This window comes from Physcomitrium patens, chromosome 2, assembly GCF_059467195.1.
Source record: "Physcomitrium patens ecotype Gransden chromosome 2, ASM5946719v1, whole genome shotgun sequence".
Classification (NCBI taxonomy): domain Eukaryota; kingdom Viridiplantae; phylum Streptophyta; class Bryopsida; order Funariales; family Funariaceae; genus Physcomitrium; species Physcomitrium patens.
Window position 1 is genome coordinate 10059268 of NC_143411.1, and position 70862 is coordinate 10130129.

The following is a 70862-nucleotide window of genomic DNA, read 5'->3' on the forward strand; positions in this document are numbered from 1 at the left end:
ATAGGGACCATGTGGCTAGAACTTTCTACAACACCTATTCAAGGTCTTATTTTCTCCTCAAAACCTTCTCTTTATTTTACAATAAACATTATTTTAGGACCTACACATTACAAAGCCTCTGCTTTCTTAGATTCAAGAGCCTTAGCTTATTTTTTAGATGAAAAATTTACTAAAGGACATATCATATTTTTAGTAAAAAAAATTAAACATGTTCACATAGAAGTCATAGATGGTTGTCTATTGTCTTTAAGAGATGTAAATTATGAAATCCTTCCTATAGAAATAACAACTAATGATCTTTATAGCTTTGTAATATTTAATATTATTAAATCTCTTTCAAATCCAATCATTTTAGATTTATCATAGTTAAAAAAATATAACTCTAAAATAGATTAGATTTCTCAAAGTCTTGACTTTTTTAAAAGTATAATTTAGACTATAGTTAATCAAATAAAAATTTATAAGCCTAATATGAATAAACCTATATTTTTAGATGTAAGAACTTTCTTGCATGCTACAAAAAAAAGATTACCTTGTGTCATTTATGTGACATTTATTTCTAATGGTGGAAAGACTTCAAATGGCATTCTAAGCCAATATCAAGATTTTTAAGATATATTTGAGAAGAAGAATACAAATAATTTTTCAAAATGTTGTTCCTATGATTATTCAATTGACCTTCAAGAAGCAGCTCAACCACCATTTAGATCAATCTACAATTTATCTCAAAATAATTTGGTTGAACTCAAAGAGTATATTGAAAAAATTCTAGCCAAGAACTTCATATGCCATTCCAAATCTCCAATAGAAGCTTCAATTTTATTTGTGAAAAAAAAAGATAGATCATTGCTGATATCTCTTAATTATTAAGAATTCAATAAAATTATTATTAAAAATTAATACCTATTACCTTTGATATTTAGACTTTTTCATCAATTGAATCAAACTAAGATCTATACAAAAAATAGATCTACAAGGAACATATAATTTGATACATATTAAAAAAAAAGATAAATAAAAGACTATATTTTGAACTAGGTATGGACATTTTAAATACAATGTCATATCTTTTGTACTTACAAATGCTTCAGTAGCTTTCTAATATCTAATAAATGATGTTTTTTTGAAATTTTTTAGATAACTTTATTATTTGTTATTTATTTGACATCTTAATCTATTGTAAAAATACAAAAGAACATGAACTTTATATTTTTCATATGTTACAAAAACTAAGAAATGTAGAATTCTATGCTAAGATAGAAAAGTATGCATTTTACACTACTCAAGTTGACTTCTTAAAATATATCATTTCAAATGATGGACTTATAATGAATCTTAAAAAAGATCAAACTATTATGGATTGGAAGATCTCAAAAATGATAAAAGATATTCAATGCTTTTTAGAATTTTTCAATTATTATCGGATCTTGATCAAAGACTTGTCTCAAGTTGGAGCTCTACTTACATATTTGACTTATAAAGACAAACTTTAATGGAATTAAGAAGTAGAAGCAATATTTGAAGCTTTAAAGATAGCCTTTATTTCTACACCAATTTTATATTGCATCAATTTTTTTAAGCTATTTTTTATGGAAACAGATGCATCAAACTTTGCTTTGAATGTAGTATTATCACAAATCAGAACAGATGATAAAGTTCACCTTATAGCTTTTCATTAAAGAAAATTTTTAATAATCAAGATCAACTACAAGATTCATAATAAAGAACTTCTTCCAATTATGGATTTATTTTAAGTGTAGTGCCATTATCTAAAAGGCACTACTAATCTAATCATTTTTTATATAAACCACAAGCATCTTAAATATTTTATATCAATACATATTTTGAATTTTTGTTAAGCTTGTTGAAGTATTTCTTTGTCAAGATTTGATTTTAAGATTACTTATTGATTCAAAAAATAATAATATTTTTTAAATACGATTTTTAGATATTTTTATCTTACATCAAAAGAAACAAATATATATTTTGATTAATAAAGAAGGATTCTCTTGAAATCAAAGAATTTTTATCTTTGAACAATAAACACAACATTGACTATTGATTCAATCCTTGTCAAATAAATTCAATCAAATATATCCTCTAATCTGCTTGTTCATGATATCAAGAATCCTTCTTCTAAGTTTCATGATACTTCCAAGTTTGAGTTCAAGAACAATCTACTCTATTTTGAAAGATGCCTATATATTCTAAAATGAGAAGTTCATTTATGTATTCTTTAAGCACATCATAGCTTTCCAATGGTCGAGCATTTTGGATACAACAAGTCTTTTAAACTTATATCTAGAGACTTTTAGTGGCTGCAAATATGGAAGGTAGTAAAAGACTTTGTCTAATCATGTGTCATTTTTTCAAAGTCAAAAATTCCTTCTCATCGAGCCTATGGACTATCCCAACCATTGTCCATACTCGAATAACCATGATCTTTTATTTCTTTAGATTTTATTACGGATCTTTTAGTCTCATATTTGTATGATTATATATTCATAGTAGTAGATTATTTTACTAAAATGACACATTTTATACCATGTACAAAATATATCATAGGTAAAAAAAAAAAAAAAAAAAAAAAAAAACTAATTTTTTTTTTTGAAAATATCTATTGCTATTATTGATTATCCAAGGATATTATATCAAATAGGGAGATTCAATTTGCATTAAGATTTTAAAGAATCATTTTTAAGTTTTTAAAAGTAGATATAAAGTTAACTTTGATCTTTGATCCTCAAACTGATGGATAGACAAAGCATATTAATCAAATTTTCAAGCAGTATTTGAAATGTATCATCAATTATCAATAAGATAATTGAATGATTCTTTTACCATTGGTAAAATTTTTCTATAATAAAACAATATACTCTTCTACTCACCAAACAACTTTCTTTGCTAATTATGATTATCATCCATAACTTGATGCTTTTGACTTTTCAAGAGTTGATAATCCTATTACATAAGATTTGGAAAATTCTTTATTAAAGCTATATATAACAATGAAGGTGTAATTAAAAGATGCTCAAGAACGAAAAGAGATAAACATAAATACTGATTGCAAGAAATAACTACAATTCAATGTGGATGATAGAATATGGTTATTTCATTGTAATATTAAGACTACTCGCTTTTGTGACAAGTTAGAGTATTGTAAGCTTATACTTTTTTCTATTTATAAATAGATCAATCCAATTGCTTATCAATTATACCTATTGGAGTCAATGAAGATTCATCTTATATTCCACATGTCTCTTTTTGAACCATAGAAGACAATGAATATATTAAGAAAAAAACAAGTATCACCACCTCCTATAAAAACAGATAATAATGAAGAATTTGAAATAGAAGAAGTCTTAGATTTAAAGCAATACCAAAATAGGTTAGAATATCTTGTTCATTGGCATAGATATGATATTAATAAACATACATGGCAGTCAACAAATAATCTTGCAAATACAACAAAGAAAGTAGAGACTTTTCATCAATAACATCTATTAAAATCTAAATAGAGAATAATAAATCTTTGCTATAAAAAAAAATTAAGAGAAGATAATATTCTATTTTTTATCCTTGTTTGTTATTTTTGTGTATAATGTAGTGCTAAGAAAATAGAAAACTAATAACTAGCGGATTCAACTAATGAGCTATTATTTGTTGAATTGGTGAATAAGATATTGCAATTGTTTCAACCTTCAAAACAATATAATCGAGATGAAGATCTTTAAAAACAACATGCTTTTCTTTGAATAGATGACGAGATACAACGAGTTTGGTATTACAACATTAGAAGAGACTCTTAATATTTGGTGATTTTATTAGAGGTAGGAACAACTTTTGATAATGTTTCAAATGTTTATTTGAAGGAAGTTATAAAGGCCTCAATAATGATCAAATAACAAGATGGTCTTTCTGCCTTGATATATGACATTATCAATGGCTAAGAGGACCTATCAACCATCTTTATAGAATATAAAGATCAGAGTATGTGATAGACATAAATTGTTGCATCTTAGATTTCCTAAACATATAATAACTGCACCTCGTAGAACTTGTTATTACAAAGAAAAATATTGTCACAAACATATTTTCATAGATATGTATACTTATGCTAATAATTATCTACATGATTAGATATAAGTAGATAAAAATAGATAAAAATAGATTAATTTTGTAATAACTTTTAAAATAACTTTTTAAAAGCTTCATAGATATAATTTTGACTTAATATTTTTATAGTTGACTTTTAGGTTAGAAACTTTATTAATAAGTTAGCCATGTATCACATGTGTAGATAGTTTATGAAATAAGTAAATTATATAGTACACACATAGAAAATTTATCTTGTAAGTTAAGACATGTGGCTTGCAAAATCAACATATATTGGAGGTCTTATAAAACGTCACTACATAGATCCTAAGTGGATAATATATATAGAGACAAGAGTGAAGCCTTCTTCACTCTTTTCAATTCTTTTCTTGCTATAGTCTAGATTTAAGAGTCTTTAGTTTTTTTGTCTTTTGGCAACAACCATTCAAATTTCCTCTTAATATACATGTTTCTTTAATTCTATTTTGTCATACTTCTTTGAAAAAAGTCTCACTTGGTTATTTGTTTTCATCAGATTTTTATCCATGACAATTATCTCACAAAGCAAATTGCAACAAACATCTTCAAAAAACTTCTTCTTAGAGCTAAGTTTCTAACTTTTAGGAATATATTAAGTCTTGTTTCAATAGAAAATTAAGTCCCACTTTTGGAGGAGGAGTGTTGAATGTCCCATACTCTATGTACCAAAAGTTGTGACTTATCCAACTTCCTAACTGAAAGTGCTCTTGCCATGGCTTTTGACACATCTTCGTTCATAACAGAATGTTATTCATCCAATTTTCATAGCATATTTAAGGTGATGTTATAAGTACATAGTGCATGGTGTGATATCTTTTGGTATCCGTTTGCATGCTATCCACCTGATCGGCCAGAGAAGAGTTTGCTTTTGCCAGTAGGTAAATCTACCGGGTGTGATGATGAAGGTTCTCGGACACGCTGTGCATGTTCTTCTTGTGCTGCTTGTGTATTGTCGCTATCACCTCCCTTAACTTATCAAACTGCTGAGTGTTTTCATCACCTCCAGCGTCTCTTTGCTTCGTCAACTTCCGCGTTTCTCTCGTTGAGGGCTTGTACCTCCATTGCATAACGTGAGACTCGTCATCTTCCTCCTCTGAGCTTTGAAATTGCGATTGTACACACTTGCTCAATACTCTAGCCTAATGTTTGAGTGCTTGCGAGACTGCCAACACGTATCAAGTTGTAGTGAACCATGTTGTTGTCTAAAAAACATGGCGATCAGATCAACATTTGCAATATGTATAGTATCGCAAGGTTCAGGTCATATAGTTGTGAGCCCAGCTTCGCTGAGTCTGCGCGTTTGAGGCCTTGCTGCCATCTCGAACGGATTAGAGTAGCTGATCCGTTTCAATCAATCGCAAGCTTCCTTAGGTAATCTGTCGAATTCATTAGCATACGCTCTTCCAGTAGGCTCAACCACATCTTTGTCAAGAGTTGGAGGCACTTCTTTCTGCCGCACCTTCCCTTTGGACCCACTTGCAGCAGAGGTCTAAGCAGATGAAAGCTTCAGTTTCATCATAATTCGTGTAATATCCCCAACTTTATAGTCCACACTTCGATGCTGGATGTGAAGTTCTTCATAGGTAAAAGCTGTGACTATGGGAGACACGTTCCATCAATAGAAAGATAAAGAGAAAAACCCAGAATAGACCACTCTTTCTCTTGCAAATGCTCGATATATAGCTGCACAAATCATTCCAACCTCATCACAAAATAATGTAGTGATAACAAAACACTGAAACACTTATGTGTGTCGAGACTTATCCTGGTGATGAGTTTTATGTCAAAAAAATGTAAGTAGAGACTGAGAGGTAGTTCCATCAGATGGTGCCTTGATCTGTTATTCAACATATTTATGTTAAATAACCCTATAACCTACATCCCTCGAAATCAAAAATCAAAGTAATGAAGCGTACCACTAGTGAGAAACAGATGTGGCACATGAAGCTCTTCTGCGTACAGTACAGAGCATAACAGAGTACAGTTGCAGGTTTTAAAATTTATGGTTTCATTGTGTTTCGAAATATAGCTCGTCTCCTCCCATTGCTATAGAGCAATCTGCCTCCAACCCACCACTGAATCGTCACCAGGCGACAAACCATGCAGCGCAACTGCTATTCACATGCCCCTCACCCGCCTTAAGAAAACCCGATCGGAGCAAATGCACCAAAATATCAGTGTTGCGAGTGAAGAAGCCGTTGGGATCTTTATAACTGGGTTATTGGAATTACACATTGCCCTAACCATTTTGCATTACCCAAGTCCTCAAAGTTCTCTCTCTGTACAGCCAATTAGATTGCATTTTTGTCTCTTTATCTTATACACAAGCTATTTTATATAATAGTATAAAAGCAGTATTTTATTGGATTTTATTCTCAATCATTGAGGAAAAAAAATAGTTTAGAGTTGGATTTTGCTAAGTTCAAAAGGAAAATTAAGAGGAGTTCCTTCATAATTTTGAGTAGCACATGTATTGCATAGTTCTCAATTAGCACATATCATTTGGGTTGAAATAGTTTTGTTGATTTTAATGTTTGGTTTTAGTTTTTTTGTTGTTTCAAAGAGTATCTTATTCAAATTGAATGTATCAAACAACTTTAGATACATCATGGTACATAAGAAGAAAAGATTAAGGTTTTATATGATGAAAATTGTTTAAAATATTTTTTGGAAGTTGTTAGAATATTATTGACATTACTTATTAATCTTCCATGAAAGCTTATAAACATCTTTATTAAATTGAAATGAGTAAAGTATTCAAGTAAGAATGTACAACTCCAAAGATAAATTAAAGTGTGTTCTAGTCAAAGAAATTTTTGTGGATGTAAAGACACTTTTAGAAGATTATTTGATGTAAAGCAAAACCTTTGTGTAATAAAAAAACACATTTTGATGCAAATTTTATTTATATACTTTACACAAAATTCATTTCAAAACCTTTGATAGTAGTGATATTATTTAATATTATGTATTTACAAGTTACATAAACTTATTTTTTGTCCTATAACAATTGATTAGTTTCCTCCATTAGTATAAAATATTTCCACTACATTGACTTTCAAGAAAAAATGAATAATTTTTTCTAATTAATGTTGTTGTTTGAATTTTGCTATATGTGAGAATTTATATGGAATTCAATAAAACATCCAAGGTTATAGCTTAACTATAATTTTATTTACTATAATCATTAAAAAATTGATTCTTATTTATATAATATTTTGAATTATACAAATTATAGCAACATAAATTACTATTAGATCAAAGAATAAAGAAAATATTAAATTGATCCATTCAAATTTTAAATCAACCTACAACATGATTGTACTTGTCTCATTGCACTTTTGCTATAACTTTCATTGCCTTCTTGTATCTTTTTTCCCTGTTTATAAATGTATTTTGGTCTAATTATTCATATTGTGGAAGTTAGTCATGCCTCACTTCACATTTGTCCTAGCCTTTTTTTCCTTTTCTACCTTAAGCTATTTATTAACTTTTGGTGTTCTTTTAACATTGCAACCAATAATTTTTTTTCTCTACTAATTTAAAATATTATTAGTTCTTTATTATGAATAATGCTACCTCTTCCAAAACAATCCTATGAATCATTAGAAGAAGCTTTCAAGCCAATTAATTATTTTAAATAAGCAAAGGATATGCATTCATGAAGCAATGCTTAGTTGCTACAAAAGTCATGTTTAAGTATAATTGTGTTACATAGTATGAATCCTCAAAACAAATAGGAGGCCAATGGCATAGTATGGTATCAAAACATATGCATTCAAGCAACTTCTTAATTGAGCTCTTTGACAGATAGGTAAAGACAATCTATTGGTGGCATATTTTAGTTTGCAACAATGAATTTAATCACAAATGACCATCATCAACAATAATCCAATTGCTTCTCAAATTTAAGCTATCAAGTGTGTGTTTCTTAAGCAAATGCTTCATTTAGGAGTAGCTTCAAAATAAGTATTGATTGCATTACAAATAGAAAATATCAACTTGTATACAATCAACATAGTTATATATGCTTAACTAATTTGTATGGAATCTATAACAAACAAATGCATTTTTGCAAAGGTGGGTTGTAAGATCAATCTCCACTTCTTTCTCTCATAGATATTCTTCACAAAAGTGGAAATTGTTTTGGATATTAGTACAATACTTCCAATAAGATGATGAATTTATATTATGTCTATCCATGTTGCATTAAGTAGAGAAATATCCATATACACTTGTATTTGATTGTACGTACAAGACAAATAGATTCAAGTTGCCAATGGTCAATTATTAGACATATCACTTGGCTAAAAAAACCCTCTATTGCAAATGAAGTGGGGTTGGTAAAAAAGAGCCTTGGAGCAATTGTGGCCAAACTAATATGTTGCTTAATTTGAAGTATCAATATATTAGGGACTTTCACAGTTTGAAATAACATAAGCCTCATCAATAATCATCTAGAATGCAATCAACTTATGCAAAATGATTAAGAGGCTTGAAAAAATTATTGCACAATTGAAGATGGAAAAGAACAAAAACAAACAAAGCAAAAGTAATGTGTGGAGAAACCAACAAAAGTCACGTTGTGGACCAATTTAAGATTTAGGTGGATTGATTTTTATTTCCCAAGAATACTCATGATTATATTGGATGTTGTTTGAATGCAAGAATTTGTTAACATATTGTACAACCAAATTGGACACAAGATTTGAGTTGTGCCAAGTTTTAAACTCACAGTTACATGTTTTTGAGATACACCTCTGATTGTTCTGATTAACTCAGATGACTTAATTCTTTTGCAGGTTTTGTTGCTAGATGACATTTTAATCTCACGAAACACATGGTTGTTTATATCAGTGGAAATAATTCCGTCTTTCTGCACACTAGTAGAAGAAAAAGATATTACATCCTCAATTTAAGAGAGATCTCAAAAGGTCATGTTTTACGATTCATGACACTACCAATTTATCTGACTACATGTCCAGCATTCGACTATGAGATAATGTGTTACTGTGAGAATGTGTTACTCCTTTCTGCATACAAGAAGAGTGAAGTACTTAAGAGAAACTTTGCTAAACTACATGCAGAAGGTATAGTTGGCTGAAAATGCAAAACCAGTTGAGAACTGAGTCAACTATACAGAAATTCATCAGAAGAGGGTTGAAAGCATGCTATAAGCTGTGTGTAGTTGGATGACAATGTATTTTACTTACATCACCACTCATTAAACAAAATCCAGACAATGAAATTATCATCTAAAATAGTTCATTTCCAGCAAAGTGGTAAATATCCTGAACGAATCATGCAATGAAAACAAACCCAAGACATAGCTTGTTCGTTCAAAAAACTGTGGTAACTACAGTTCCCTGTCCAATCTACTAGCTTTCTCCAACTGAAGGCCCGAAACATGAGGTTTTTCCTCATACAGCAAATGAATGCCAGCCTTTAAGCAAAAAAACACCAAGGCATTCCATTATAGAAAAGAACTTCGCTCTGGCGATGGGCAGTAACAATTGCCCATGTAGCCTGAAGCCGTTGGCAGTGGTCGAGGAGCCGTTGGAAAAGTCAAAGGCCTCTTCATGCTGGGTCTTAAGCTTGGGGTTGAGGATGATGTTGAATTGAATCCTGAAAGAAGAATAACAAAAATGAAAAATCCTTGAAACAAGATGCAATATCAATCATTCTACCTCGCTGAATGCATGGATAACCGAATAAGGACCATCATTACAAAATTAGAAAGGTTCATACCGTGTGCGAAATGCCTGTAATGACGCTATAATCACGCTCACCATCCTCCTGAGCTCCAACCGTTCACCTCCTGCTGACAATCCATCAATCATACCAGAAAGACACTCAATCAACAGAGATAACTCAATACACGGAGGGACCTCCACAAAGCAAACATATAAAGCACTCACATGCAAGACAAGTAAAGCAATCTTGATATTTCCATCTATTTACGACTTCATACCTGGGGATATCCTTGCCCGTAACCACCATATGGGGGTTGTTGAGGCACAGGTGCTTGCTGCTGAGGAGGTCCATATGAAGTGTAGCCTCCATATCCCGCATATCCACCCTGCTACGGATATCAAAAATAGATGAATCAAAAAAGCAGCATGATAATAGAATATTATTTCGTAAATAGAATTCCATGAAATTTATAAGATCTGATTCATTCTCAGGAAAACCTTGAGAAAGGGCCCAGCACCCAGTATATCTAGTTCATGAGATAGTGAGATAACCTGGTGAGCAGCATAGCCTTGATTCCACTGCTGTGACTGTACAGGTGGGGTGGGTTGCTGAATAGGAGGTTGTTGCCACCCCTGGGATTGCTGGGCATACCCAGCTTGGGGTGCGAATGTATTCCACTGAGTTTGCCCGCTGTAAGCCGGGGGTCCTGTAACTGGTGCTGTAGCTGTTGCTCCAACGTAAGGCTTGTGAACCTTCGCACGATCGGGCACAGAATTATCTAAAGAAGGTCGCTTCTTGGATTCTACGGTACTTTTAGGAGGAGGAAAATATTCCACATGCCGTGCCTCCGATTTCTTGACATCTTCAACAGAGCCGAAACTATCAACAAACTGCACAGTCAAATCCGGAAATCAGATTTGAAAACTTTCCACAAAGACAATGTTTGTCGTTACCCCACACCAATGTGTGCATTGTCAGATTTGTAGAAGATTATCATCATGACACAGATGAGCAATTCTGCGAGCAAAAACTAAAAGTCTCAGCGAGAGTGCTCCAGGACAAACTCTAATCCAACAAAAACGACAGCAGTTAAGAGAAGATTTGCAGAAGTACTAGACCGTACAACTGAATAACTACCTCAAGGCGAATGATTGACAGTTCTTCTCTGTCGGCTGCCGACAGAACAGAAGATCCTTCTATTTTAGAAGGGGCAATTGCTTTGTCCACCAAAGAATTGACGTACTCAACTTCAGATATTCCAGGATGATGAGAAGCCTCAAAATTGGTCACAGCCTGTGAGAATGTGGAAAGAGATCAAGAGGATAACACGTTAACTCACTGAGAGAAATCACAACCTTCAAAAGCCTCCACTGAATGCGCACCATGGAACCAAAGGGGCATGAAATGACTTCATGCAAAAAGCTAGAAAGCATGCCGGACTGACACGATTATTTCACTAAGAAAAGACGTCATTCTTTACAAGCTCATACCTTCCGATAACGTACACATTCTACATACTCATGACAAGGAAAGAGAATAAAACAACAAGATAAATAAAAACAAGAGGATCAAGCACTATGTATACATTTATGAGTTGATAGGATGATGCTAATACCTCCAACAAAGTCTTGGAAGATGGAAGACTATCCAAAGCTGTACTGTACACTTTTCGGGCTTTCTCTGGACTTTTTAACACCTTCAGAAGCAGACAACCAGTCAATCAAAAGTTGGTAACGTACTTCGAAGAACACCTTGATAATTCATGAATCGCAACAAGTTACAGAGTTATCAACCAAAACTCCGATCGGACATACATAAATTACAACCAACCTGGTCAAGAAACCGAGCGTACTGAATATACAAAACTGCACGAGCCCGAGAATCCTCTTTAATTTTCCCCAGCTCTAGAGCAGACTCGAAAAGAGAGCAAGCAGTATCTCCATTACCCTGCATATACTCCAAGCTTTCAGGAACGGCATCCAAAGATTTGAAGTATAACCATGGCTAAACAGTTGTACGGCAAAATCGACATTACCTCACTAATCAAGTAACCGCAGACATAACTGTAAAAGGTTAAATATTCAAGAGTATGCAGAATAAAAAGAATTTTCTCGGTGATCGAAGATTAAAACCTGACGTTTCTCGAAATTGGCATGCTTCACAATGGCCTCCAGAAGACCCGGTGCAAGACTGTTGCTCAGAACCTCGTATGAGGCACGTGCACCCTTTATATCAGCAAGTTGTTCTTGGTATCTTGCTGCGAAAAGGTGGATTTCTGGGCGTCGCTGCATCCAAACAACACTATCCAAAGTAAGAGCCAGGTCTAGAACATAACGAAGTACAAAACCACAAGAACTCACGTAAATGATATGAGGGAATCTTTCTAAAAGATGCTCCGCAACGTTCAAATAAAATGGTAAAAAAGATCATATAGTTTGAAAATTAAATTAGATAAATAGCGATCTGTGCAAGTAGATAAACAACATGTTGCCAAAAAGATTCTGCTATGTCAAAACCTTCACAAAAGTCGAAGAAGCACGGTGAAGAGCATCAAGAGCACTCTCTATTTTCCCTTCCTCATCCATACGATGGACATAGCGAACCCAGTACTCTGAGTAGTTTGCACACGCAATTAAGCAACGTTCATACAACTTGATAGTCTGGACACCCAAACAAACGTCAATTCGCTTAGATATCTTATGATAACCACCTGAATTTCTTACAAGCGTAAAAGATATACTGGAAAACTATTGAGCAGTACAACCTCAATGAGGAGGCTACAGCAACATCGTTAGTAGAGATACTGCACTAGAGCTCACCTTCTCAATTCCCCCTTCCTTCTCGATAAAATCTAGATATTTGTGCCAATTCCCAAGCTGTGCATCGTCCAGTGGTCTGACGTGAAAGTAAGGCCTGCGGATCGCAATTTCAAAGTCTCTTATCTTGGCATCCCACTCTTTCGAAGTCTTGTAAAATTCTTCTCGCACCGCAACGTATTTCTCGAGATCCTCTGTTCCTGAAGGTTCTAGTGTTACCTCCGCTGGTTTAGCAGGCTCAGTGACACCATCAGTCTCAGGTACGGTGGTGATCTCCTGATCACCCGGAGGAGAATCTTTCGGTGCTGCAGCTGCCTTAGATGCCTCGGACTCCTCATCCGTCATCAATTCGGTCAAAGGATGGCTATACGCGAAGTGCCTAAAACTGTAACAACAAAATGAAGTATCGGCATTGGAGACAGATCTATCAAAAGTTGAAAGAAATAAGATGTGAGAAGGAAAAAGGATAGAGGAAAACGAGGAAATAAAAAGATAAAAAATAAAAACGCACCCTAGCATTTCCCAGCCATCCGGAATGCACTCCTTGACATTTATCTTGTAAACAGTGCACAATTCATCGTAATTTGGTAAAATCATCCAAAGAACATACGCAGAGCAGAAGCTACATGACAGTCATAGTGTAACAACCTTGCATGGTATCGATCTAGTTGCTGAAGAGGAACTTGCAAGATTCGGGTATAGATTTGTGCGACGCGACTCCATTCAGAGCGCATGTGCTCAAACTCCAAGTATTTATCCCAGAGAAGGTGCGAAAGATAGTCTGTACCCACAAACGATATTCCTCGCTCGAACAACCTGAAAAAAAGCACAACAGTCTTATAGCCCTTGAAATGAGAAATCCACCCCCCTCTACCCTTTCAAACTGACTTACTTTGATTAAGATTAGGCCGTCACAGCAGGAAAATGGCCGAGTTGCCAAGTAAGAACTTTCAGTGAAACTTGCTTTTCAGACTTCCAAATAGAAGTACAAATGCTATGCATTTACCTTCCTGCTCAACCACACTACGTCCGGACATGTAGGGGCAATCAGAAGCCCTCTCTTTGCCCTCACATTGGACTCGTACTCTTCCACAGCAGCGTTTTGGACGTAAGATAAGTGCATACGCACATGGCACGGTGCCCTCAACAAATGTCAAGAAGTGAGGGATGATACAATGTCACAACACATAGAAGCACATTCATTTGCTTTATGTCTATGTTTTTTGGAACGCAGTAAGAGCATCATTAAAGCGAACCGAGTGAAAATCACACTGACGTTAACAATCGAGAATATATGTGATTTTCTTCTACACAAAAAGCGTACGGGTTTCAGTTTACGATGTGTCATCCTACGAAGTGGAAACTGAATGCTCCGCCAACATGAAACCATCTCATTGAAGAGATGGCAAAAGAAGTGCAGGATGAAAAGCTGCAGCAAGACCAGGCACGGGTCAGAAGACACAACACACATCATTTCGTTCATTCATTGGAAGTTGTAACAGACAAGACATCCGGAATAAAGGATGGCCTGCGTGAGAGCGTGAATCAAAACACTGTGTGGCTGATTAGAGCCTTCGAACATACCCACGAATGGCTTCCGGGTCTTCAAATTTCTCCATTGCATACGTGCAGTAGTTCATCCACATGTCCACGGAATAGGTCACTGCCTTCACAGCTCGCTCGTAGACGTCCACAACTTTCTCCGAAGAGCCCAACTTCAACTCATGATCAGCATATTTCTTCCAATAACCGTAGCAAAGAGGAAACTCTGCTAAAAATGCATCGTACGTTTTTTCGACTTTAGAGAGAACCTCCTGCAACATCGAGAGCCGGACATATTAGGCGCTCAGCTGACATCATAGCCACAAAGAGTGTTGAAACTATCGAAAATCCCCATGCGGTTCTGTCGCCACGTGCTGATTTAAAATAAGCAAACCTTACCTACATGATGGATTTTCTTTACATCAGCATCGAGTACAGGGAGACGCGTCTTCTCATCAATAAGACACACCATAATGAAAGTACTGAAGTTGTAGTGGGGAGTATATTGCAAGTAAACGAATGTTCTAGTTTTTCCTCGTGTAGGTTAAGGAGCATATGTAATGCGCAATATAGGTCAGTGTGAACTTACCAACTTCTCCGCTTCTTGAATCAGCGAAGTCCATGAATTGAAGTCCGCGGCATCCTCTTTGACAACGTTCCACAAACGCTCTTCCTCAGGAGTAAGTGCTGCAAATGTTGTCCCACTTCGACGTCGGTACTCTTCAAAGCCATTTCAACTCGGGAAAATAAAATCGCATTGGACACTATCCAGGTGGAACTAAACTAGCAGACACATTTAAAGGCATCGACAAATCCAGGGACAAACTATCCAGCTACATCACCCAAGCTAAAGTCTCACAATCACCGCCTGAGTGCTCCGACTAGTGCTTCACCAAAAAAAAAGGAATCAACCATTCAGACACGCACTATCCACCTAGCCATAGAAACCGAATTCAAAAACCATCAACAAAAAAAAAAAAAAAAAAAAAAAAAAAAAAAAAAAAAAAAAAAAAAACTACGCCGAGTCAGTACCTTCGAGATCCACCACAGGCGGCTGCTCCTCCGCGGCCTGCTCCTGCACCTGTCCCTCCATCGCTTCCGAGACATGGCCATTGCCATTGCCATTGCCCTCGACCGCAGCAAACGCATCATTCGAACCACCACCCGCAGCGGCGGCTCCGTGCATCAACTCATCCACAGGGGCGGCTGACACGGCGTCTCCCATCTCCACCTGGTCTCCCATTCTCACCTCCCTTCTGCTGTTCTCTCCTTCTCTACTCCCTCACAGACACTCCCGATTGACAGCACGCACGCACGTCGCTTCCCCTCAAAGCCTGTAGTTAAAAACCGCTCTAGAGCAAAATAAACCGAAAAAACAAATAAAACAAAAGATACACAGGCTCACACTCTCGTCCTCGTCTGTATGCTCAAACCGCGACGCATCACCACCGCAGCAACGCCGCCACGCTCACAAGTCAGTGAGTCAGTCAACAAAGAGGAAGAGGGTGAAGAGGCGAGGGTTTTAAAAATACGGGGGGAGGGGGAGATGGTGTGAGGGAGATGGCACGTAAGTAGGAGTGAGGCCGTCGCGGCAACTTTAGGTTTCGCGATAGGGGAGAAAAAGGCACCACGGAGAATCCAAGGCTTTCGCACCCGGCCCGCTTTTTGAATCTGCCCGGGTCCCGATGTGGGGTTTCCTCTCTCTCACCTGCCCGTTCGAAAATTTCCCTCGCCTTTCGTTTCTTTTGTAAAATGTAGATTCACTTTTTTAGTGACTTTTTCTTCTCTTTTTCTTTTCTTGAACAAATGTAGTTAGTTTCAGCTTTTTATCTCTTGCTTACAAAGGGATCCTTGATTCATGGGTAAAATGTAATAGAAGGGTAGTCATGCTCAATATTGATTTTCATACCAGAAAAATAGATTGTCGATATACAAAATTGAATTTATGTACTGCAACTGTTATTGAGCTTTTATGTTTAATATTTATGCTAATACTAGTATAAATTTTGGATGTTACGAACAGAATAAAACGTGTTTTTTTCTATTTGTAAGCCCTAATTTGATTGTTAAATTTTGTTTTCTTGCATGTACGTATGTATGTGTGTATTTTGAATGATTAAATTATTTTGTGATTTTAATTGGGATATATTTGTGTTTTTGGTTATATTGTGTGCATTGTCATTCATTATCGTGACTCATTATGGTAGTGAGCGGCAAGTAATGACAACAATCCTTGCTACCACTGAAATAAGCGATTGTGGCATCAAAGTCACTGGTATAAGTTCACATCAAGAAATAAATAAATGACATAAAAAAGTCATAAAACAGCATAATGTACTTTAGTAACCTCTAATTTAAATATCCCTAATTACAATGGGGTTTGTGGAGGATTGATAACCATTGGGTGTTAGCTGGTGACTACTCCTTCAAGTTTTCTTATGTTTCATTCCTTTGCTAGACTTTGCATTTGTTGTTATTGGTATTTGGTCAAGATTATTTGTGTCAATGGAAGAAAGAGAAAAGAAGAATGGGTTCCAAGACTTGTCATTTGAAATTGTGTTTTGCAAGATAAAAATGAACCTCATTAAGGCAATCAAAACATGTTTGCACACAGTAAACCCAAGTAATTGTCGTTGTTTCAAAGTATGGCCTGTGAGGTCAGACTATTGTATAAAGAAATTCCAAATTTTACCACTTACACTTGGAACATTGTTGTATATTAAACTCTTAATACTTTAGACAAGTTCTTGGACCTGCCTGTAAAATTTGATGCAGAGATTGAAGCGTAAAAGAAGTAAGCTGGTAGGGTGCTTGGATGCATAATGAAAAACAAAACTACTAAACATACTGAAAAATGAGGGTCTGAAAGGATTGAAACATGTTTAGGTTGTCTGAAGATCACCATGTCCAAATACAGCACTTCAGATTTGAGGGGCTCTATCCAAATCTCACCTCAATCTCCTGTTATTTTTTGGATTATCCACTAAACTACCAATCTACTACTTCCTTCAAAAAGAACTAGGTATCTTGATGTACCCACAAGGAAATTTTGCTCAATTGTGATTTCAGCATGTGCTTGTGATTTGTGTGTGGAGGAGACATTTGTGTAAATTTTGAGTTGTTTTCCTTTTTATATATATATATATTTTTATCATTAAGATATCATTAATTGTTTTAAAGTGAAATAATATGTCAGAATGCCTTGTTCTAGAAACTGGTAATTAGAATTGATGATTAGCTTACAGCACAGACCAATTCTGAACATGCAATTACCAGATGAATAATGACTCCCCACAAAATGGGGCAAATTCTAAACATGCATGATCATGTCATCAACAATAGAGGGTATTAAGATGGCACTTTTGCAAAACCAAATAATTGGGATTCAACAATTGGTATTTCCAGGATCACTCAAAATATCCAATCTAAAATATCACTGTTCAAACTTTTTCCTAAAACTATGACATGGTGTTGGGCAGTGTGGTATGGAGTTAAAAGGAAAGGGAGCTAGGGCAAGCGACGTGACCCACTTTAGATATTTCAAAATCACCCACCTCAACAGGTGGGTGATTTGGTGAAGTATCAAGTGATGTTTCAAAATATCGTGGGATACTTTGAGATCTCATGACGAGTAGATATCACACAAAAAGGCCATGTTTGAATCCCCTAATGTTCACCTTGTTTAGGAAACAATCGCCAAAAAAAGTATTCTATCTAATTATATATTATTAACATTGATAATTATAAATGATTTTAAGTATATTATATATCAGACATGAAACTTCATGGATCTCTAACATTATGGTTGAGATTTTTCAAAATTTCAAAATAACAAATATTATTTTACTCATGTATTTTCAAAAGGTATAAAATTTTCATATGAAGTGATGAATTATTTTATATGATGCACTTCATTCATTAAGTTTTGTTCACAAATTAAAGTAAAATCTAAACATTGCTGGGCAAAAATGGTATGCCCAAAGACCTCATGACCTTTAAAACTTGAAATGACACGTTTCAAACTGTCCCATGTGGAAATGAGAATTTACTTTTGATGAAGCCATTCTAAGAAGAAATATGGATTATAGTGAGATTCTAAGGCGTAGTATTCAAATCACGCAGAGTATAACAAAAGGTATTGATGACAAGATTCATCCTTTAAAATAAAGAAAGGTTTTTTTTTTTTTTTTTTTTTTTTTTTTTTTGTTATTTTCTGTATTATTTTACCATAAATAATCAAATGCTAAGACATTTAGTAATATCAGTTTAGAAAGGCAGAGAGGGAAATTATGGCATTTAATTTTTTTAATCCATCTCAAGGCTTTCTGTGTATTTAAGTCCAGTTTCATGACATGCAACTTTTTATATTCATTTATACCAATGATAATATTTTTATCTATGTTACTTTGTGTATATTTTTATCTAATGATGACATTCAATAACAAAGTAACATAGTTAATAAAATAAAAGTTTATTTTTATTTTTATTTTTATATCTGAAATACGTTAAGGAGTTTATTTATTTCTGAACTAAATATTAAAATATTAGTCTTGCTAATGATCCATTATATACATTTGAATATACGTGTTAAAAAATATGCAGGAAATCAATGGAGGACTATACTTTTTCTCGACCTTTTTAGTGGAAAAATGCTGTACTATGATTCATTCTTTAGATGTCATTAAGTGGGACCAGTTCGTGATGCTATGAATTTGAACTGAACCAAAGAGCTTCAGCAGTTCAGGAAGAATGCTCAGAAGAATAAGGAATGATCCTCCCAGGTTTGTACAAATCAAACAACAACGTTAAAAAGGTGGAGGAGATAATAGTATGTGGGCTGTAATCGATGTTGCAGGGTCGACTCAAAATTCTGCATTTCTTCACAGAAAAAACTTTGGGAACTACGTGGTAAGAGTGGCTCACAGATCCGACTAACAAGACCATCTGGCAGGAACAGTACAAAACCATGCACAGTTGAATTGCTTCTTCAGACAATTTTTTTTAACAAGCATCGAACACTTTGGTGCAACTTAGCATGCTAGTTAATTGTCGAAATAAAATCATTTCCACAGAGCCAAATGACGCTGCACTAATTGACGCTTCGTCCTCAAACTAGAGAGGTCTCATCAAACAAGTAATTGCGACAGGAGCTCTGACATAAGACGGTCTTGCTCCTCTGCCTCATCAACTAGTTTCACGTCTTGCTGTTCCCATCTCGATGCATAAGTTGGACTTGCCTTACTGAAGCAATTTTTCGCAGAATCTCTTGTTGGATCAGAGTGTACTCCAAATGGCAGCTCTCCAAAGACTCCGAAAGGAGAATTAGAAGAAGATTTCCCGTCAAGTGTACTATTGTAAGAAAAAGAATCTGCAGAGGGCATATTTGTTATTCCTTTGTTTGCAGCAAAACTGGTAAACGATGACGAGGGATAGCTCCATATTCCATTGATCCATGGGACAGCACTACCGATGGAGCTCAACGGTGTTTCATTGACAGCTATAACATCCGTCATGCGTGAAATCATCTGCTCATCGAAACCAAATGTGTCCTTCAAGACCGCCGTTGCAACACTGGTAACCGTCGAAGCTGTCGATTCATAGCTGTTCTGTGGATGACTGCATAGTCCCCCAGATACCGCCTCATGATATTCGGTATTTGATATGGAAATTGTACGTTGCAATTGTGACTGATCCCGACACTCCCCAAATTGCGATCCAATTATTGGTCTAGTGTTCCCTGACGAATGTAAATCATCTAGGCCTAAGTATGAATGGTACCTTGCTAGATCAGAAATAAATCCACCGGCAAATGGACCAAAACTGCTCTGAGAATGAGAACCAGTGACAGACCAAGATAAAGGGGAAAAGTTCTGGCCGTCTGCAGTCCCGTTCAGCATTCCGGCCCCTTCACCAATAACCAGGTCACTAGAATTTTGGGAGGGTGGTTGACTAAACGAGTGGTGAGAGGACACAATATTATGCAAGAACCCCTGAAAAAGACACAGATTGATCAGGTTCTTCTCTTGCTATACTTACAGCACTTTGGAACAAGGCTCAAGTTCTTTGTGCACCTCCGCAACTGTAATGGTGAACACAATATCTGTTCGTCACAATAACGAAAAGCAGCCGAAGATCACATAAGCAAATAACTTGAGCACTCTGGAAAAGAAAGTACTGTCAACAAACACTAAATCAACTCAATTACCTGGCTTGATTCTTGTGAAAAGTTGCAATATGAACTTAATGTTCTTAACACTTTCAGAGCTGCATCGATATCACCATCAGTGCTTATAACTGCCAACTCCACTTGCTCCTGCGCCAGCATATTCTCCATACTACGTGAAACATGTTGCATGATAATACTATCCTATCCACTCAGCATATACGTGGCAAATTCACCGCATCTCACCAGAGCAGTCAACTAAATACCATATTTTTCTCAGATTCGGTAAGCAAAGATGGCAAATGATCCACTAGTAAATATGACGAACTTACGAACCTGCGAAAAACCTTCAGAAACCACAACCTCTTTCAACACGTTCATCTCTGAAGTTATGTCCTGAAAACAATAAGTCAACAGTAATATGAACATTAAAACATACATCTCATTGTTGCTAAGAATCAAGATGTCAGCATCTAAACTGTTACCGTCACATCCTCAATTCAAAACGTATTTTTATATCGAGCATCTTATTTCTTCCATTAAAAGAAGACTAGAATAGGGGATATGAACATGGACCACACTAGCCAACCAAGTTAGGGAGCTATGGTGCCCACCATCTTCTGTTCATGGTGTACATGCACATTTTTTTGCATGGAGGGTTCATTCCGCAGAAGCCAATCTAAACATTGCTCCACGTCACTACCACACATTCGTAATGCCAAATTCGACTGCCAATCAAAAAACCCATACCTGCAAATGATACCCAATAGGTCTTAAGAATATGTTCTCAACATTCTGATACAAAGAACCAAAATCAACTAAGCCTATTGTTGAAGAAACTGGAATCCAATCATACAATCATCAACGAAGCAATGAAGATGATTGTACCATCACAACAAGAGGCTATATGACTAGTGCTCTATCAACAATTCTACCAAATCAGAAAAAAGAAATCACACTACAACTTGTTACTCTATACAATCAAGACAAAACTCTTCTCAAAATGCTGCATGATTGTTAGTTACAATCATGTAACATTCAAAGCAAACTAGAATTAACACAAAACAGCATTCAGACTTCTGATAGTGCTCGTGCTATAAGATAGCTGAGCAAAATTGGTGGATACGTTGACACGATGCCGAAATAACTCACTCTTGTAATTGTTTGGCAAGAGATTGAAACTTGTGTTGACGTAGAACACTTGTGATACTTTCACTCCATGGCTTAAAGTTAGTATCAGAATCATATTGCTTAGATTTATATTCAGTCTGTATCATAGTGCTAGCAGCTGAGGTAGCTGCCTGTACCGCAGCGGCCTCCTCTGCTTCTCGTTTTTCTCGTGCTCTTGCTGCACGTTGCAAGTGCTTCTTCTCATTTTTAGAGCGTGCTCTACGACAAATTATGTTAGTTAGACCTTCTCAAACCATCTTCAGAGCAACTCCTAACTGTTGTAATCATGCATCGTATTGAAGAATTATAAAATACAAAATAAGGGAGAAATTTGCAACATACTTTAGTCGACGAACTTCCAAATCATCTTCCTCTCCTACTGCATTTCCTACACGTTCAGCACCTGTAGGTTGTCTAACAACTTGAGGTCGAACAATTGAAGTGGACGAGGTCGGTACGTTCGGGTCCGGTGATGGATTGAGAGTTGCTGATTGCGGGGGTGTCTTTGAGATATTCACCTGCACAGGACACATCAAAGAGTCAATACCAGACATAGCATACAGATGTGGCGTGTCAAACAAAGGCATTAAATAAAATAGTAGTCGATCCTAAAATGCCTGATCACTAAACTACTGTCGATATCATGTGTAATTCCACATGCCTGAAAATTTCAGCACGATTGAATATAAAGTAAGGTTGGTTAGTCTACGTAGAAACACACGTAAAACGATTATTACGTCATGCTGACTGCTGGAAGGTTAGCTAAAGATGTTGACATGTTTCGATGTTGATAGATAAAAAAACGTAACCGAAAAATACCTTGAGCCCATTAAGAAGTTCATTGCATCGCCCACGCGTCCAGGGATTATCAACAAGGGTTGCCTCCACTCCACATCGACCAACTGGAAGCACTTTTCTGGAGTCCTTTGAAAACATTAATTGCCGAGAACCATCATCACTACTTTCTAGATTCTGAGCTGAACGACTGTCAAAATTTGTGGCACTGTAATCCGATCGTCCACTCGCGTAAGTATCATTGTTCTTTACATTTGATCCCCTTTTATTAGCAACTATCGCTGCTACAGTTGATTCTCTTGAAAAAACTTTAACTCTACTTGACGTGGTGATAGTGCTGCTGATCGCACTTACACTTTCACTAGAAATGCTTTTATTCCTAGTTATCAAAGGAGATGTAGATGATCGATTCAGAACTAAAAGCTTACGTGTGGTATCGACTTTATCCTTCTCTACTTTGACAGACTTCGATGCGCTCAAATGCAGGAGGTCATCCTCTTTTTCTTTCTTGACAGGTATAGTTGGTGCCAGTGATGGAAGAGATATTTCAAACAATTTGGCTTTCCTCCGCTTCTTACTGTTATACATTAAAAAGCATAAACCACTTAGGATTGAAAATACTAGCAAGGAAGTGGCAGACCCAAAAAACAATATTCAGGAAGTAGTCCAGACTAATGCTACAACCCAGATAGACCCCATTTTAGAGACTTGAATTATGGATCCTAACGATAGTTGAAAGGTCATCAACACTGCCTCGCAAAAAAAGTTGCAAGCAAGCCATCAGATATGGATTAGGAGTGCACTTAATTTCGAACCCTCACTATGTAAATATTATCGACACAAGTTGACCAAAGACCACCTGGTAGTTAAATCGTGTATACGAAGTACTAATCCTATTGCAGGGCTACTGATTACAATGTTCAGGGAAACACAACATTTGCGATGGATTATTAAGCTATTTTTTCATTCGAAACCATCCAGACATTGCAACACTCAGAAGTACTACCTCGAGAAAGACGCTTCATCTAATAATTGCAAATTTCGCACTTGCTCTTGTGAGAAAACAAAAGACACCAATTGAAAGAGAACTTCTACGCAGCATATTGTGAGATGTTTTGGATGAGAAATACTGCATACCTACTATCATTGCGAGCAAGAATTGGATGTGATTTGATCACCTGTGTGATGCAATACATATCGACTGAGTAAAAAATCATGTTTGATCATCCACACCAATAAATATCAAGCTTATTTATATTTGGAACTACTTAGCTCTAACAAGATAGTCATTGTGTTCTTCACTTAAAAAGAGTGACCTGAAGTCTTCTTATCTTTTCAATCACTGGAGAAAAGCAAGTAGCTTACTCGACCAGGACAAGGTTTGTCACTTTTGGAGCCTTTCCCACACCCTCTTGGGCATTGAAATCCAGTTTTGCGTTTCCTTCAAGCCAAACACAACAACATTCAAGTAACTGCAGAGTAAGGGCATCTCAAACTGGATAGCGACCCAAGTCATCAAGTGAATCTAGACCAGTCTGCAAGCTAGCAGACGCACATGAAATAGCATGTTTCCACCTTAAACTACATCCCGCGATAATTGGGGCCACGCAATAAGATCAAGGATAATTGCAGGCAGTGAGTCATATAACCCTGACACAAAAGCATCGATAGACTTTTCAATCAACAATTAAAAGAAAACTAGATTTGTTGATTCTAAATCCATATATTTCCTCGTAATTCACAAAATCTCAATTAATTATGTCAATCTTCCCAACTATACCTAAATACACAAATGGAGATACATAAAATAACTAAGGAAGCAATGTTGAAAGCAGCTTTTAGAGAACTTGAACTTTTTAGAAAAAAGCCATGCCAGCAGCAAAAACTGATGCAAACAGCATATATATTTACGGGATAACTATAAGTTCTATCAAGCTTAAGTTCAACATACTTGTCAAGACGAATGGTTTTAAGATAAGTTTCAATGCAATACTGATGATAAATTGTTGGTGATGGGCACCCCTCAAATGTGCAAGCGATAGCATTGAGTTCATCTTGCGTACTGTCGCAAACTTCACCACAATACTCGCAATAGCCTTCCAACTCATGAAGAGACAGGCACGCCCCAGGAGCCATGATATTTGCAGGTATTAGCCACGAGATGAAGTATTGAAAGGAAGAGAAAGGCCAGGGAAGGTGAAATTCTCAAGGTCAGAGAGTTCCTCTGAAGAGCCGAGCACAAAAAGGAAGGATTAGTAACAACATGCTGAAGAAGGACAAAGAGTAGGTCTAGAGAAAGAATTTATCACAATATCTATCTATCTATATATATATATATATATATATATATATATATATATATATATATATATTTCTTTGCGTGAATTCATCTTAAGAAGGGCAAGAAAGTGAACAGTTCATTATTTAATCCCCCTGGATAAACGAATATATGAATAATGCTTTCAATGTAGTGTTCTTTTTTAGACGTGTCCATAACGAAGCCATCCTTAGCACTTCAAGATAACCTGAATGCAGATTAAACAGCCAAGCACCACATACTTGAGTACAATGGCAAGTTAGCTGAAGATATAATCTAACAGTACTCATAATGCTCGGAGAGTCAACTTACATAAAATCTTCGAGTGCTGTTGACAAATCAAATATGCCCAATGAAAAAGACCAGCACAGGCTGACAAGATCTAAGACTAGATAAGACTATATACTTGAGGTCCTACACCAGATAAACCTGGGAAAAAACTTCTACACTCAGAGATTATACAGGCAATGTGCTAGGGTTTGCAACAATTCGCTAACTCTAGAATAAGGCTATGGTATCGAAGCACTGTATTCATAACTGATCACGTCACCAACTTTCTCCAATTCTCTACGTGAATCCTGTTAGCTGTTGCTCAACAACACCAAATGTGTTGGACAGTACACAGGTGGATGAATAAAACTGATCAAACAAAGAAGATTTTCTTGTTGCACCACTATAAACCCCGAGGCACGTATCACGCACATTTTAGTATAGAATAAAAGACTGCAGTTCAGAATAAGGCAAGGAATAAGCAACAAGCCAAGATCTGTCAAGAAATGAACCTTTCACAGCTTAACTAATAGTCGAGCTAGTACCCTTTAAACATCACATACCCCAATTTCTGACAAGACCTCAATTTAGCTCGTGTAGCCACTTACAGACAAGTCGAGTCGGGGTAGAAGATGAAAAGACTCCTTGCACCCGGAAAACAAGGACATGATCACCAATGTCAAACAATTTAGCAAATCACAATAGTAGAGCAATTTAACTCCGCAGAATTAAAGCATGGAAAAGTAGCACGAATAAAAAAATATTCGCAATCATGTAGGTCTCTGACCAGGCCATGCCCTTGACATTAATACCAAGGAGCACTTTTGAAACGTGAGGTGCTCAATGCGAAGTTCATGGACAATCATCTCCACTATTTTCTCACGTATACCGTGAGGAGACACCTGCTACACTGCATCTGCCTGCTGCCACACCTCATCTAGCAAGAATCTCGAAAAAAATCACAATAAAAGTTCATTACACACGAGACTTCAATACAGATGAATGTAAAATGGTCAAATAGAAGAGAAATCGCAGGATCGGCCCTCGGAAGCTCACGAACCAGCCTGGATTCTGTAGTTCGGCGGCAGAATAGCATCACCACTGCGAAGAAACCTTACAACACGTTCCAACATTAAAAGTTCCATGAGCCCTGTTCCTCACACGACGACCTCGATGCAAACCAGGGTTGTAAATTCCCTACCTAAAAAGCATGACAACATCTAATGCAAGGATAGTAAGCTAGTGCGACGACAACGCTGATCTGCTACTGCTACAATCAATTACTCACTCTCAAATTTTCCATCAACAAAACTTTAAAAAGAAAAAAGAAAAGAAAAAAACAACCATACGGACACAATTGACCTCAGGGTCGATACCAATATTGCGATGACACAAAACTCAACAGAACTCGAGAGGAATTCCGTCGAGATCTACGAGCACGTTAACTAGACCTGAAATCCACGCACCGCATCGGATCAAAACGGTAGCTCAATGTCCACCACCCTAACCTCACATAGAGTTCCACCAACCCTCCACAATCGTCGTCCTCATCCTCAGAAAAACCGATCGACCTACCTGTAGAAACCTCCACCGTTCTTCTGCTTCACCAGCTACAAAATTAACATCGCACACTAAAAAACAAGCCTCGGAACGCCAGAACGGAGTTCACACACCAGCAGTGAAAAAAACAACGAACACGCATCAATGGACGAGGCCCTCGAAGAACTGGAACTCGGCTGCGAGAAACAGTGATGGTCTCGCCTCTTGGAGACTCGGGGAGAGAGGCAACGTTCCCATTCCCGTTCCCTACAATAATCACAACCCTTCCGCTGTGCACGTTCGCGTGAACTCGTTCCCGAAGAGAATTGAACGCCCTGGGGACGTGAACAATGCATGTTCTCATGTTCCCACGTCGATTCCATTGTCCAGTTCGCCGCAACCGCGCACGAGGTCAATGGCACCGCACGAACTTTTACGTCGACAATTTTCAATGGACGAAGCTTCTGTTGCTTCGTTCGTCGGACGACGCTCCGGCTGCTGGCTCACCCATTGGCCTCATTATATATTTAAAAGCATGAATTCTTGCCTGCACTAATCACACTAAACACGTGGAATCATGTGGTTCATTACTGTAATAATAATTATTATTTTTGCAGCATTTCATTGTTCATTGGTTTAAATAATAACAAATGAGGCTTTTGATATATTTGACTCTTGGTAGAGTTTTTCTTCAAAAGTTTTAATTCTGATAAGAGTTGTGATATTTGTTTTGATTTGTAATGAGATTGATTAATTATGTTTGACTCAAAAAATTTATATATTTTCTTGATTGGTATTTTTTCGGATGCATTGTTTGCTAAGTGATAGATAAGCTATAATGTTAAGAATTACAAAATAAATCCAAGAAAAATATCATATATATATATATATATATATATATATATATCCTATAAATATGTTGAAGTATCAAAAATATCCATGTATTGTTGATAATAACAAATATATCTCTCAAATTTGTGATAATAATAAAGGTATCTTCATTGGAGATAAGGTATTACCAACATTCTTTGTTTAGTCATCATCTAAGGTCCAAATTGCAAAGTCACACACATTTCACCACATTCATTTTTCAACCCTGAAAACAAATATAAACGGGGCTTATTTTTAGAGCATTTTTTCAATCTTATAAGTTCACATCATCACTCAAGTAGTAGAAGTGGTTTGCCCATCTAGAAGTTAATTTGGATGCATTCAATTTTATAGACCTATATCTTCACAATATCATGCCTCTATTAGTCTACACTTTAGAAATGACATATCCTTATTATGTAACTTCAAGTAAGTCTTTCTCATGTTCTACTTGTACATTTGCAGCTTTGGCAGTATTTTGCGGAAGCTTTAGGTGTAGCTTAGCTTGTTGGTTGGTCCAATATATAGAAATATGTTACAAAATTAAATTTTTTAATTGAAGGAGATTGAAGTAAAGGCAAGGGGAACAAAGAGGATTTGGAATAGTCAACTGCAAGTGGAAGTAGTTGTATGGCGAGTTAGTATAGTGAAGAGCATTGTAAGGGAGAGGAGAGGCATAGTGTCACTAAGAATTTGTGATGTAAGGTATGGTCTACAAATTGATGAAAGAAAAAGGTACAAGATTTTTTGAATTCTTAAAAAGCAAAAAAAAGATGTGTCGCAAAATCTATGTAGTCCATAGTCTATGTCCTAGATAATAACTAAATAAAGAATATTGGTGATTCTTTATCACCAATAAGAGCCTATTTTCTATTATTATAAATTTAAAGAGTACATTTTTTATTATTAAGAATATGTCATAGACATATGCATATAAACTAATAATTACTTATATGATTTAGATAATAGTAGATAAAAGTATGTCAATTCCATAATATCTTCTATAGAAGCTTTTTAGACACTTCATAGACATTGCTTTGACTTTACAGATGTCTTTAATTGATTTTTTAGATTAGAAACCTGGTCAACAAGTTGGCCATGTGCCACACATGTCGATAGCTTGAAGAACAAGTTAATTATGTGGCCCACATATTGAAAACTTGCCTTGTAAGCTAAGGCATGTATCATGTAAAGTCAACACATATTAGAGGTCCTATATAACATTGCCACATAGCTTTTAGTTAGATAATATATATAGAGGCAAGAGTAAAGCCTTCTTCAGTCTTGTCAATTCCTTTCTTGCTTCTATATTTACTAGTTTAGAATTAAGAGTCTTTAGTTTCCTTGTCATTTGACAATAGCCATTTCAGTTTCTTTTTAATATACATACTACTTAATTTATATTTTGCCACTTTTCTTTCGATACAATTTTTTGAAATTAATGCATCTTCTTTTAGTTCATGTCTTTAATAGATTTACAAGTGTATACTTAGAATATTAAAGCTTTGCCTTCTCTTTATTAAGAGTGGATTATTATTTTTTTTATAAGACATAAGCGTATTAAAAAATATAGATTATTTTCTTTTGAATTAATATTATTCTTAGTATCTTTTTTTTTTTTAAGTCCCTTCTTCTATTTAGCTTGAGCAATATTAGACATTTATTTTTTAAGTATTATCATGGCAGAGCTTCTTGAAATGAAGAGTGTAATGATACAAATACAAGAGCAATTGATGCTTGAGATGCATCAATTCAATTTATCACTACAAGGAGCAAGAGGAATGATAGGAAGTGAAGACGTAGATATGATTGGAGGTGCTTCAACATCTACACCTAATTATGTCCCTTTTCCTATAGTAGAACATCCTTTCGACACCAGAGAATTAAGAATTGCCTTGTTTGAAAAGTTTAATGGGATAAGATCCAATTTTTGAGGATTTATCAATCAAGTACAACTTGTGATTGAACTTCAATCCCAAAGCTATTCAACTCCAAGATCACAAGTTAGATTTATTAGTATACTTCTTTTAGATTAAGCATTATCATAGTTTTCATCTTTTTTTGAATGACAAGATCCAATATTACATAATTTGGAGGCTTTTTTAGTGAAGTTTCAATCCATATATGAAAAATATGATGCAACTCGTCTTGCAACCAATAAGATCTATATTTTACAAGAAGACAATCAATCTATAATATTATATGCTTCACAATTTTATTAATTTGCAACTAATATCAAGTAAGATAATGCTGCACTGATTATTTAATTTTTGTATAGATTATAATATGAGGTAAAGAAATTGATGCTCAACTTATTTGATCCTCAAACATTGAGTCAAGTAATTAACTTTGCTGTAAAGTGTGACAATCAACTTTTCAAATTTTGATCTGAGAGTCAGATAAGTAGGCCCCAACGTTACTATAATTTAATAGCAATATCAATGCCTCTTTAACACATACATTCAGAAGTAGAGGATATTCAATTGATGTGATATGTTTCAAACCTCTTACTGAACAAAAAAAGTCTCATCGCAGTTAGAAAGGATTATACTTATATTGTAGAGAATCTAAGCATACTGTTCAACATGATCCAAAGAAGCAATGCAATTATAAAATGAAGAGTACAAATGTCAAAGAAGATAATATATCAAAAAATAAGTTTATCCGGCTACAATAGGGACCGCGCAGTTTGAATCTTATACAATACCTAATGAAGGTCATATCTTCTCCTCAAAACCCTCTCCTTATTTTACATTAAATATTATTTTAGGACCTATATATTACAAAGCCTTTGTCTTATTAGATTTAAGAGCCTTAGCGTATTTCTTAGATAAAGAATTACATAAAAGACTTAACATATCTTTAGTAAAGAAAATTAAACATGTTCATGAAGAAGTCATAGATGGTTGTCTGTTGTCTTCTGAAGATGTTATTTACAAAATCATTTCTATAGAAATAATAACTAATGGTCATAATAGCTTTGTAGTATTTAATATCATTAGATCTCCCTCTAATCCAATTATTTTAGGTTTATTGTGGTTAAAAAAATAGAATCCTTGAATAGAATGGATTTCTTCAACTCTTGACTTCTCTAAAAGTAAAACTAAGAATATACATAATCAAGTAGAAAATTACAAGTCTAGTACAATTAACTTATGTTTGTAGGTGTAATAGCTTTTTTGCATGATGCAAAGGAAGGATCACCTTGTATCATTTATGCTACACCCATTTCTAATGGTGCAAAGACTTCAAGTGGTATTTCAAGCTAATATAAGGATTTTTAAGATATATTTGAAAAAAAGAATGCATATACTCTTCTGGAACATTGTCTCTATGATTATTCTATTGATTTTTAACAAGGAGTACAACTGCAATTTAGATCAATCTACAATTTATTACAAAATGAGTTGACCAAAGTCAAAGAATATATTGAAGAGAATCTAGCCAAGAACTTCATACGCCATTTCAAATCTCCAACAAGAGCCCCAATTATATTTGTAAAGAAAAAAGATGGATCATTACAGATGTATATAGATTATCAAGGACTCAATAAGATCACCTTCAAGAACACGTATCCACTACCTTTAATATGTGGACTTTTTGATCAGCTGAATCAAACTAAGATCTATACAAAAATAGATCTACAAAGAGTATACAATCTGGTATGTATCAAAAAAAGAGATGAATAGAAGACTACATTTTGAACCAAGTATGGACATTTTGAATATGATGTCATGTCTTTTAGACTTACAAATGCGCCAACAGATTTTCAACATCGTATAAATGATGTTTTTAAAGAATTTTTGGACCATTTTATTGTTTATTATCTAGATGATATCTTGATCCATTCTAAGAACACAAAAGAATATGAACTTCATATTTTTCATGTCTTACAAAAATTAAGAGATGCGAGACTCTATGCCAAGATAAAAAAGTGTGTATTCCACACTACTCAAGTTGGCTTCTTAGGTTATATCATTTCAAACGATGGAATTATGATGGATCCAGAAAAAGTTCAAATGTTTATAGATTAGAAGATCTCAAAAACGGTCTAAAAATCTCTAATGTTTTTTGGGATTTGCCAATTACTATTAGATCTTCATCAAAGACTTCTTTCAAATTACAGCTCTACTTATACATTTGACTTGTAAAGACAAACTTTAATGGAATCAAGCAGCAGAAGCAACATTTAAAGCTTTAAAGACAACCTTTGTTTCTGTACCAATCTTGTATTACGTTGACTTCTCTAAAGGATTCTTTATAGAAAAAAACACATCAAACATTGCTCTGGATGCATTATTATTACAAATGGAAATAGATGAGAAACTTCACCTAGTAGTTTTTTATTTAAAGAATTTTTTAGCAGTAGAGATTAATTATGAAATCTATGACCAAGAGCTTCTTGCAATTGTGGATTCTTTCCAAGAATGGTGCCATTTTTTAGAAGGCACTTTTAGTCTACTTATCGTATATACAAATCACAAGAACCTTGAATATTTCATGTCATCTTGTGCTTTGAATCGTCACTAGGCTCATTGAAACATGTCTTTGTCAAGATTTGAGTTCAATATCACTTATTGGTCAAGAAAACAATAAGGTTTGTTTGATGTCATTTCTAAATGCTCTTATCTTGTACCTAAAGAAGGAGATGCAACTTTTGATTAAAAAAAGATAATTTTATTGAAACTAGAACAATTTCATCTTCGAGCAATAAAATTAACATTAATTATTGATTCAACTTTTGTTAAAAAAATTCAATTATATATGTCTTCTAATCCACATGTTTATGATATCAAGAATACTTCTTTTAAGTCTTATCATACTTCTAAGTTTGAATTCAAGAACAACCTATTTTATTTCAAAGGACGGCTATATGTGTGAGAAGAAGAAGCACATTTATGTATTCTTCAAGTATGTCACAACTTTCTAGCAGCATGACATTTTGGATACAACAAGACTTTGGAGCTAATATCTACAGATTTTTGGTGGCTACAAATGTGGAAGGCTGTAAAAGACTTTATTCAATCATCTGATATTTGTTGAAGATCAAAAACTCCTAGGCATTGATCTTATAGACTTCTTCAACCATTACCTATTCCAAAACAAATATAGTCTTCTATTTCTATGGATTTTTTTATGAATCATCTCTCAGGATCATAAGATTCTATATTTGTAATAGTAGATCATTTTATCAAAATGGCTTATTTTGTACTATGCACAAAATCTATCACAAGTGAAGAAACTGATAAACTTTTTTTTGATAATATCTATCAATATCATGGATTGCCAAAAGATATTATATTAGATAGAGAGACTCAATTTATATTAAGATTTTGGAGAATTCTTTTTAAGATTTTAAAAATGGATATAAAGCTTTCTTTAGCCTTTCATTCTCAAACTAATGGACAGATAGAATATATAAACCAAGTTGTTGAACAATACTTAAGATGTATCATCAATTATCAACAAGACAATTAGCAAACCCTCTTACCATTGGCAGAGTTTGCTTATAATAATACAATGTATTCTTCTATGTAACAAACACCTTTCTTTGCCAATTATGGTTACCATTGATGATTTGACACTTTTGACTTTTCAAAAGTTGATAATCATATGACAAAAGGTTTGGCAAATTATTTGTCAAAGCTACATGCAACAATGAAGGTGGAATTAAAGGAAGCTCAAGAACAACAAAAGATCAATATGGATGCCTATCAAAAGGAACAACCACAATTCAATATAGGTGATAAGGTGTGGTTGCTTCAGCGTAATATGAAGACTACTTGTCTTTGTGATAAATAAGACTATTGCAAGCTTGAACCTTTTCTTATTTGTGGACAAATCAATCCAGTTGCTTATCGGTTACATCTACCAAAGGTAATGAAGATCCACCCTGCCTTCCTTATATCTCTTCTTGAACTATACAAAACTATAAAGATAACAAGAAGAAGACAAGCTCCACCTCCTCCAATAGAAGTGGACAATAATGAAGAATTTGAAATAGAAGAAGTTCTACACCTAAGGCAGCGCCAAAATAAATTGAAATATCTTATCTATTGGCGTAGATATGATATTAATGAATGCACATGGAAGCCAATAAAGAATCTTGCAAATACATCAAAGGTGATGGAGGCTTTTTATTGACAACATTCATCTAAATTAAGATGAAGAATAATTCAACTCAAGAGCTTTCATTTGCAAACTTACCAGATGAGACATTGCAATTGTTACATCTTTTAAGACGACAAAATTGACATGAAGTTCCTCAAGAACGACATGTTTTTCTTCAAATAGACGACAAGATACAACGTATTTAGTATCATGACCTTAGAAGAGACTCTTGATGTTTGGTGATTTTATTAGAGGTAGGAACAACTCCTGACGGTGTTCCAAATGTTTTATATGAATGAAGTTACAAAGCCTTCAACAAAGATCAAATAACATGGTGGTCTTTCTGCCTTGGTATAGCACACTATTGATGGCTGAGAAGGCCTATTAACTATCTTTGAAGAGAACAAAGATCAAAGTATGTGGCAAATATAATTTGCTGCATCTTAGATTTTCTCAACATATAAAGATCGCTCCTCATGGAACTCGTTCCTAAAAAGAGGTGTAATGTCATGGACATATACATGTAAACTAATAATTATTTATATGATTTAGATAACAATAGGTAAAAGTAAGTCAATTCCATAATATCCTCCATAGAAGCTTTTTAGACACTTCATAGACATTTCTTTGACTTTATAGATGTCTTTAATTGACTTTTTAGGTTAAAAATGTGGTGAAGAAGTTGGCCATGTGCCACACATGCGTGGACTACATAGCTTAAAGAACAAGCTAACTATGTAGTCCACGCATAGAAAACTTGCTTTGTAAGCTAAGGCATGTGTCATGTAAAGTCAACACATATTAGAGGTCTTATAAAACATCATCACATAGCTTCTAGTTAGATAATATATATAGAGGCAAGAGTGAAGCCTTCTTCACTCTTGTCAATTCCTTTCTTGCTTCTATATATACTAGTTTAGAATTAAGAGTCTCTAGTTTCTTTATCATTTGGCAATAGCCATTTTAGTTTCTTTTTAATATACATACTACTTAATTTCTATTTTGCCACTTTTCTTTTGATACAAATTTTCCAAGTTTATGAATCTTCTTCTACTTCATGTCTTTGAAAGAATACATGGATATTTTTGATATTTCAACATATTTGAGGAATATATATATATATATATATATATATATATATATATATGATATTTTTCTAAATTCAAATGTCACAATATTATCAATTTTTTATTATATCAAGTTGTAAGCTTATTTTTGTACAAATATTATAATTGATAAGTAATAATTTGATGAATATTTCAACAATAAAAATCATATTTTAAATTGTATCATATCATTGAAGCTTGTAGCTTCATTTTAGTTAATAAATAAATTGATTAGAAGATAACATGAAGGAGTTTAGATTATAATTGTCACAAAAAAGTGCCCACTTTTATTCGTAAAGATACTAAGATTTGAGGTCCTTCAAATACATTAAAGATAGTTCAATTTTATTTTATGAAATTTATACTAAATAAATAAAAATTCAATTAAATATCAAATTTCTTATTTAAAAGATGACATTAATAAGATATTGACAATAAAGAAGCATAATTTAAAAGGTTTTTTAATTAATTAATTTTTTTAATAATTATATATATAATTATTAAATAAATTTTATTTAAAAAAATACCTAATATATCATTAATATAAAACATAAATTTCTTTGGAAACTAATAGGTGAGTACCTCCTTTTTATTGGAAGGACATCTCCATGACACACACACCTATATGCACACAATAAAACCCTTATTTATACAAGAAATATTTAGGTTAATTTTACAATAAAATATTCTTTGAAAAAAATCAATAAGATTTTTTAAAAAAATAAAAGAGTTATATGAAATGTGTTATGAAATTTTTAAAAATTTAATCAACCAAAAAAAGTGAAAAAGAAAAAAAGAAAAGCCATAAGCCATTGCACACAAATCTTTTAGTATAAATTTACTCTAAATATTTAGTGTAAATGAGAGTTTCACTATGTGAATACAAGGGTGTGTAACATGGAGGTGTTTATGCAATAAAAATAAAAATAAAATAAAAAAAAATGGTTTTCCATTTCTTATTTTCAGATTCAAAAGTTATTTAAAAGTTACAGATGGTATATGAGAATAAATTTATCTATTCTAATAATAATAACAATTCTTTTTTTAGAAATAGCTAATATGTTTCTTTAAGAACTATTGTTATACATTTTCATAACATGTCTTTTATCTTATTTTAGTTTTGATATTTTCCTTGATATTTTGCTTGATGTTATTGTTGCACTGAATTTCACAATTACTTCACTCTATTAATTTATTACTGAAATAAACCTTGTTGTAAACCCCTGGTGCAAGAAGTGTGCTCTAAAGCACATGTAACCAACTAGGACTTTATGACTCCACACCATTTTATTACATTCTATTCGATTGTTGATATATTTATTTATTTATTTAATTACTTGTGCTCAAACCACGTCCCTAACCTTGTGGATTTAGATATACAAGGGCTTTGCCTTGATGATTTTTGACCTCATGCTTGCTCTTCGGATTGTATTGCAGAAGTGATGTACACACTCAGCTTGTCAAAGTCTAGTGTGTCAGCATGGATGGATTAGGGCTTACTTAAAGGTGTGAATGCAGCGAATACAGGCTATGTTCACAATTGTCTTAATATTGGTGTACTTTATGCGGCAGGTTAGAGACCATTTTCATGTGCAACTGTTTGCATTCTATTCAGTACAAACAGGGCAAATTCATCTAAAGAATAGAATGTTGTATCTGTCTTATCTATATGAGTTCTCGTCCACAAAACCATCGCTCGAGGAAACCAGGACAAGAAAGAATAGTGACTTTTACTCAAACAGAGATGGATGATTCAAATTTTTAAAAAAGATAATTTTATTACTTGGTAAAGTACAGTACATTGCAATTGAGGCAGAAACAGAACATACACCTCCTCCAAAACATTTGTGGCAGTTGCTAACAACAATACCTGAACCTCATTTGCGATGTCTGTGTTAGTCAAACTAAATGGTCAGGACATAGAACGTAACCCCGAAACCTATACTGATGTTTAACAAAGCCTGTGTCACGCCGTTTCAATTCATAGTTTGAAAGAGCAGAGAATGATCAATACGCCTACCCACTAAACCGCTACAGACATGCTGTCGATTCACTCCAGCTGAAATATTTTACATTTACGACTCAGGAATCACCAAAAACAATTCGGTTGAATTCCCACACTGTAACCACCCGTAATTGACCCTGGTGGATAACGTACATTCTCGAGAGAAATAGTAGATCAGTGTCCAATGCGTGACGGCAGCTTGCACTGATGAGAAGTCCTGTCCTCGAGCAGCGCCACCTAAAATCTAGCCAACTCAAGTGCTACGAGGGCTGTACTAAGCATATCATGAGGTAGATAAACCTTGCTAGTTAAGTTCCAAAAACACTAGCTACTACATAATTCTGAATGAAAGCAATGTGAAGTAAGATCATCTCACGGGTTGAAGTCAGTAAATCCAGAGATGGAGTAGGTATTTCCATGGCCAGATGACACGGGAATAACCGAACCTCTGGCTGCATTACAGCTAAATCACTAATTAACAATCGTCAGTTAATACGATGGGCAAATTCATGAAGAAGTAACATCAGGTTTTAGCAAAAACCTGGGCTTCAAAAGATCCTCTAGAGCGTTAGTTGATCCACCCTTCGGGAGTCTACTTGAAAGAAAAACATTCCTATGATACAACAACTTGTCAGTATCCTGAGACTCCTTGGGAGATTCCGAATCCAACTCGTCGATGCTAATAAAATCTGCTCGTTCATCACCTGATTCTGTGACCTTGTCACCCACATCATTAACAGCACACAAGTGTTGTCTTTGATATTCTCCCTCAGCTGATGCAGTGGGTGCAAAATACCTACCTTCTCTTTTAGAACCTATGTTGTCTTTTGATGTAGATGTAGGCTGTTTTTTCTTCTTCGGATGACGAAGTTTACAGGTACTTGATGAGCATTTCCCTGTCACAGCATACTGAGGACACACATACGTGTGCTTCTTGTTGCACTGCCACAAAAATACCAATATTCAAACCATCTCCCTTAATATGCTGGATACTTAAAATAACCAACATTTTCGAAAAACCACACAAATAACTAACACTTGCATAAACTATGTAACCATGGATTCACAAACATTTCTTTGAGAATTATCCGCTTGATCTCTTTGCCCATATATCCTCCTAACTAGCAGCAAGCGTCTGAGAGGATGACAAACGATCCTCGAACTAACATCAGAACTTAAGAGGGATCAAGAACAACACCAGATCTGCTGGCAGATAATGATGCTTGGCTTTAAGTCCAGAGTTTTTCGAAGGAATCAACTAACGAACGAAATCAGGTCACGAAATAGTCACGAAATGTTTCTTCTTCACTTACATCTTGAAACCAGTGAAAAGTGTATTGTTGATGATAGTTTGCCTTACCATGTCACCGTCAGAACAATAGCCTTGGAGGAAGCCCTCACAAATTGGAGCTTTAGGATTGACGTTGACATGCCTGTAAGGACAATTTTCATTTGTGCATAGACCTGCAGAGCCAGCATAAGCTCATTCCACAGATAGTAAAGCCACATCAAAACTCTACCAAAGAAAATTAACCAAACATAAGCTCAAAATGATATCATCGACGGGTGATAATGTTATCACATAAAACTGTCGATTAAACAGGGTCGTTGAAAGCCTGGAAGGTTAAAGTGCAAAAGAACGACTTGAACAAACAATTCACCATCTGTTCCTAAGCATAAAATCAGAAAATAAGCCATACCTTCAAGGAAGTATGAGCAGTCTGACATGCGTTCTGGAATAACCTGCAAGAGAGGATTGAGAAGAATGGGAACGAGGAATAAAATAGAACGAATGTACCACTATAAGATTTACTTGCACACAACATCACCAAGATCAGTGGTCTAGCATACGTTCCTTCTCCGCATCAAGGTTGATATCATCACGATCAGCGGTGGCATGAGACTAATACCGCCTCAAGGGATAGAGCAGGAACACGACAGTAGTACCAAAGAAAGTGAAAGTACTGCTGATAGACTAGCTCTTGTGCTTGAAGAGCCTGACCAGACCAATTCATACCTTATGGGTCAAGCGGCATGCCGGATCTGAGCAAGACCCTCTAAGAAATTTTGTGCAAACAGCCACCTTTTCAGGATCGTGAATATAGAGACATTTACCATCCCCCCTTTTGCATACACCAAACCTTGTATAGTACACACAAAAGGCTTGCTTTTTAGCTCTGCGTAATCTAGCGTTGTGAAGGCTCCAGCGAACTTTCTCACTTGCAAACACACGGGCAGTTGTCCTCGAGTCCCTGACAAGCTGATTGCCAAATCCTTTCCGTACATACCTGCATTTTGAAATGAAATTCTCGTCTAAAAGTCCTAATCCAGAATGCAATATGAGCTTCTACTTGATAAGATGATGAAAGTCAACTAATATACTCTTTAACATTGGGCAATGAGCTTCAAGTTGCCAGACCAGAACCATTCAATAATAGATTAGAACAATAGTTTCTGGATAAGGAGCTGTGAAAGACAAATGTAACTTAGCGGACATAACAAAAACTTATGACAGACATAATAAAAACCAGTGCTACAGCGAGAGACTCTGGGAAAAATGACAAGCACTCACACAGCTCCGCCAATTCCGCCAGATTCCACCGAAGAAACCGAGGAAGGTTCAACAGACCCTGCAAACAAAGCATCATAACATTCTTATCATACTCTTGGAGCAAAGATCCCAAGACGCAGAAATCATTCCAAGCTCTTACCAATCTGCATTGACGGCTTCAGACCCTTGGGAAGTGAATAATTAAACCCGGAATTATATATTTAGACAAATACAACTGGAACAATGTGTTTCCCTTCTCGGCAGTATACACAGCCCCTCAAAAGGAAAATTAGAGTATGCATCAAAGAATCAATATCACCTCAAAACATGCAACCAGCCGAAACAACATAATTTAGTCGATCTGCAGGTATGATAACTAAAAGCTGCTAATCAACTTGAACACTAGCAAAAATATCAGATACTGCCATTGGAACATTATTTAGGGATATTGAACAGGTCAAATGCAATACCTGAGTAGAGCTTTGCTTGATTATCAGAATCCTGCAATGACCTTCGCTCAACTCTGGCCTTTGCAACCGCTTCCTTCTTAACCCTTTTCTCTTTTTCTGCTTCAGCAACTACTTTCGTTGCAGCCTAAACATCGAGCACATGCAAATAGAGAAAACCAAGAGGAAGTTAGAGCACATCACTTGGCGTATAAATGCACTATGGTCAATAAATAATCAAGGAAAGAGGCCATTGAATAATATACCTCACTAGCAAGTATGGATTGTGTCATGAGGGATTTTGTCCACTTCAAGTTTGCCCCACTCCTGCTAACGACACCTGATCGGTGGAGTGAAAATCCATCTGCAGATCGAGTGTAGACTGGGTGCCCTGATCGATACTTCTGTAGCTGATTTCTGTTACAAGAGAAACGATGACAAGGTGTCACTACGGTAAACATCTCAAACCGAAAGTGTATGCTGGAGTATTTTCAGGTATGAGCCAAACTGAGCGCACACAAATGTATGATATCCAGTCGAGATGCCTGAGATATGTTCACACCTTCCACCACTGCTACGACTCAAGCAGAGGACATCTACATGCCAGACACAGCTAGATAGTTACTATAGTGACTGGATGAAGCAAACGACATATTTTCCGTGGTTGATTGATTCGTCATCGAAAGGAAAAAAGACACCGCAAAAAGAAAGACGCAATACTAAGACGTCGATGATCATGAAAGTAAATGTAATTACATGAACACATCAGAAGTGCGACATTAAAAAGCTAGCCAAATTTCAGCACCTGTTCTTAGACATGTTGCAAAATGAAAATTTCACTGAGAAAGATATCACGAGGTAAAGAATCTAGGGCAGGAGGGACAATAAGTAAAAGAACAAGAGACATAGAATAATTTGAGCTAAAATGTGTGTGCAAATCATGTATGTTGCAAATGTGATGGACATAAATCTGAGAGTGTGCACCAAAAATCACTCTACAAAAACTATGCTGTCTAGTTGAGATCACACAACAGTTTACACCGTTGTGAGTAGCTCTATGCAGCACTTAAAAGCAAAGAAAGAACGAAACAAGCACTATCCCCGAAGTTCAGATGTTGAAACAAAAGACTCAAATTTGCTCAAAAAATGCTAGAATATGGTTGATGTTGACCCTATATCAAAGCTTACATATTTGGGAACCAATACGAACTGTCAACGCCTAGTGTTCATCAAAATAATAAATAGGACAAGACAAATGTACGAGACTGACCTTATATGGAAAAATAATGCACCCATTTTCCCTTCATGTGGAGGTCTACCACGTCGCAAGCGTGGTGCTACAATTTTCGCCCTTTTCCAAGGAAACAGAGGATATCGCTTATTTTTACACACACCCAGGACAGAAGTATTGTGTTTGCCCTCATTACTAAGAGTCCAAACCTTTGCCACGCTATGGACTCTGCCATTCTTTTGGGATAACACTGCAAATATGGACGACTTACACCATCAGCAACAACTTTTAGAAGGATACATATGAGGTCTCCACTGGTGTAAACATTTGAAACTATAAAATCCCCAATCATTTCAGCAAGTCAATACTGTTGATATGTATGTCAATATAAATGCGTAAAGAATCATACAATACAACATGCGGATTGAGCTAGAAAACAACCTCTACCAAGCTTCGTCTTCGTCTTCGTTTGAGCAGAATATTTCCTCTGCCGGCTCGTAGATTTCATCTGATCACCAACTTCTTGGAACAAAGCATCGTTTGCACTACTTTCGTGGCGATGACCGCAGCGGACAAGTTGATTGGTTTTCCTTTTAACATAGCCTAGAGGAACATCACATTTCTCCATACCAGGTCTTGAACTCGGTGACGCAGACGCTGTGGACGGTCCAACTGCAGACCGATTCAACTTTCTCTGCATGAACAACTTTTTCCCAGATACCACATACCCGAACGTCTCATCGGAAGCTCTACCTGACGGCTTAATAGCGGGGTTACACGCCAAGGTAGTGAGGTCACTGCTTGCCTCGACGCAAGTGGGTCTGCATGGAGATGATTTGGATGAAGGTGCAGAGGGTATGCCTGTCACAATTGACTCAGGATGAGTGGCTAAAGTTTCATCTCCAGCAGGATTTGATCCTCTTATCGAAGAAAGCATTGGCTTTTCAGACGGTTTTGCACAAATAGTATTCATTTTAATATCCGGATTCTTTTCAGAAGGACATGCAGTAGAGGTGGTACTTGGGCTGAGGGCACCAACTTGAACATGTTTCGGTAACTGTGATGCAGACAAAGCAAGACTCTTACCAGAATCTGTCGCATCTTTCTGACGACATCTATACGAAGTAGTAGGCTGCGCAATGACATTGGCTTGGCAAGAAACTTGCTGCGTAGGAAACCTTACTATACTAAACTTTTTCCGGACGTAGGCACTGGGTTGGACAACTACCGCGGGTGCATGGCGAGGATCGTTGGGGAATCTTTGAGAACTGACAGATGTGGGTTCCCTACGCCATGTCTTACTACTCCTGTACGAGCGTAGTTCCGGAAACTGTGGTGCAGCTATTGATTGAGCTGGGGGGTGGCTAGATGCAAGGTGCGTATTTACTGGCTTGAGAACTGGTACGGTGTTCATCATCCCATCTTTCAAACTGGATATCTGATTCTTGACCGAAATCAACCCTCGCTTAATTTCTTCGGCAACAGTATTAGTCTTCTTGCCATTAGCTGCAGTGTCAACCACAGTTGTCACTTGCTGCATGTTATCGCCATTTTCAACACGCACTAGTTTACGCCTCTTGCCCAACTCCCGCTCGACATGCAAAACTGCCTTATCATTTTCGGCAGAAAGCTGTGGGATCAACTTCAGATCTGCTCTCGACTCATTAACAGAAGCCGCTACCTCGCTTGTAAAAGCCCTGGCCAGTTTTGTAGAATCTGTATCTCCCTCGGTAAATCTTTCTTGCGGCTCATTTCGAAAATTTCCTCCTGGCCTAGCCAACTGATATTCTTCTTTATCTGATGTGTTTGACAAGTCAGAAGACTGTGGCGCAGTTGTTATGTCTTGTTTCTCCTGCACTATGCAAGCTTCTCCTTTCTCCGTCATGACATTCCGCAACTTTGGCATAGAAACTAATTTCTCACTAACCAACCCACCTGGTTGCTTGGCCTGCTTATGTCCTGGTAAGCCTAATGAGTGGTGTAGTTCAGAATGCACAGATTGGTGAAAAGATTCTGCAGTTCTGTCATTGACTGGAGATTCTCCGTTGGTTTCTATACCTGAGGGTATCAATGTACTTAAGCTGGTTCCAGAAATGACGACCTGCCGATCTACGACCTCTGTCAACGAACTGACCCTCGTATCCCCTACACACGGATTACATCTGGACATCACTGCAGCTTCTTTTCCAGAATGTAGTAGCTGGTCTATCTGTACGATTTGTCCATCCACAAACGACTCTTCCAGTAAAAATTTCGTCGCCATAGAGGACGATTCCAGGGTTCTAAATATAATTTCCGAAGGCTCTGAAGAGTCTCTCTCTTTACTGACTTTCGAAGTAGGTAAGTCTTGTAACATGTGCTGGGAGCACGAAAAACCGAGAACATCCTCTTGCAATATCGACTCACCAGGGGAATGGGACTTGCCCAATGACTCAGAGGGCTTTAAGTCAGATCCAGTTGGCGTCTTCAGTAAATTGGCGATGGGAATGAGTTCGGTCTTGTGGTCAGTAAGAATCACTTTCTGCCCTGTTCCCTCATTGAAATCTGTGCTAAGCTTACTGACTGTGACGAGGTCATCATCGGTTCCAAGAACCACAGTTGGAGAATGAAGAGTAACTTCCGATGCCAGACTTGACGGATAAGTAGAGGCTCTAACAGGACCTGATTCTATAATTCCATTTTCCAGGAATTGTCTATTTTTTTCCGATGGTACCAGAGATTTCCTTTCCAATAAGGACCTTGAGCCCGATACAGACTTGGAATCCTTTCCCGGGTGCATCGTTCCTTCTTGCACCTCATCCTGAATCTGCCCAGACTTCACAATAGAAATCCTTTTCTTGTGTTCTTCTCCTTCCTTTGGTGTATCCTTGGGTATCACAGTACCTACATCATCAGTATTAGAAATTTCAACAAAAGACGGCTCAGCCGCAGCACCAAAAGCATCTTGTACTCTAGAAGTAATCCTCTCTGGTTGGATATCCCAGTCCACTTCTAAATCTTGTGATACTTTTACAGGCTTGACGTTAGAAATATTTCTGATTATTTCCGATGAACTTTCTGCAACAGGTTGCATAGAAACCGAGTGCTTTCCAACAATCAGAGTCGCATCTTTTGAAATGCTCGAACTTGCCCTCTCACCAGAAAATTGAACATTATTCTTGTACAATGGCAACTTATTGTCCAAGTTCCCATGTTGTTCGGGCTTGGTTTCTAGCCCTGCAAACTTTCGTCTTTTGCTTGGCCTAAGAGGTGGAGGCGATCCTCTCTCATTCTTGATCTTATCCGTTGAAAGCCGCACAATGTCTAAAGAGTCGGTCGCCTTTTGCATCACACCGATGTACCTGCAGTGTGATTGCTCTTCTGTTGAAAAAACAGGAATCTGACACCCACTTCGACTTCTTTCATCTTCCACATGGTCCCCAACAGCCCTTGAGGAATGAATCATTGTAGATCCATCCGGTGCTGCTTTTCTTTCTACTCCACTCTGCATATTCGCGGATATCCCAGAAGCAGCATGTTGATCAGTCCCACCCGCAAAACTGGTCTTTCTTCCTAGTAACCAAGGCGACCTATCACCGTTCCGTATACAACTTTCGTCTGCCCGTAGCGCCCGTCTGTGGCAATCCGGGTATTCTTCCGGACTCCGAGAATGAAGATTTATTCTGGGTAACCCAATACTAAGATTTGAAAGTTCACTTCGTTTAACTTCATGTGAACCATTCCTGTATTTGTTGGTTTTACTATTAGAGCGATAAGATCTAGGGGGAGCCCGCAAGGAGGATCGATCAATATGTGTAGTCGGTCTGGACAAGCTAGATCTGGTACGTAATTTCGACTCCAGAGATATATCTATACTGTGGTGAGGTCGATGACCATCATGTGGAGACCACAACCCTCTATCAGATAAATTCTGAGGTGAGATGTGCGGAGTCCTCGAGTCCTGTTTATCACACCAACGCTCCATACGTCGGTCATCAGGTTCAGGTATACTCCTGTACTTCATCTGCTTTCGTGAGTGCAAGGGAGAAGAGTGAGACCTATCTCGATTGTAGAACCTTTCATCGCTGATTTCTAATCCGTCAGACCTTGTTTTCTCAAACTCCAGGTGACTTTCAGCTCGTCGAGACGTCGGCTCAAGAAGGTTGTCTTCCAAACGATCAATTCTTGGCAGCTTGAATGAAGGCGTTCGCAGATTACTGTCAACACCTTCATAACTACGCCGTTTTCCTGCCTCGCGAGTGCTTGCAAGATTGTCATCCTGTAAATTCCTTGACCAACAAATACCTGTGTACAAAGCCAGAGGTGAAGTTACCTTCGACACTGATGTAGGAGAGTGTGGTCGAACATGCTGAGGAAGTGAATCGCGGCTCCAACTCTCATTTTCAGTATTAGCACCACGAGACTGATTCAGTAGTTGCTCAACCCAAGGTTGCGGCGGCAATATGTAAGGCTTAGAAATATGAGGATCTACGAAGTGATTCTCACAAACTCTTCCTGCACCGGAGGAACTTTCATTTAGAAACCAACCACGTCTATCTGCCCCTCCGTACACGGAAGACCCACGCATGGTTTCACGTATTCCAAACAGGTGTCCTGACCGATCATCGTGGTGAAACTCAGACCCAAGTGTGCTCGGTTCCGCAGTCCGAAACTTCATTTCTGGCTGTATAATAGCTGAGTTTTCCGCATACGGAATTTGGGGCCCGAAACCTGGAGGACCACTCTGTGTTGACAGTCCTTCAGTGAAGTTGGATGGACCCCTGAAACTCGGAGGAAAACTCTGTGGAGGCAAAGCCTTGTTGTAAATAGATGAATGCCTGAATCCGGGTGGACACGCTTGTGGAGGGAGTGTTTCCGAGTGCATAAGCGGGGGCCTAAATCCAGAAAGAAACGTTTGTGACGGGATTGCCTGCATCTGTGCTTTCAAGTCCATCCTTTGGGCAGAGCATTCAGCAACCAAAGTCCTATGCCGATGTGCCGCCATCGCTTTCATATCCCAGGTTTCTGCAGCTGCTGATCCAACTGAAGCTGACATACCTATGGACCCTGTCGCCACTATCATTCGAGGCCGACCATTGTAATTCTCGTCATGAGATGGGGGACCGTGTCCACCGTTATACACACCACGAACTCCTGGCGCAATAGCCTCCATACGTAGTGCTTCTCTATGAGAAAACCGTAAGCCACCCAGGCCATGGCTCCCGCCATCATTGCTCCTAGTATATTCCGGCCCGAACCCCGGCGGCATCATCTTCTTTAAAACCAGCAACAATGTCCAAAATATCTCTTACAAACTATCTACCTGCAAACGCAGCCATTCTCGAATTGAGTATGCTTATAGAATGTCTCGCTCCAATTACGAACTCTCTACTCTCCCGTTCAATTCACAACCTAAAATAACTCTAAAGCATGTTGATATCTGCAGGACGGACATGTCGGAAGTCTATTCCTGATTATTCATCAAACCCTCATTTTCGAATTTCCTGGTAAACTAAAAACTTGCTTTTGCAGAACGCCACCAAACACGGGAAAATCCAATCTGTAAGCAAACTGGGTAGAAAAACACAAGAATAAGCCCACCATTAACACCAGAACCCCCACACTGATCGTTCGCCCAACGATGACTTTGATACCTGCAGCACACGCAATCTTATGACCTAATCCACTCTCCACAACACATCATTTGCAGTAGTTTATTACCTACCGAAAACAACAACGACCGTCTCCAACAATCTCTGAAATCAAGACACTACACTATCAATTAACGATCTAAAGCTCCTAAAACTCCTTCACACAACACACAAACAAACAAAAAAAAAAAAAAAAAAAAAAAACACTGCAACATGCACCAAACTCTAGGAATACACCTATTCCCGGTTGAATTAAGGACATTCACCTGCTCAAAACAGCCACGCCAACCTTCTCACACATTCACAGCGCACACCTAAACAGTCTTCACCTAGCCGAACAGACTTTCCAAGGGATTGTGCAATCGGGCCCGACTCGGCCCAATTTCCCTGCTCAATGAAGCGCTTCAAAACTTGAACTTCACCGCAATGGAGCGAGGACGCATCGGGGCCTTATCGAGAGTCTCGGCAGATTGTGAGGATAGCCATGAAGCCCCGCTTCACAGACTTCTCGTATCCTAATTAGGGCTTCACCTTCACCATTCATACTTCAACGCGAATTCTGAGGAGTACTTTCTAGATGCCGGAGCCAAGTTCACATCCGTTTCGGTGAAGTCTCAGGTCCACTTGTTTACCAAGACCCGCTCTTGGTTGTTGGGTGAAGCCAAGGCCCCCCCTCGTAAGGAATTAAGACTGTGTTGTGAATTAAGACTATTAGAAATGAATAAGACTAATTATGAGGCTAATGCTACTACAATAAATTTTAAGTTGTTTTTTCTTGTTTTGAACATGTTCAAGTTGATATTATAACTAATAATGTGTGTGTATGTATGTATGTATGTATGTATGTATAAATACGTGGTATCATTTTTTAAGACAATCATAATACAATGATCATGCAAATAAGGTACCTACATACTTAAATGATTTTTTTTTATTAGTCATGTATTTTAATCTCAAATCTATGTTGATTCAGTTGAAACACATAATAGAAAGAAAGATGGAATTAAATCAATGCATATAACAGAATACAAATGAAACACTTGCAATAAGACACAATTTATTTTTTTAATTCTGTTCGGATGTGTTTTCTGTATAATTCTTTTGAATAAATCTCAAAATTATAAAGTAACCTATTCTGAATTGTTAAGTAACATTGACTACTTGTAATTCTAAATATTCTTATATTCAACTATTGATTTCCTCATAACCATCATTAATCAAAACAATCTCAAATCCTAACTACTATCTAAGTTGTCACCATCACCCAAATTCCAAAAACCTTTAAATATGTACAAAACTCAAACTTCATTACCATTTTAACGTTAAATTCTTTTGTTTGTTTTTTGTTTTTTTGACAGGTTAATATATATATATATATATATATATATATATATATATATTATTTGTGTAAATTAATTTTTGATAAAAATTTCATTAATGTAATGTGTAAAAGAACGATACAAGAAATTATTTGTAAATTCAATACATCTTTAGTTGTGACATGCACTGGATGTTGCCCCCATGTGCATCAGTTGATTTGGAATTACTTAATTTTACTTTTTAAAGACTTATCAATGTAATGCTAGTATCCAAAAAAAAAAATTATAGATTTTTTTTTGCCATTTGGGAATTAGAATATGCATTTTAGTATGTTTGTATTATATGATATCATGTATTAAATATCTTGAATAAAAAATAATAATTTAATACTTAAATATCCTATATTTGTTTAAAAACTTCTTGTGTACAATGTATCAGTTTCAACAATAATAGAAAAGTAATTTTTTACTATTAAGACACATATAATTTACTTTTTCTTAATTATTTTTAAAAAATTATTATTTTTCTGTTTTTAAAATTCTTTTTTATCAAAGACTTTGGTTTTAAAAAATTATTAATTTTTTGTATACACTGAAAAGAATTACAAAATTATCTATATGTGTGTGTATGTGCACACATACACATAAATATTGAGATATTCGTATTTTTTTGTTTAGACATTATAGTTGTTCCTTGATGGACATTATGCATAAGTAGAAATTTATACTTTCTCATAGCCACATTAATAAACACACAGTAATAACATTTGTTTAGATATGGCACCATGAAACATGAATTTCTATTTTGAAAACATCTCAAGGTGATGTAATCATGAGATGAGAAGATTGTAATTATTGCATGTGAAAATTCAAATAAGTATTTATATTTTCACAAAGGTGTATGTCACAAGTAAGTTTAACAAATTTTTTCTTGTCAATACAGTGTACACCAATACATACGAAACTTTAGTTCGGTTCTTCAGTTTTAGTTGTTTGTATACAAATGGAATTTTATTTTATTTTTCTGCAAATGTTTTTGCAATAGCTAAAAATAGAATATTAAAAAGTAATGATAGAATGAAAAACATTAGCGACAAATGATTTTGAAATGAGAGCTGCTGCTAAGCCGTCACAATCTGCACATTCGACCTTAATCCTAATTCCGCTATCCACATGAGCAGTTCTCAACCTCACCAAATTGACAATTAACGTGCAATGGTCACGTTGTAGGTGTGAAATGAACCATACTTTTCACTGATGCTTTGCATACCAGGTGCCTTGAATCTAAATTCGACCACTAAAGGGAGATAAAATGCATACTCTCTGAATTCCTTCTCAGCTTAATAGTAGCGCATTTACCACTTTTTCAAAACTGAGGAAGAATATTTATTTTCTACAAAAAAAAACTAAAGAAAATGTCACTAAAAAGAAACAAAAAAAGGTTAACTGATCATCACCTACTATGTGGTGGCTTCCTCTTCAGTGTTGGAAGATACGTCGTAGTCTATGTACTCGTCATCATCGGCGCCTTCGTCATCAAAGCCTAAGCTTAGCGCTTGCATCTTAAATCCTGCCTGCTCAATGAGTTGTACCAAACTTGAAGCAACACCTGTTTCTTGAATGTTGGTCTGCTTGACTAACTGCAACCACACCATCCAACCAGGCGTTAGTGTTAGTTGCTAAATTTAAATAGTCTCATTTATCACCACTTCTCTGAGAAATTGCTTAATTAACTGCAGCATTCAAGATCGAGAGAGCTAAGGTGCCCTCGAGCGCGTCCATGATCTAGGTTCAAAGCGTAATGCATGCAAATAATTCAGTTCGCAGGAGCTAGTTAGAGTAAAGTTGTTTTCAGCTCGTCAGCAACGCGGACTAAATTCGATCCTTACTACTACCAGTTACAGAACTTGTCTATTGAATTCTCACATTATCATTCAAGGGCAGAATGATACGTCATAATGCAAGCGAGAATTAAAAAACGGTTGTACTGCTAAACGGCTGGGAGTCAAAAGGCAACCGATGCGGCAGAAAATTATTTTTGGATTCGAACGTAGCTAAACAGGTTCATCTCTTGGATTTCATACACATATTTTTAAGAATGAATCTAGGAATCGAAAAGGAAAATACGTTATGCATAAAGAAGAATATATTAGTCACGTTGGCAATGTAGCCACAGTCCAGTGAAGGTCGCATTACCTCAACTGTAGCAGCACCTTCTACGACATACACCTTCACTTGGCTCACACCCTCGGTTCCCTAAACCACAAACATTCAGTCGGTAATTGAATCTCACAAGTCCACAGGGAAGAAATTATTCAGAAAAACTTACGGAAAATCTTTCTCAAATAATCACATGCATTACATTTATCCCTCCAAAATAAGCAGCAGCTCATGAAGAGAACAAAATGCATGACTACCTCAAGTGTTTTGGTGAGTTTTGGGATGGCGTTCTCGTTCAGTGATCCTTCAGCCTGCAGCACACACGAAGTGTAGTGTCATCACCAACAGAGCTCATGCTAATTCTACATGAGGCAAGTACTCCTCAAAGAATCTAGCGGCAGCATCACACCCCAGAAATTACTAGAACTTACAGCTCCTATCTGCAGAATATATGGAATAACTTAGAGTGAATTAGAGAAAATAAAGCGACATTAACGGATACATTCACAGCTATGATATTGCGCAACAACCCGAGGAAATGCATAGGAAATGCAGATTGACAACTGCACACGCACTATTTGGCAACGGTGACCACAGGCGTATGACTGCCTCGACCAATCTTTTTTCCATACAGAAGCCAATTACTTCAACAGGACAAAAAAAAAGTCATGGACCAACCAATCCTGCAAGGAAGAACTACCTTGAAGAACATTGACAAACTCTCTGCAAGCGCACCGGAATCGGCTTGGCTAGCAGACACGGCTTCCTCAACAGCTGCACTGACGAAAAATTTGGGAATGCTACTGCTCTTGTGTCGCCACCGGTGACCTCCGGTGACGCGCAACCTCGCGCCAAGAGTGGCAACCGCTTCACACCTAGCTCCCAAGGAAGCGCAACTTACAGCGGTCCTGCAACCACCGCGCACGGGCAGGTGGTCTAGGGCAACCCTGTAGCTCTGGGCTGCCTTAGGAGATGTCATCTGGCAAGCACCTGCTGCCATTGCGAACAATCACACACACTCTACCTCTAACTCGAAATTCGCAGCACTCATCAACTCAAGGGGATAATTGCTTCGAGATCCTGGTCGCAAGCAGCAGCAGAAGGACGAGAACGAGCGGAACAGGGGGGGAGGGAGGGAGATGTCGAATGTATGAAGGAAGGGACTAAGCTGCTCACAGAAACGAGTTACATCAAGAGCTCACACTTGCAGGTTGTTGGATAAGGAAAACATCGCCGAGGGACTTCGTTCGGTCATCATCTTCGTTCGTTTCGAATCTTCCTTCGTTTTTTTATCATCGTTGATCCACGATCTTCGTTCGTTTCGAATCTTGGTTTGTTTTTCTTGGCATTACTGTTGTTATTAACTTATGTTTTCCTTGATTTGTTTAAAATTTTACAATATATATTCTACATGCAAAAAAAGAAGAAAGTAAACTGTAATCTGTTTTAAGTTTGTGCTATACTTTTCACAGCTTTGGTACTACTCAATGATCAACATAATAGTTATTTTCTTAATTTAAGTTTCGTTTACTATTAGTGTTTCATGTATGTCAAAAGTGGTAATTATTGTTCAATATTTTCAAATATATAATGTGATTTTTTTGGTCATAAAAAGCATTAATTTCGGTTTCTCAATTAATACGAGGATTTAAAACACATGTGTTGTGTTGTCTTTGTTTTGCACTTCTTACATATTCATTTGTTCTCCCATTGTTATTTATTTTGTGGTCTTATTATTACTTGAATGAAGGAGGGAGGGTGATTTTATCTTCATGTTTGATTATATTATTTACTTATGTACAATTTCAATTACATAATTAATTAATTAATGATATCACGTACAAATATTTGTAGTACTTTTGATATACAAATACTACTATTACCATGCTAAAAAAATTTCATATTTTTTTGAATTAATATTTACACCAAGCCTCCAATTTCAACATAACCTGAAAAGATATGTAGTTACAATTTGATTAATTCATGAGATTATTTCATGAAACCAGAGATATTTTATTTGAAACTTATTGAGAGTTTACTTTATGGACAATAAAGTAAACTGTAAAGTAAACTCGTAATCCTGGTTCCTTTAAAAGTTTGTTGTATTCTGAAGCCCTCGGCTGTTGCTGATCCTGTTGCAGCTAACTTAGCTGAAGAGCGGAGACAGTTGGCAGTTTTGTTCGGTATGGAATTTTGAAGCCCTCCTTGTCGATTTATTCGATTCGTAGCATCGCGAAATGTGTGTTTATTGTCACTGCGGAATATGTCTGTTTAACGTATACTACAAAGAGGTATATTATTGTTGTACTTGTTTTATATTTCTTCTTATCGTGTGGAATAGCGTGCAGATCCGACGTGATCGGCCTGAGCGCTACGAGGGATTCCACTATCTCTATCTACCGCTGCAGGATTAATTTAATTTTGGTTTTGAAATGCGACTCAGCGGATTCTAAATGCCGTCGTCTGGTTTCAGGAAGTTCTTCATGAAGAGTGAGGCAGCAGGTGTACCTTCTGCCGTGGCTACTACGGTGCTCTTGGTTTTGGTTGGATTGATCTTCATGTGGAGGTCACAAGGGTGTGAATTTCAAGAGAAGTGTACTTGAAAGGTTACTAGGAAGTGACCACCAGAACTTTGAAGATCGCGAGTACGGTCACAGTGTTGACCATGTCTCGAATTAGGGTTAGAATTGCTGGCCACGTTTGAAGCGGATACCTGTAGAAGAGCCATTTCCATTACAGTTGGTAGCTCTCTACCGTGCGAAAATGCAGTTTTCGATGCCGAAAGGGCCTCTTGTATGTGGAGTGCGACAACTGTGGCCCAACATCAATCAGTTGACGAGTAACACCGAATGGCGTAGACTAGTGGCGCTGCGAAGTGCTAACCCTAGATACTCACGGAGAAAGATTTTCGGATATTTTAATTCAAACAATTTATTGGGAAGCAGGAAGCATACGCGTAGAATTGGTGATGATGTCCGATTCAGGGAGTGGAGTCTGGGAGCATTAGATGGTTCACAAATATCCAGGAATGGTGATGTGTCTGGTCGGCGCAGGATTACTGTCCCAGCGATAGTTGATGAACTCGAGGAACTGAAGAGCGACCCGGTTGATGCAATTCTTGTGCTAGCAGGAGGGCAATTGCCGGGTGGAGGTGTTCCAGTCTGGGTGGAGAGACGACTTGACAAAGCTCTTCAATTGCAGAAATTGAGTGGTCACGAGTGTTGTATCGTCTGCTTGGGGAATGGCACGCCTCATCGACCACCTCTCCTCACCTCCGAGGGTTTTGTGATTCATGAAAGTACGTCATGTGCAGAGTATCTTATCAGTAAAGGCGCGCCTGTACGTGTTCTGATCAAAGAATGTAGTTCATATGACACTATAGGTAATCTTTTACCTCCAAGTTGTTTTTGAATTCCCAAATTTTGTATTGAATCATGAAGTTCACTGTCTTTTACAAAATTCATGTACCGTCTTTTCATATGAATTAATGCATGTTTTTGATAATATGTTTCCAGGGAATGGTTTCTTCGCTCTGACCCAACACGCAATTCCCCAAAGGTGGAAGAAAATGGCGATAGTCACATCAGCTTTTCACATGCCGAGGTCCCAAGCTATTTTTGAGTGGGTTTTTGGGTTGCAAGGAGCAGGAACTTCGCTTCAGGACGGGAATGAGCCCACAAACGGGTCGTTAGTACCGCCTGCTGGCTCTCGAAGCCAAGGGTTCATTTTGCAATACCACAGTGTGTCGGATGATGGCATTGATAGGTCAATCATTGAGGTTAGATTTGCTCTCTTCCAACTGCTTCTTTGAATTTTTATAAAGTTGCGCCATATGAAATGTTGCTTGGGATGTGGATGTCACCTGATAGAATTGAATTTTAATTTCCCCTTCCTGGACTTAATTAGAACCTCCACAATCTGCAAGTTCCGTTGTTGGAAGCTATTGATAAGATATGTTCTTTCAAAAAGTAGACATAAATTCTTATGTTTGTCTCATCCTTTGGGTTGTGTGTGCAGGCTCGAATCGCTAAGGAAAGGAGGGCACTGGAGAGTTTGAAGATTGTCTCCGCTGGTATCAACACGCTCAGCGACTTCCATGTATGGTTCCACAGCCAGCATTCTTGCTACAATGTGCGAGATCAGGGGTTGTTTGGGAAGCAAACGCTGAATGATCCTGCTCTTCGGTCATATTAAAAACCATTACTTGTTAATTTTTGTTACCTCCATTGTAAGCGAATGAGGAGAAAACTAAGCTTCCGCGAGGAAGGACAACTTGGTTACACAGCTGTTCATGCATGATGTTGGGGCTATCGATGACAAACTGGACTGAACCTTTGAAAATCCTCATTCAAGGCCATTTTGATTTCATTCCACTTCTTTAGGGCACTATTTGGTAATGTTCAAGTGGGTTCAGGGATTTCAAAGAATGAGAAACTGGCGTTGAACAAATGCCGGCAAAAGCAGACGAGGGTTATTCGAGGCTACTGAATTTCAGATGAACACGCCAGAGGGTCATGCTTCAGTCCTTTGAAGCTTCTTCTCTGATCCTTAACTTCAGTTCTACACAAAGCAATTTCAAATCTACCCACAAATGAGAAGTGTATTGGTGAACACGCCGTTTACCATGACCTCATCATTCGTTGGGATACTTGATCACGCTGCTCACCGATCACTCCAAAGATCTGTAACAATCTCCTTCCCTCGGTGTTTCCACATGGAGGACATGAAACCGCTAAGGGTGTTGTCCACGTCAATCGAAACTATTTCTTCTCCTGAATAAGAAAACATCCAGCGCTCTGATTGTAGATTCATTGATTTAGGCGGGAGTTTCAACCTTCAGAGCCCGTTCTGTTGCATGCTTACCGGCAGGTGGTACCCCAGCGCGCTCACGCAAGAAATTCAACTTACCTGCGATCATATTTCATGGTGTTTATCTAACTTGATATATGTTTAAGATATGGATGCACTTTCAACTCTAAACCATGTGCAAAAGCCGAATGTGTGTAATAGATGATATGGACGGACGGAAACATTGCCATGAAAATACCAACATTGGCAGAAGCACAATACAACTGCGGAGATCCATTATTGAAAAGTGAAAGAGCAGGAGGTGCAAGTGACGACAACCAGTCGAAGTTCACTGTAAGCGGGGATTTCGGCAACGGGGCCATGATGAATTGCAAGACGTATCTCACGACATCAGATAGCGTGGCATGTGAAATGGAGGAAGGTTTCAAACGAAATGGAAGTGTAACAGAACTCAAAAGCAGAGCTATAAACACAGACTTGAGGATCTGTTGCTTTCTTATATCCTCGAAGAATCAGAATTACTTTCGACAACAATCCCAGGTCAATAAGCAGGAATGTTACAGAAGCTACAGTAGCAGGATGCTACACGTTTCACACAACTAGTCTACGTTAACGAGTGTTGAATTTCGACCCCTGCCCACTTCGTCTGTTGGAGGAGAGGGGCCAACACTAGGGACGGAAGGTGCAGGAGCGCCAGCAGCATCAGCACCCGCAGATGAGAAGCTTTCGTCTCGTACAGGCGGCTTCGCAGTCGGAGTGTTTTCTGTATTATAATTTTCTCCTCCCCCAGCTGGTGTCTGGCAGTTGGCTGGGACATTGGCTTCGGATTTTACGAAACTCTTTCTTGCGCGCAACAACCTGGTTAAAATTTTCCAAGTTTTATTACTTTTTGAGGACTTGGGGGAGGAGGTAGCAGAGAAAGATTTGGCATTGATGATTGCAGAAGTTTCCCGTTGAGGAATAGATGGATTTGGAAGAGAGTCACCTCTAAGTTTGAGATCATTCTTACTTGGTAAGGAGGAAGTCTCAAGCTCATCCGTGTCCTGAGATTGGATCTTCGCCGTGGTAAACCTGTCATCCCTCCCCGGGGTAGTCGATTGGACCGCAGATAGGGGAGACGTTCGTGCATCCATCCCGGTAGGCGTTGAATACTCTCCTTGGGTGGGCAATGTGGTCGAATAGGGGGATGGTGCCAGTCCCTCTGTTTGTGAATCTGGGGTGGACTCTTGTATATTTTCCGGTACTGCTGATGAGTCGTCTACCTGAGGATACAACCCCTTCACAACCGGTTGTATACAAGATTTCTTTACGACATACACATTACTCTTGACGATGCTCTGGCTGATTCGAAATCCAGGAAACACAGTGAACAAAACCTCCAGAAAGTCATCATCATCCTCTTCTTCATTGTCACCGATTCCAGGTATGGCAGGTTCCATGTACTTCCTCTGATAATTATCACTTCTGAAAGGTGAATACGTGATAACTCTCTGTTCAAATGAGAACACCAACCTCTGGAGCAACCAGATGGACACAGCTGCGAATAAAAAACTCTTGTAGAAAGGCGTGTTCGGGTGTCTGTGACGTGCTATTTCGCTATGATTTGGACATTTTCCTCCAAATAGACCCTCTTCTAGTTTTTTAGGAATTAGACTTGCAAATTTGCTGAAACAGAATCGGGAAAGAAAACTGGTATTTAACCCAGTTTCCAGCAGATGCGCAACCGTCTGACTTTTATCCTTGCATTCTTGAAACTTATCAAAACAATCGCGCGTATGCTGCACTTCCCATGGTTTCTCTCCTGTATTGCTAATGCAAAACGAGGCGTTTTCAAATCCTGAAAATAACTGGAGGGCAATGTAAGCCTGAGCCACGAATTTCGAGTCACTCGCTTCCGGTGCATCCTGAGCAACCAAATTCAACTCATCCCGCATTCGCTTCTGAAAGGACTCACCCTTATCGGGCATGTCTTTCAATAATGCCACAAAATCCTTAGAGAAATCCTTCACGGCATTCCGTGCTGCAGTCACGGTATTCAGAAGGATTAGCGGGGACGGCCCTCCACCGTCGTCACGGTAAACGCCCTGAGCCATGTGTTGATCCGGTTTATTCAATAACTTCAGTGTCGTTGTAATTTCTGAGTTTTCTTCCATCTCCACATCAGCTGGCACCGCATTCTCTACAGATGAAGTGTGATGACTGTTGGAATTCCCATTGAATGCCGCGGTCGGAGTCTTCCACTTCGGAAAAAAACGATCTTTCCACTTGCCATTTCCTTGTGATTTGGACTCATCCTTCGGGACAAGCTCCGAAGATTTTTCAGGCGTGCGAGGAGGCGATGACTCTCGTTTGGCCCTGTTGCTCTTTCCAAGTTGTAACGTGTTTTTATGTTGCTTCTCTTCCGTGTCCATCTGCAATGCATGGCTCATCACCTAAGTTATGTCATTGCAGACGCTTCCAATCTGGAGTGAAGCTCATTTCATCGCCTAGACGTGGACTCCTGCAGACGCTGCTTCTGATTTCTAATTTCTGAGAACATACCACAACAAGCAATGGCTGCTAAACCAAATCTATGCCCTAAGGTTCCCCAGCCCATTTCCGCCATGCACCTACATTCAAGCTGAACGTTGATTGGATTTCAATCTACTCACCCAGTCTCTGAAACCGACAGAGATAATTTACAGTCATAAATGCAAGCTCCCTCATAGTAACTTCAAACCACAATCCTAAAGGGCAACCTAGCTCGGATTCGCAGGAAACACAATTTGAACATTGCTAACGTTGAAATCTGGAACCCTACACAAGAATGCATGTTCTCGAGGAACGCGCTCCTCCGCTTGTGGCAAACCACGGAAGGGAGATTTTCGCGCAGATCTACCGACACTTCAACTACTCGGTGTTACGAATAGAATGACGGTAGTACGCATACCTCTGTATGACTCGCCATCCACCTTCCGAAGGCGCAGCACGAGAGAAACGGTGCGGGTCACAGCCCTCCCTGCTCCCTTCCCCAAAAAACACCAAAACACGGCAGCACTTGAGAGTACCCTCGACGATCATTTACAGATCACTGCTCTCCTCTTTCTGGATCCCTCACCCAACTCACTCTCTCCGCACAAACCCACAGATCGCGACCAGGATCTGGACCCCCCAACAAAACCGTCACTGTCGAGGTGCCAGATGCAGCTCCTTGTCGAGAAGAATGCTCCAAGCTCCCACACTACGAGCGTGCCAGGTAAGAGGAAGAAAAGAAAAACAAAAGTGCCGTGCGCGATTCAAACGTCGCTCCCACTATTGCACTCCGGATCCGCGATGTCCTCCAGAGGAATCATCGGTAACACACGGACACTCAGTTTGCGTAGTCGGTGTTACTATATTTAATGGGAAATAATAGCTGTCCGTGCCTCTAGAGCAATTACTATTTACTATTCACAGGTACACAGTCTGGATAGATATATCCGGAACACTTTCGAGGAAAATATACAATAATGGTGAATCCCTCCAAAACTTCTATTGTGAGAGATAAAACACCTACAGAATTGTGAGGTGCATGTGTTCATTGGGTGTGGCCAAGGGGCCTTCGGCATGTCCAAGTGGGTTTTGCCCATTTTGTCTGCTAGCCAAGGTGCAATACAGCCTGGCAGACAAACAGCCAACTCTACGAGGCTTGCATAATACATTATGCAAATGGTGAGGCAGCCATGATAATTAACTTGGTTTGTGCTTTTGTAACCAGATTTGGCTTTCAACTCCCATCGGTAGGAGACGACACTAGATTAGTCTGCAATGGATTGGAAAGGATCTGTAACTGACCATTCTGTACTAGTGTTGTCACTTGCTTACAGCTCCTTTTTTGGACTTTCAGCAGCTCCCAGTCAAATGGGCGTAGTGTGCAACGGCAAGTGCTTGATCAGAGAAGTTGGGTTTGCCGCACAAAACCCACCAGTCATCAACGAGGGATACTTGACTGGAATGAATCTAGTTATCTTTCCACCATACATATTAATTTTAGGGGCATCACAGGTCAAATATCAAAAACTGCTTGCTTGCCTCAGCTCTCTTCCTTCTTTGACTCCGTACCAATCGCAATAAAGACTGAATTAGGGAGTAATACCAAGGGGTAATAAAGTTTGAATTAGGGATAATACTTGGGGGTAATAAAGTTTGAACAATGATATTTTGAGTGATCCAAGAGATATGTAGTGTTAAATCCCAATGATTTGGTTTTGCAAATGTGCCATCTTTGAAACCTCCTATTGTTGTTGTTTGAAAGTGGTGTAATTCTTACTTGTAGTATGATCATTATAAGTTTTCAATTTATTGGGTTTTAAAACATCATTATTCTTAATTGTGATCTTGGATCTATTTGTGCATAAATTATTTATTTAATTTTTTGATTGATTGATTGATTGATTGATTGATTGATTAATTAATTTATGAAGTCAAAATAGATGCATTTGTTTGTTTGTCTTTAACAATGTAATTTATATATATATATATATATATTTTAGTAATAGGCACAATCAAGTCATATTTGGATTAATTAAGCAATTAATATTGTTATACTTCTCTATAATTGGATATCATATAAATCAAAGTGTGTTATACTGCTTGAAAATCTCTTCGATTATGATGTCTTAAAACATTTGGAGGCCAATCAATCTCTTTAATAAATCAATTAATTAAATCTATTAAAAAAATATTCTAAGATGAGGTAGCATTATTTTAAAATATATATTAAGAGTGTCATATAATCATAAACTGTCCAAAAGAAATTGCATGAACTAATCAAAATAAGCCTTAAAAAATTAATTGATGGTATTTCATTACATAAAATGAATACTTTTGAGATTATAAAATATATTTTTGGATGAATTATTTAGAAATAAATGATATATTATTAATCTTGATTTTATAGAATTTTTTGGTAGTATGCTATATATATATATATATATATATATATATTATAATTTAAATATTAGGTTAGAAAGTCCAACCTTTTTTTAAAATGTCTATAGGATTATTATCTATTATTGTAGAAGAGTTTGGCATTGCTTGACCTTATTTTTAAAGATTATTTACTCTTACATTACAATAATTTAGATGCTAGAATTTGCAAAGTTAAACAACTTTATCTATAATTTATTCTATTTTATTATTTTATGTTGAAATTTCTAAATCTAAATATCTTGATTGTTTGACAGTATACAAATCCAAAACAAACTTAGTATCTACACATAAATACAAGAATGATCTTCCTTTTACATTGATACTATATAATTTATGTAAAAATTTAGTATATAATTTAATCCTATTCATCTTTATTTTTATTGTTTTACTTACCAAATTTTGGTTTCTAAAATATAGTTAGTGTATAAAATCATCAATTATAAATATACTATACATTACTTTGACTTATACTAAAATTTTAACAAAACTTTGTAAAAATAGAGAAATATTTTGGTAAATTTTAAAACTATATTTTTAAGTTAAAAGAGTCAATTTAGATAATAAGGATTTGTTGACTTGGATTTCATAGATTGTTTACTAAATTTTTAAGTTTATAAAGTATAGAGTGTTTTTTTTTAGTTGATCTATCTTATAATATTTTATATTAAATTTTTATTAAATGTATTATTTTTATATAGAATATATATATATATATATATATATATATATATTATTACTTAATTTGATAAATTTTTGCAATGTTTATTTATTAAAAATCTTAGAGTTATTTTTTTTAATAAAACTAATATTGGTATAAATTTAATAGAGACACAACCTACAAAGTCTCATATTTGAAGGAATATCTTTTAAAAATTAGCAAAAGAGTATAATACAAAGTCAAGTTATTTTTTTTGTATATTATTTTTTTTTAAGATTTTTTTTTAATTCTTTTGTAATAAAATAATATCATTGATTTATTTGTAGATATATCAAAAAGATAATGCATTTTTAGCTACTAAAATTGGTAGAGAAATTGATAGAATCATATGATATTTGTAAAAACACTAGTAGTATAAAAGCAAAGTGTTTTTATAATTATAATTTACATGAGTTTTTTTTTAAAATCATTTTTTTGTCATGAATTAGAAATTTTAATGTATTTTTTTGGATTATATATGCATCTAATATATATGTACATTGAATAATAATATTTTTTTATTTATGTAATGTAAAGAATAAAATTATTTAACTTTTTTTTAATTAATTATGCATTTGTGTTTTTTATAAGATAACTATTTTTAAGGTTTCTTTTATTTTTTAATTTATATTGCTTTCTTTTGAGTTGTTAAAAAAGTATTCTTATATATATATATTTTAATTTTTTCAAAATTATCATATTTTAAAAATTAAAAATAATATTAATTATCTTGACCTTCTAAGTATTTAATATCAATTTATCTTGATTTGTGACTTCATTTCAATAAAGAAAAATTCAAATAACAATATTTATAACAATATTGATGGTAAATAATGAAAATATTTATATTTTTAAATAAAAATTATTTATAATTAAATGGCATTTATAACTAATAATAATCCAATAAGAATATTTATAAATAACAATGGAATTAAGTTCATCTATGTTACTTTTGTAGTAGCAAAATAGTTTATTTTTTTTGATAATCTATGTGTAAAGCTAAATGTTTAGTTAGATTGAAAATAAGTTAGATTGCTAAAAAACCTTTTTGGCCGTACATTAAATAAGACTATTTCTAATATCACAAATGTTTTTGGTATCAAATAATAAGAGATTCATTTTTGTGCTAAATTTTTGTTCATTGAGACTAAAATTTTACAATTAAGATTTAAAACACTAACCAATTTAGTGCATCATTTTTTTTTTTAATAAACTTAAATTATGATAAATCAAATATGAGAAAAGGTTTTATATATTTTTTCATTTCCTACTTTTAACATCTACTAATGATGAAAATGAATGATGCATTATTTTTTTCTTAAATTATAGATGTTGTTAAAAATTACTTTTTAGGTTATAAACAAATCTTTTTAAATCAACAGTTGCACATATTATAAAATAAGTACCTTAGCCAACTATTAGTATCACAATTATGACAAACTTTAGACTTCAGCAGTAGGCACTAAAGAGAAACAATTTATATTTATATTGATAGGCTAATAGATCTGCACGAGCTATTGTATTACAGTTCTACTACTGGTTGGAATTGGTGCTGCTACAATTTGGTATTGGTTGAGGTTGGTTTTGGTGCAATTCTAGTGCTAGTTGGGGTTGGTACTAGTACATGGTGCACTCAACATGTGTACAATTTGTCTCTTTGGTGGAATCTAGTCCTTCCTCCTAAGCCTCAATTAGAAGTATATTAGCAAACTCAATGTGGTGAAAGAGCCATTTTTTTTTTTTTTTTTTTTTTTTTTTTGTTTGTTTTGCCAAACTGTTTTTGTAGTTGTTCCTAATTGTTCCTATTGTAGAAATGGGTGCTAACATCATTCTCATTAGCCACTAGCTAGTATGTATGATTAATAATTGTTGAGAATACTTTTGCAATGAAACCTCACTACTGTATTCAAGAACAATTCAACTATACTCCTTTGGCATTGTTCATATTCCATCCTTAATGTTTTGTGTCTACAATCACTATTGCCAATTCCAAATATAACAGAAAACATTTATTTTATTTTATTTTGTTATATTTATATTTTTTTATATATTAATTTAACCAATATAATAAACCAATTAGTAGAAAATTGTTTTTGTTAATGTAGTGCTTCCCTTTTAGAACAAGAATTTTATAGAAAAATCTATTTCTATTTTATTTTTATTTTTTTATCAATGATATATAATACAAAAAAATAAAAATAAAAATAAAAAATCAATGAAAATAAATCAATAATAATCTATATGTAGTTCCTTACTTTTTTTATAGTCAATGAAATTAATCCTTAAAGACCTAAAGCTTATTGATTTAATTCAAATTTAATTATGCCCAATGACTTAGTAAGGACATATGTTGGTTGACTATTAATATTAATATAGTATAGCTAATTTTTTTTAAAAAAACTCTTCCATAAGTGAAATGATAATGGATCTTTACATGTTTTGCTCGATCATAGAAAATTGATTTTAAGAAAGTTTGATAGTACTTTAATTGTTATAGTATATGTCTATATTGTTTGAAGTATGTTTTTTTAATTTGATAATGTATTTATTTATTTATTTATTTATTTTATTTTTTATTGTAAGAAATAGGAATAATAGTTATATTCCTACTCTCTAATTTAATGAGAAGCTTGTGAAGCCAGATTGCTTCTTGTGCACCACTATAAAGAATATAATATTCCGATTTGATTGATGACCTTAAAACAATGAATTGGTGTTTATTTTGCCAATTAATAGGTCTCCTCATAAAAATGTATGCAACCATTGAATATCATGTTTTTGAACATGATTTCTAATTTAGATATGTCAATCTTTTTATTATACAATTTCTTTCTTTTCAAAAAAATATCTTGTAATCCAATATGTACTTAATATAATATAGAATATGTTTTGTAGCTTCTAAGAGAGCTTCTTTTAGTTTTGACATAAAACTACTCACTTTACTTACTACCTATTAAATATTTGATCTAGTAATAATAATGAATATTATTTTTTTAATTAGTTCAAAAAAATATGTCACATAATATAGATTAGTATTCATATTAAAAACTAACATTAATTCCTTTGGCAATAGTGTTTTTGTAAATTTATACTCTATCATCCCAAATTGTTTCAAGTTATAGGTATACTTTGATTTATGTAAAAATATTCCTTTTGATGTTGCATCAAAATTGGCGCCCAAGTAGCATTTGATTTTTTCAAGATAGACCATACCAAAGGTATTTTTAAGATAATGTTTTAACCAAATATTAAGTCCATTGTTACCCCATACAAAAAATAAGTCTTCATCATAAAACATGATAATTATTATATATATATATATATATATATATATATATTTGCATATAGTATTTAATAGCGTTTAGGTTGTTCTTTTTTATATCTATGTTTTTTAACACATTGTCAATCTTTTCATACCATACTCTTGGTGATTTTTTAAGTCCATAAATTGATTTTTAAAATTTGTAAATAAGTCCTTTATTCCCTTGTGAAATAAAACTTTTAGGTTGTGTCATAAGCAATTCTTTCTTAAGAAGTCTATTAAAAAATTTGTTGGATATATCCAAAATTTTAAAATTAAAATTATTTTTCTTATGGTACTTATTTTTTATAAATACACAATGCTCTTTAATTATTAAAAAAAAAATTCTTGAATTTTTTTTAAAATATTAAATTAAATAAATTTAATCTTCTATATTTATAATATATCTTTTATAATTTATTTGAATTGGTTTTTAAAATGGCACTTTGGATGTATGAATTTTGCATAGTAAAAGATTTCATGATGTATGTATAAATTTTAAAATTCAAAAAATATTTCAATTAACCAATCAACCTATAAAGACAAACTAATTATTTAAATAGAAGTAAGAATAATTCTAAAAATATTATCATTATAAAAAATTAAATTTTATGATAAAAAATATTCAAAATAATAATGTAAAATTATTTTATGTATTATTTATATATGTTGTTACTTAAATGAGATAGAATAAAGAAGGGAGCTGGGAACGGGATTAGAGACAAGAGATGGACACAAAATAAATCATGAGGTGAAAAGGTAAGATGTGGCATTAATAAAATTGGGATATAATTTAAAAAATTTCCAAAAATATGAAGATAATTAATAGTTAACATATTAAAAATAATTAGTGAATCTGTTAGATTTACTTAACATACCAAAAATAATTAGAGGTTGTTGTAAATATTCTAAAAATCTATATTCTTTCTTTGTTCAAAACTTCTAGCGACTAAACTTGCCTTCTTCCTACTTCATTGGTTATTAATTCTAGGCTTAGGCTTATGTATCTATTTGGAGGATATTGATCATTTTTCTTTAGGCAATTATTCTTAAGTTTAAATTTGATTACTAGTTAAAGATTACATTTCTTCTTCCATCGTTTTTTTCTAACTTATATATTTATAAGCTTGATCAAACTTAACATTTTCATCTAATGTACTCATTTCTTTACAATCTAAAAAATAATATTCTTTGTAATTTTTTAAACTTAAATAATACAAGTTGTAATTCTATGTTGATATATAGACATGATAATTATTTAATCTTATGTTTATTTATCTATGTCATGTGGATTTGAAAATAACAAGAGTAATTTTAGGAGAAGAATTATAATCCTATTATTCAACAATATTTAGATTCATTGATTTCAATGCTGAAACTCTTGTTACATTGTTACTTCCTTGTAAATCTTTTGATAGTTATGTTGTTGATTGTTCATTTAAATAAGTGCTTATATTCTTTCATATTATATTGATTGATAATATGTCTTAATCAAATATAATAAATTAATATTTTATTCTAATAATAAATTAGCAGTCAAAGTAATATATGGATAAAATTCTCTTTATCAAATATCACATTTTTAGAAATAATGATCTTTATTGTGATAGGATCATAGTAATGGTATACTTGAATATTTTCATCATAATCTCTAAACAATGTATAGAGAGCCTTGGAATCCAACTTTTCTCTATTTGCTGATGATATATGATAATATACTATAAAACAAAGACTTTTAAATGTTATAGATTAAATTGGTTACCAATAAAATAATCTTTTGGTATGATAAGTTGAAAAGTTTTTGTAAGACATTTATTCTACATATAATTAATTATTTTCTATTACAAAAAATAAATCATAAATTTACAATGATAAAAATAATAATAATAAATAACAATATCTTTTGTATATAATCATGTATGAATTTTAAAATATACTTGTTTTTATTCTTTAATAGAAATAAATTATATCTAATTGTTTGAATGTGAAACTATTCCTTTTATGTAAAATTAAACCATTTAAGATCAAAGTAACAATATCTTTATTGCATACAAAAATACCTATTATGACTAATTAGTTAAGCAACATATTGATTTTTTGAAATATTTTCCTAAACTTTTTTCTTCTGGTAATTATACAACGTCCAAATTTTCTTTCAAAGCAAGTTTTATATTTAAAAATTTGTCATTGTAAAACATTTGTAGTCTTTTCCAGATAACTTAAGGTTTAAAAATATCAATTACATGAAAAGTAATAGACTTTTGTATTATAGATGTGATGATACATCAAGCTCTAATATAATTTTGAATAGTGGAAATTGCAATTGTATTTTTAGTTGGTGATATATTGTTGATGTTTATACCTTGGTTTCATGTGTTGGATATTGTAGGTACAATTGCAGTAACATGTGAAGTTACTGTAGAATCTTCAATATTAATAAAAAAAATGGAGATGATTCAATTAGCCTCCATAGGTTTTCTTACATCAAGATCATTTGAACTCTATAGGTCTATAGCATATAATTATATGTTCTTTCTAACTTCATAAATTTAGTGATGTTCCTCACAAGTGGGTCCATATCTCTTTATTATAGATATGTAAAGAAATAGACAAGAAAAAAAAATCCTTTTCTACTCTCTTCAAATAACTCTATCTATTTAAATAACAACTCTATAATAACTCTCAAGAACCTAGCTTTGATACCATATTAACTTAAACATGTGCTAACTTTGGTACTATATTTATAAATAAAGATCCAATGCTTAATATAAGTACGTTTGAGATAAAAGCTTAACTAAATAAGTTCATCCATTGTCAATGAATGAAATCCTAACCTCTTAATCCTAATAAATGTCTAGTGCATGCAATGACAAAATCCTAACCCTAATCCTAATGTAAGACAACAAATGATGAATGAATGTGCCAACATGGTGAATTTGTGCTTTTTCATTTCCATAAAATTAAATGTTTTATCATTATAAATGAGTAATTCCATTCTAAAGTGAACCTCTAGTGGCTTTGCAAATTAGGGGATATATTCATGCATTGGTGTTTTCTTGAATGAAAGTTGCTTTGTCATTAATATGTCCTTCTTAAGTAGCCAAGCCAAGCAGTTTGTGTGCCTTGTTTCTGATTACAAGTTCTACAAGAACGGTTTATCTACCTCCAAGTCGAACCATGCTCCTGTTCGATGGAGACTACTTATAAGAGAATATGTATTGCTTGCTTTGACCAATGCAAAACTACTAATACTGGAAAAAATTATTAACCGGGAAGAAAAGCATCAACTCAGGTAGTTTGTCTTCGTGTTTGTGATTTTGTTCTTGCGACAATCACCCTCAGGATTGGCATCGTAGCATTTCTTAAAGGTTAAGACGACCCCAAGGATTTCCAACAATCAGCTATCGAATGATGATATTGGGCTCTATTCAGCTTTCAAAATGATGAAATACCTGTGTGCATACATGACGTGAATATCTATTTACCTTTTGTGCGATTATGCAGTCGGGCTACATTCACAGCAAATGTTGAAGAGCAAATGCTACATCTGAGCATCTCTCCAGAAATTTGATAGAACCTTGTACGCTCTTTGTTTCTAGTCAAGGCTTCAACTAGGATAGAGAACCCTCTTTTAGTACTAAATCAGAGCTGTGTAATCTTTCTCGTCCAGCGTTTGTTTATTAATAAGCTGCTTCAGAAGAAACACGAACTCCCTTGAGGGGTCGCGTTGCACTTCGACATAAGGTCTTCACACCTGCACTCACACATACACTCTGACACAACCACTACCAGTAACCGCATACAAGTTCTATTAATTACATTTCGATTACCTTCGAAAACCAACAATTGAACATATCATATTGCTACTGACTTGCGAATGTCGGATGTCATGCGAGAACATACCTCATAGTAGAATTCAATACTTCATTTTAACGATGTACCCATGCTCATGATCAGGCTTGAATCACAGTGGTTGCTAATCACGATTGTAGGTTTTTGAGCGAGTAACAGTTGTGTGTGCTAAATCATAATATCTTGTTCATGCAGAAGTCTTGATAGGTGCCAGATTAGATCCTGAATAGGGAGAGCTTTGAACTTAAATAGATTCCCATGATGATCTTACTGATGCCGACAGTTTTCTATAGAAGGAAAACCAGCATTCTGCAGACCTGTTCGCGTCAGTAGGCTTGAATGCTCACTTTGCACGATTTGAGATGTTATTTTGATAACCTCACAAAGATGGTAATACGGCTTGACATAGGGGTAGTTCCAGCCTTCAAGTTACAGAAGAGGCAAGGTATGAGCCCACCTTTGCATGGGGAGCCAGGAGATACTAGTAAAGAACGAAGACATCCTATACTGGCTTTGTCTTATCAGCAGCAGGTACTCTTCGTGACGTTGAACAGAAGATCTATTTTTAATGAACTTGATCCTGTGCTTTTGGAAGTCCAGGTTTCCTTTCTGTCAGCCCTGTGACACATTGAAGTTCCAAAAGTGCTTCATTCGCTTTGAGAGCGCTTGCAGTTAATTCATAAATATCTGCTGTAGCTAATCGTGTTTCTACAAGATCCAATGTTTGGGTGTTACAAAAGGGAATTAAAAGTTCTCAGGTTCCCAGTGCAGTGTTAAGGTCTTCCAGATTAGAGGAAATTGTTATCATGTTCTATGATAGTGCTATGTCAGAACAGAATCACAACCAAAATATTTGAACCTGATGAACTAACTGACCTGAATCTTCTCCCTTGTCACAGTTGGTTTGTCCCCTGCGTGCACTCGTTGGTTCTCGAGTATCTGTCAATTCATGACATCTTAATCAGATTTCATATTTACAAACGATTATTTGTGACCTTGTTTGCCCCTTTAAGCCAGCGGTGCTTCGAAGCTTAGAGTATGGTACTCCCCAATCAGGCAGGAAGTTAGGGCTGAGATTCGAGTTCTTGAGCGACAGCAAGGAAAATTTTCAATTCGTCCCTTCTCACCGCTCCTCTCCCTTTCTGCACTCAGGTAGACACTGCGTAGTAAGCTAACATGCAGACAAAGGATGGTTTTACTTGATATATTTTCCTTCACATTGAATATAAGGCATCTCCTCCAACCTATTCCAATCTTGAAATTGTTGTGTCTGAGTTCTGCAGAATTACCTGGCTGCATGGCAAGCCTATGGAGTCGAATTCAGAGGGTTCAGAGTGGTGGTGAGGCGTCCTTGAAAGAGCTGGTTTGAGGCCACACCCATAGCCAACTTTTTTTAATTTAATTTTCACAATCGAACTGGGTTTTTCGAACGTATGACATCTGTTTTGTTTCTAGAGCTGTTTTATCGTCTTATCTTTTGATGACACACCTAGGGGATTATAAATTTTCTTGTGAATTGCAGTGCTTTTTTTAGATTAATAAATCATGACTCGAATATACGTCCAGATTGACGAGTAAGCAACACTATATACCGCCCTCTACTTACATTTCTGCAACAGAAATAGTGGAAGCTTCTACCCGGCTGCCTGGAAGAGGAGCCTCTGTTGATCCACCCTTTTCCAGCGTTTTCATTCTGCTATTCCCTGAAAGTGTATGATCTAGCATGGCAGTTATTCCTAAGGTTGCCAAGAAATATCATTTTCTCTGTGATTGCAACAGGAGGTGATTTGATTTCACGCCTAAACTGAAAATGAACAAGCATAACTATTTCAATGCTTCAGCAGGAATGTTTCAGCAGGGAACCACACTGTACAAATCTAAGCTCTTGAACCAAGTCCTAGAGCGTCAGTCTCTGCCTAACTGGTGACACTTTCAGAGTTAATTTAGACTTTACGGATATTTTTTCTAGTCGAATTTATTTAGCTATCCACCGACCACAGGTTGTCAGTAAGTCTATGAAACGTTCCTGATCAAAGCTGCAAATTTGGTACTAGCGGTCACGTAAGCTTCAATAAAATTCCGTATTTTAGGGAACGTTCAAACGCCAGAAACAAGAGCACAACTCATTCAAAAATGTAACAACTCTTTGTTCGACTTACAAGGATTCCATGAGGTTTAATTACAAAAACATTCACCATCAAGGTGATACCTGAGTGTGAACTTCTTGCGTATGTAAGTCACAAAACATGACATGTACATTAAGTCGGAAAATGAAGGATGTTTGCAGTATGAAATTTAGTAGACAGGCTTCGAAGCTGGCACATCCAGGGTGCAGACTTTGATATTGCAAAAATCACCAAAGCCCAGCTAGTTCTTGGCTTCTCTCTTGGTAGAACAAGACCCAAGGGCGAGGAGATTTTGTAAGCGCTCCTTTCTGATAACATCAATATTAAAACGTAGCACAGACGCCACACAACGGCAACCGGTATACAGCAACGCTTAGGACCTTGTATACAATGGAAGCCTTACAATGTCAATTTGTTGCATTCACCATAAATTCAAGCTTGCAGTTCCGCTGGCCAGAGCATATTGCAACCGTAACCCTCATAAATCGTGGCGTATTCAGAATTGAATGGGCAGGTAAAGTGGTCTTTACATGATTTATCAAGATGAACAAGCAGAATTGAATAGTAGAAGATCTCACAAAACCGATGCCACCAGCAGATACATAACATCTGAACCAAGAAAATATGTATTAGATTTGATGCACCACTCTAGAGGGCATCTGCTAAATCGAGTATCTGAAACCTTCCAGCAACTGAAAATCCATTCACGGAGCTTCCACTGTAAAAGACTTGTCTGAAAAGGTCTAGATTTATGGAGGAAGCCTCATAAAATTGATATATACGCACTTTTGAATACTTGAAGTACGTCCCGACAAATCACCTCTGTAATCGCCATCTAAACCCAACTTGCTATCTGATTACACCTCTCCAGATATAAGTCATCTTGAGAAAAAAAAAATTAAGAATTAAACATGAATAAAAGGCAGTTTGAGTGAAGAGTCCCATGCGCTCATCATGGCACACAAGGCATCGTAGCAATTCAGTTGGAATAATGACACTTGTGTGGAGCTGCAAGCCTATTAGCTCAAAAAGCAGGCCTCCACTAATTACATACTCCTCGTGGCAAGTTTAAAACAATCACTCATGTACTAATAGCACATACTTGAAGAGGGATCACATGAAAAAGTACGCAAAAAACCAGAAATGATATGTTCAATTTTAAACAGACAAGACAACGGAGGCTTTCAAGCAAAGAGCACCTGCAAGTGGAAAACTAGGTGTCAAAGACGCAAATGCCGTATCAGGAGTGGAAAAGACA

The 70862-nt window shown here is 35.9% G+C and overlaps 6 protein-coding genes across 30 annotated transcripts; 1 reads left to right on the forward strand and 5 right to left on the reverse strand.

Annotated features, from left to right (window-relative positions):
- Positions 1-9319: 9319 nt before the first annotated feature.
- Positions 9320-15736, reverse strand: LOC112277924 (pre-mRNA-processing factor 39-1). Of its 4 annotated transcripts, none has more exons than XM_024510812.3 (14): positions 15219-15736; positions 14776-14873; positions 14229-14458; positions 13293-13460; positions 12648-13029; positions 12345-12488; positions 11961-12113; positions 11659-11775; positions 11444-11524; positions 10966-11121; positions 10380-10718; positions 10106-10213; positions 9883-9952; positions 9320-9759 (listed from the first exon to the last, which is right to left on the reverse strand). In XM_024510812.3, exons 1-13 carry the CDS (start codon positions 15427-15429, stop codon positions 9920-9922), a joined length of 2220 nt encoding a protein of 739 aa, XP_024366580.1. In that variant the 5' UTR covers positions 15430-15736; the 3' UTR covers positions 9320-9759; positions 9883-9919. The 4 variants fall into 4 exon arrangements, with proteins under 4 accessions (XP_024366580.1, XP_024366571.1, XP_024366561.1 ...); XM_024510803.3 differs by having other exon boundaries at positions 9883-9955; XM_024510793.3 differs by having other exon boundaries at positions 10106-10216.
- Positions 15737-19155: 3419 nt separating this feature from the next.
- On the reverse strand, positions 19156-26636 carry LOC112275015 (uncharacterized). Of its 13 annotated transcripts, none has more exons than XM_090245954.1 (11): positions 26477-26636; positions 24266-26352; positions 23680-23755; positions 23452-23492; positions 22339-22891; positions 21862-22037; positions 21502-21738; positions 20964-21099; positions 20686-20745; positions 20392-20499; positions 19156-20176 (listed from the first exon to the last, which is right to left on the reverse strand). In XM_090245954.1, the coding sequence occupies exons 2-11, from the start codon at positions 24448-24450 to the stop codon at positions 19313-19315; spliced, it is 2436 nt and encodes an 811-aa protein (XP_090102080.1). In that variant the 5' UTR covers positions 24451-26352; positions 26477-26636; the 3' UTR covers positions 19156-19312. The 13 variants fall into 13 exon arrangements, with proteins under 13 accessions (XP_090102080.1, XP_024360731.1, XP_090102096.1 ...); XM_024504963.3 differs by having other exon boundaries at positions 24266-24538; positions 26477-26634; XM_090245970.1 differs by having other exon boundaries at positions 24308-26014; positions 26477-26632.
- A 9640-nt stretch (positions 26637-36276) lies between these two features.
- Positions 36277-46939, reverse strand: LOC112292602 (uncharacterized). Of its 5 annotated transcripts, none has more exons than XM_024541275.3 (12): positions 46657-46889; positions 46341-46393; positions 41847-46062; positions 41202-41621; positions 40800-41010; positions 39796-39946; positions 39554-39677; positions 39105-39162; positions 38550-38820; positions 38233-38275; positions 37893-37996; positions 36277-37474 (listed from the first exon to the last, which is right to left on the reverse strand). In XM_024541275.3, exons 3-12 carry the CDS (start codon positions 46009-46011, stop codon positions 37040-37042), a joined length of 5982 nt encoding a protein of 1993 aa, XP_024397043.1. In that variant the 5' UTR covers positions 46012-46062; positions 46341-46393; positions 46657-46889; the 3' UTR covers positions 36277-37039. The 5 variants fall into 5 exon arrangements, with proteins under 5 accessions (XP_024397043.1, XP_024397050.1, XP_090102111.1 ...); XM_024541282.2 differs by having other exon boundaries at positions 41202-43643; positions 43899-46062; positions 46657-46795; XM_090245985.1 differs by lacking the exon at positions 46341-46393.
- A 1816-nt stretch (positions 46940-48755) lies between these two features.
- Positions 48756-51056, reverse strand: LOC112295365 (uncharacterized). The gene is made up of 4 exons (XM_024546860.3): positions 50570-51056; positions 50127-50180; positions 49906-49965; positions 48756-49349 (listed from the first exon to the last, which is right to left on the reverse strand). The coding sequence occupies exons 1-4, from the start codon at positions 50867-50869 to the stop codon at positions 49170-49172; spliced, it is 594 nt and encodes a 197-aa protein (XP_024402628.1). The 5' UTR covers positions 50870-51056; the 3' UTR covers positions 48756-49169.
- A 930-nt stretch (positions 51057-51986) lies between these two features.
- On the forward strand, positions 51987-54149 carry LOC112277153 (uncharacterized). Of its 3 annotated transcripts, none has more exons than XM_090246002.1 (4): positions 51987-52052; positions 52218-53251; positions 53385-53647; positions 53887-54149. In XM_090246002.1, exons 2-4 carry the CDS (start codon positions 52633-52635, stop codon positions 54061-54063), a joined length of 1059 nt encoding a protein of 352 aa, XP_090102128.1. In that variant the 5' UTR covers positions 51987-52052; positions 52218-52632; the 3' UTR covers positions 54064-54149. The 3 variants fall into 3 exon arrangements, with proteins under 3 accessions (XP_090102128.1, XP_090102136.1, XP_024364964.1); XM_090246010.1 differs by having other exon boundaries at positions 52343-53251; XM_024509196.3 differs by having other exon boundaries at positions 52035-52160; positions 52343-53251.
- A 993-nt stretch (positions 54150-55142) lies between these two features.
- On the reverse strand, positions 55143-58149 carry LOC112277138 (uncharacterized). 4 transcript variants are annotated; one of them, XM_090245991.1, is made up of 3 exons: positions 57608-58149; positions 55688-57089; positions 55143-55536 (listed from the first exon to the last, which is right to left on the reverse strand). In XM_090245991.1, the coding sequence occupies exons 1-3, from the start codon at positions 57623-57625 to the stop codon at positions 55508-55510; spliced, it is 1449 nt and encodes a 482-aa protein (XP_090102117.1). In that variant the 5' UTR covers positions 57626-58149; the 3' UTR covers positions 55143-55507. The 4 variants fall into 4 exon arrangements, with proteins under 4 accessions (XP_090102117.1, XP_024364941.1, XP_024364932.1 ...); XM_024509173.3 differs by having other exon boundaries at positions 55688-57110; positions 57608-57775; XM_024509164.3 differs by having other exon boundaries at positions 55143-57089; positions 57608-58062.
- Between the last annotated feature and the right edge of the window lie 12713 nt (positions 58150-70862).

Excerpts from the sequence above, each read along its gene's own strand:
- LOC112277153 (XM_090246002.1), top strand. The coding sequence starts at position 52,633 with ATGCAGTTTTCGATGCCGAAAGGGCCTCTTGTATGTGGAGTGCGACAA. Across the intron at positions 53,252-53,384 it reads TAGTTCATATGACACTATAG|GGAATGGTTTCTTCGCTCTG; the intron begins GTAATCTTTTAC and ends ATATGTTTCCAG. Across the intron at positions 53,648-53,886 it reads TTGATAGGTCAATCATTGAG|GCTCGAATCGCTAAGGAAAG; the intron begins GTTAGATTTGCT and ends TTGTGTGTGCAG.
- LOC112292602 (XM_024541269.3), bottom strand. The coding sequence starts at position 46,011 with ATGATGCCGCCGGGGTTCGGGCCGGAATATACTAGGAGCAATGATGGC. Across the intron at positions 41,011-41,201 it reads GAAGACGAAGCTTGGTAGAG|TGTTATCCCAAAAGAATGGC; the intron begins GTTGTTTTCTAG and ends CCATATTTGCAG. Across the intron at positions 38,821-39,104 it reads GGCGGAATTGGCGGAGCTGT|GTATGTACGGAAAGGATTTG; the intron begins GTGAGTGCTTGT and ends TTCAAAATGCAG.
- LOC112277924 (XM_024510784.3), bottom strand. The coding sequence starts at position 15,429 with ATGGGAGACCAGGTGGAGATGGGAGACGCCGTGTCAGCCGCCCCTGTG. Across the intron at positions 13,461-14,228 it reads GACCCGGAAGCCATTCGTGG|GTTGTTCGAGCGAGGAATAT; the intron begins GTATGTTCGAAG and ends GCTTTTTTTCAG. Across the intron at positions 9,956-10,105 it reads ACGGGCAAGGATATCCCCAG|CAGGAGGTGAACGGTTGGAG; the intron begins GTATGAAGTCGT and ends ATGGATTGTCAG.
- LOC112275015 (XM_090245954.1), bottom strand. The coding sequence starts at position 24,450 with ATGGCTCCTGGGGCGTGCCTGTCTCTTCATGAGTTGGAAGGCTATTGC. Across the intron at positions 23,756-24,265 it reads AAAACCATTCGTCTTGACAA|GAAACGCAAAACTGGATTTC; the intron begins GTATGTTGAACT and ends TTTGGCTTGAAG. Across the intron at positions 21,739-21,861 it reads TTGGAAGTTCGTCGACTAAA|AGCACGCTCTAAAAATGAGA; the intron begins GTATGTTGCAAA and ends AATTTGTCGTAG.
- LOC112295365 (XM_024546860.3), bottom strand. The coding sequence starts at position 50,869 with ATGGCAGCAGGTGCTTGCCAGATGACATCTCCTAAGGCAGCCCAGAGC. Across the intron at positions 49,966-50,126 it reads AACTCACCAAAACACTTGAG|GGAACCGAGGGTGTGAGCCA; the intron begins GTAGTCATGCAT and ends TTTGTGGTTTAG. Across the intron at positions 49,350-49,905 it reads AAGGTGCTGCTACAGTTGAG|TTAGTCAAGCAGACCAACAT; the intron begins GTAATGCGACCT and ends GTGTGGTTGCAG.